Raw genomic sequence first — 72,089 nt, 5'->3', positions numbered from 1 at the left:
ATTGTAGTCTAAATCTTCAGAATTTTCTTGTGAGTTAGCTACATATTAAACCCATTTCACAGATTGCAAAATGTCTTGCACATGCAGTCCATGCTACCTCTCTAGAATGACAGATGAGAAAGATTTATAGAACAACTGAGGGGGGCGGGAATCAGTAAATTATCTTTAAAAATGAAAAGCTTATATCAAAAATGGCAAAGCAGGTACCTGGTCTGTCTGATGACAATTGCTAGAATAGTGGGACAGGAAATGCTAATCCAATACCAACAATATGATATAAGGGGAAGTGGTGTATAGAGAAGAAGAACAGTACAGTGGTTAATCTACAAGCCCAGGACTTGAGCTAGATTAAATTCTTTTCTCTATCACAGATTTCCTGGATGACAGTGCACAAGTCACTTAAACTCTCTGTGCCTCATGTCTCCACTTGTAAAATGGGGATAATACTACTTCCTTACCTCATGGGGAGGTGTGAGGTACTCAGATACTAAGTGGCCAATACTAGCAATGGAAGTATTATGGATAAGAGAGTCTGTATTGTTTTCCTGGTTAGACCATATCCATGCATAAGTTTTTCCAGGTACCACCTAACTCAGCAAATCATCCTCATGGAATAGCTCTTATTCAAACTGCTGGATAATACAGACAGCATAAGAGACTTCTATACATCTCACATACTGGGGACAGATTTCAGTTTAGAGGAAACTTCTATTACTGTTGTAAGGCCCTGAAAAATGAGTTTCCAATGGAAAGGTTGGCTCAGTGTTAACTTTGTGCTATGAAATCAGTACTGTAATACAAAGCCAATGATGGTGACATCACCTTTCCCAAGAATCCCTCTCTACCACAGAAGGTACTGCACAGCATAAATGTATCATTTACTTTATAAAAAAGATAGTGTTGGAAAAAAATAATTAGATGGAATAGCTACTTTGAATGTGGCTTTTTGTGAAGGGGAAGCAGAGGCACCCTCCATTTGAGGATGGTCTGATCCTCTTCTTCCAGCTTAACTGGCCAATGGAATGCTATTCTAGTGATACAAGCCATCTTCTCACCCTATGTTGCTGAAGTCATCACTTGTGCAATGTTCTGCCAGTCTAGAAGGCAAAGGACTAAGATCAGAATGTTAACTTGGAACTCCATGTACCTCTCAGTGGATTGCCTCCAGGCCACTGGGCCAACCAATTGAGTCCCAGTACTTCAGTAGCCTATTTAAAATGATTTGGTAGGTTCTCAGTCCAGTCCCTAGCAGACAACTGAGCCCCATTTTTGACATTCTTGTTGGAGAGCCTAAAGACTATGGAAGACTGAGCTCTCTTCTTTCCCCTAGAGTTGGGCCCTCTAGGCCAAGGTTGAGGCACCTGGGTGAGGGAGCAGGAGGAAAGCTTCCTGTCTTATCACATGCTTTACGTCTACTGTGAATAAAAAAGATAAAGTCTCTAGGGCTGTCCCACAAATTAATTCAAAATGGTTCTTGAAAATAAGTGTCATGGACCACACTGAAAAGAGACTGTGCTGACTGGATGACACAGTGGGTCAGAAGGAGAGCCCTTCATGGTGTGATTGCAGCATGGGTGTCCAAACTCTGCCCAGACCAGGGCCATATTGCCAACTTTCCAGGAGCCTTGTAGGAATCTAGAGTGGTCAAGCATAGCAACCAAGAAATAAAGCTCAACCTGTATCATCTTGGACTAATTATTTTCCTTCAGGCTCAGAACAGTTTGTCTGGAGAGCCATAAGTGGTTGGATGCCAATAAACTAAAGGGATTTTTCATACTGAAATAGGACTAGTGTCTCTGGACACGTACAGAGTACCAGGGGAATTACATTTTCACTAAAAGAATGTGATTACAAAACAGTTGAAGGATTGTTTGGATGAGTGGCAGCTGAATTAACATGATAAGTCATTACATAAACCTGCACAACCTCCGGGGCAAAATGACTAGTCCATTTCAAACAATTTCTCCAATACTGTCACTCAATACAGTGCAGGGATACTAAGCACAATTAGAGGGTGCTGCCGAGGGCTAAACTACGCTTAACCCTTTAGGGCTGAAAGCCAGGCTTTCCTCATGCAACTTGTATTAGTACTGCTCGTGCAAGGTCAAGACCCACTATCGTTGAGGTGATTTATAATGCGTTCTTTCCACTGTCAAACCCTTTACTTGATAGAAATAGTGAAAATGAATGGCAACACTGGCAAAATACAGGAAATACACTGGCAGTAAAGATGTCATACTATTAATTAGGAGAATGGTGCCTCTTTGTTAGACGAGAGGATGTGTTATATTAGCTATAGGAATATTCAAAATTTGCATGACTAATTAAATATACTTCAGTCAGAAAGGCAACTATCTTTCTAAAAAGTCTCCATGAACAAATTTTGAATTTCTTCCAATAACTGAAAAGGAGTACTTGTATTTCCAAACACTGATATTTCAGCAAATGCTCTTTTTTTGATAGAGCTATTTAAGAAAAGGGAAAAGGGAGTACTCAATGGTTTTAGTCACATCATGTCATCAAGAAGTTTTTCTGTATTTCTTTTCATTAAAATTGCAATTTAACTTCTCATCTCTGATATATATTTGTTAAGCTACGCTGTGGTTTAATGTCATTTCAATATCAGATAAGTAAATATTAATATCATTCGTTTGACAAATGTCAGTTAAAGAATTTTAAAGTTCTATATGAAATTCATTATGATATACTTAAGGGAAAAAACCATTAATCTCAATGGGAATTGTTTTCCTATGTCACTGAGCTGCTTTCAGAAATCCCACCCTTAGGCACCTAAACATAGATTTAAGAGAATAAAGATATATTTGGAGCCTAAAAATAGGCTCTTATTTTTGGCCTATATGTATCATTAATGATTTAGTAATCATTCTCTTTGCAGTCTCTAATCTCATTAATGAAAACACTTACATTTTCACTGAGATTAGTTTACTAACACTCTTAATCTTTTTGCTTATATTTTCTCTTCTGCTTCCTAAACTGATATGCTCTAGTAATTTAGTATTTAGGTCTAACCCATATTTCTGTATAGCTGACAGAGTGGGTGTTTTATTACACGTAAACCTCTACTTTCTTGCTTATTTTCTGATTCATCAGACAACATTGTTGCATCATGCAATGTATTTTTACATTTTTTTTGTGGTGGTGAATAATATTTTCTTCCTCACAGAGATGTCTTTCTATATTCTCCATGCAAATATTGTCTATGCTTCTTTACTGATTTCTAAGAAAGTTTATAAAATCTTGTCTGAATTTTTTGAATGTGCAACTGTGCAGTTTCTTAAATGATTTTCATGATAGAACATAAGTGCAGGCTATTTGGGAAAGCATATTTCTGTTTTGTTTTTAGGATGTTCCACAAAGTAACTACAAAAACCTTATGATAAATTTCATTGTATGTTATATAATTGAATTAATAAAAATATCCATTATCATTCTTATTAATCTCAGAGGGTTTGGAAGCATTCGCTCTGTAGCACAACCCTACTAGGTTTACATAGTACCTGGATTAGGTATTGCCAACCCCAAGGTTCAAAAGCCATGAGTTAGGCCTCAGAAAATCATGAGATTGGTTGAAAAATTGGATTGCTTTATATTTACCTTCTGATTTCTGAACCATTAGCATGCTCTTGACTCATGTTTTCAAGCTCTTCTCTGCAACTATGTGGGTTAGAAATTTACTCATTTAAAAAATGAAATCTGAGATTCTCACCTAATCACATGCCTCCCGGAGCTGGGATGTTACCAAAAAACAAAACCAAATATTTCAAGACTCATGACATAATCATGAGAGTTGACAACACTATCTCAGCAACAAAGTGAATGCTTCCAAACCCTCTGAGATTAATAAGAATGATAGGAAAGGACTTTTCTCCCGCTGTTTGATTCCTACTGTGTTCAGGGATCTGAGTTACTACAGAGAATTCTTTCCTGGGTGTCTGGCTGGTGAGTCTTGCCCACATGCTCAGAGTTTAGCTGATCGCCATATTTGGGGTCGGGAAGGAATTTTCCTCCAGGGCAGATTGGCAGAGGCCCTGGGGGTTTTTCGCCTTCCTCTGCAGCGTGGGGCACGGGTCACTTGCTGGAGGATTCTCTGCACCTTGAAGTCTTTAAACCACGAGATGAGGACTTCAATGGCTCAGACATAGGTCAGGGGTTTGTTACAGGAGTGGGTGGGTGAGATTCTGTGGCCTGTGTTGTGCAGGAGGTCAGACTAGATGATCATAATGGTCCCTTCTGACCTTAAAGTGAAACAGGACTTTATGCATAGTCTTTGTAACCAAACAAGATTGTGTCCAAGAAAATACCTCACTCCATTAACAATTTCTCCTCCTAACTGGAATGCCCTGCAACACCCCGAATTTGGCTAATCACAGGGTGCCCTGCTTCAGCAATCGGACACAATTGCCTCTATCAGAGGGTTACAAAAGTGGTTCAGAGGCACATTGCCCCACCCTGTAAGTTTGGACTGAGCCTTTCTTTGCTGCACCTCATGGAGGCACAGCATAGAACCTCAGCCATGATGTATTATGTAGATAACATTTTTGTTACCTCTTTCGATCCGTGTGCTTAGCCATGAGTCCTGTTAAGTGGTGCATAGGCATTGTACTGGCTATTTGCACAGGGTGAATTTCATCCCATATACATTTCCCTTTTGCTTTTCTGGCATACTGGATATCCTTTGACCTGTTTTAGACAGCTTTGTATTATCAAATGAAACAAATGAAGTAATCTCACGATGTGAGTGTCTACTAGACTGAGTTACTAAATGTATGAACTACTCCCATTAACGTGTGAATTTATTTGTAAAGTTGATTATCCAAAAAACTCCAGTGCAGCTTGGATATATACACTAAAATACAAAGTCACTGTACATCAAAACATGCCTTCACTCCTCAGGCCAGACTATGATTCTTGGGGATCACTGTGTATCTGGTTAAGATGGAGTAACACAAAACAATCTTAATCGGCACCAAGATTTGACATTATGTCTCCGGTGATGGAGGAAATGCATGCTTTCATTTCAACATGGCTAGATACAAGATCTTCTCCACTATCTATTTCTTAAGAGGGCCCATAAAGTATTTATGGCCCGAGGCATTTATCAGTGTAATACTTTATTTTGAAATTATCAGAAAAGGAATGCCAGGTTTCCTGGTCCAAGGGAGTTGAGCCTGCAGTAAGGGCAATGTTTTGCTCTCTGAAGCAGAAAAAAATCATTGCTTGTTCAAAACTTAGAATATAACTTAAATCACTATTGAGGTCTGTCAGTTCAGCAAGTCTGGCAATGTGCCACTAAACTGGATTGCAAATCTGGGTAATGCGCGAAATATGGTTTATATTCTGGATTGTGAAATTGCCTGGCAGCAAAACAAAAATTCAGTGACAACACGATGCAAAACTGTGAAAAGATAGGTGAGCCACTGAATAAAGTACCAATAAAATTCAAGTTCATCCATCCTGAAATGCAACACAATGCACTTGAAACAGCACTGCTGCTCTCACTCAATCCCTGCTGGGATTTTTGGCCATATCACAAAACTGTCACACATATTTTCATTCTATCTTGTATACTTGGCAGCCTCTGCTGAGACAAGATTTGGTTAATGCTGAAGTTAGCTTTATAATACATCTCACTTTTGGAGAGAATGCTCCTTTCAAACCAGAAATCAACAAAAGGTTCTTACATTTATGTCCATGATTAGTGACTGGAAAGTGAGTTTAAAAGACACTTGTCTAAAATAATGAAAACGAATCAATTCATCCCTTGATTCAGAGTCACTCATTAACTTCAGTGATTTTTACTTTACATTATGGCACTGACATCAATGGAATTACACCACCAATGAATTTGACTCAACATGTCTAATTTACTCGGCTCTTGAAAAATAATCAGATATATGAGCTTGCTGCTAAATATGCATCTGGGTATGTGAATAAACTAGGCTATGGGTGACTGTAATGTAAATACTTCATTTTTTCCATCAATACTTATTTTTCAAAATGAGAGAGTTAATTATGTTCAACTTAGATTTCAAAAACATTTCTGCTTTAAATGATGTATAAGGTCTCATTCAAACGCACCCATTTTTACCTTTTATAAACAATGCATGATTAATTCATGAAGTTTGCCTTCTCAAATATCACCTAATCCAAAATATCACTTACACTTAACTGTGCAAACAAAAAGATGTTTGTTATTTGTGATTAAAAGCAATGAGATAAAGGATTTTTACTGCATTGTATAGATATTATAATGAAAATCTCTGCTAAAATTATGGAAGATTGTCTGACATTTAAAAAATTCTGCTAAGTGGGTACTTCCTGGCTGGAACACCCATACTCAGAAAGGCACTGACGCCATCACAGAATATTATGGCAAGCATGTCAATTCTAGAACTGTAAACTTTATTCATATTCACAGTTCTTGTGAATGTTTTCAAATGCTCTAGTATCTCTTCATTTCTGACAGCAATAGTTCTTCTGTGTGTTTTTTTGGTTTTGTTTGTTTCTTATAAACAAAGCCAACAAATAGTTTTCATTAGAATGACCTTCATTTTAGATTAAAGCAAGAAAGCCCCCCAAAAAAGAACATTCCCGTGCAAAAGCGCATTTTGTGAGTGTCTCTTTTAACAGTCTGCATCACCATGACCACATGGGTGTAATTACAGAGTATGAGAGGGAGAAAGAAATTAAGAGAAGAGCTGGGCAAATAATTCACAATGAATTGTCTGCAGATAAATAGACTGAGTGTTTTTTCCAAACTTATGTATTATTAAAAAGTATTCCTTGAATAATTAAATCATTCTAGGTCTCTACAAGTTAGTAGCAGCGAGTTGCTAGTATTCAATACTGGACGTTCAAGCTGTGTTGATTGAACCCAGGTCACTTGCAATGATTTTGCTCCCTGACTGGATGCAAGTATTCATGATTATGAAATTTGAATTAAAAATATATTCTGCAATTTGTGTTTAAAAACTCACTATGTCATTGCTATTAAATCTCCTGCTCTCTGCAAATAAACTAGCCAAACACAAGTAAGATGTGTACATGGTCAAAAGAAATTTGTTAAAAAACTCTATAGATCTCAGAGTTTTATTTTATTTTTTATGGGATTTGACCAGCTCTAATAATTAAAGGTGTTCTATTGAGAAGGGAAAATATTACAGACATATACAGGGCAGAACAACTTCTCGACTTAATAGTAAGTATTACTGCATAGATGGACAGATAGCAAATAACATAGGTTGATTTATTATTCTACACACAGGAATGGATGGATATTTCCAAGACAGAGAATGGGATTTCCCAAGCTGAGTAGAGGTTTGAGACCTGTAGACCCCGATCCCAAGCCGTGCTTAGCGTAGCTCAAGAAAGGAAAGGAAAGGAGTAAAGTAGATTTGTGTGGACCACCACGTGGCCCTTGGATTCTGAGGCGGTGTGGAAGACAGTCTTGTCCTTCGTGCAAGCTAGAACAGCCCAAATACTGCTCTAAATTATGCCTGGCTGTTCTCAATGCCAAGGGAAATAACTGGAATGTAAAGGTGCCCCAGCCATAATACTTTTCTCATAGGAATGCACCTTATACCAGGAGCCAAGAATGGGGGAGGAGGATGGATGGAGAGTCACAGCAATGTAGCTACAATGGTGCAAGAGGTGCAGTCATGCCAAGGCCCACAAGGTTATGGGGGCCCAACAAGATGAAGCAGCACGCCGGCACTTCACCTGGTTCACGGGGTCACAACATGCCTCACTCAAATTTGGCCCCTCCGTCAGACAGAGGGGGTGTCGGGCCAAACCTGAATGGCACTGTGACCCTGTGTGCCAGGTCACAATGCCACTCATCAGTCGAATTTGGCCCATGCTGCGTGAGTGCAAGATGGGAGCAAGTGGAGTGACTGGGCCACCAGGACTGGGAAGAGCTGCACGAGCCAAGGACAGCAGCAGAACACTGAGTATGTGTGTGTGCCAGGGAGCGGTCAGACTGCTCATGCAGTGGTGGGGGAGGGTCTGGGGTAGAAATGTTTGTGGGCTATAGGGCCAGAGATCGGATTCCCCTAACCTGTTCTTTCACCCAGGCCCTCTCGGGCCTTTTTACACCAGGGGGGAGTCAAATGGTTCTGTCTATAGCTGGAGCTGGGGGGTGATTCCCAGCTCACATAGACATGCTTGCATTAGCTCTCATCAAACTAACATGCTAAAACAGTAGTGTAGCCAGGGGAGCATGGGTAGTGGCTAACCGCGGCCTGGGCTACGTGTGCTGATTACAAGCCCACCTGCTGCTGCTCACCACTGCCGGTGCTATCCTGCTTACAGTACTATTCTTAGCACGCTAGATGGATAACAGCTAGCGCGAGTATGTCTATGCGAGCTGGGAATCACATGCCCAGCTCCAAGCATTGACCTAGCCACTGGGCCAGCCACAGGCGCCGACTTTCTTCTGTCTGGATGGGTGCTCCACCCTGCCTCCATCCCAAGACCCCTTGCCCCAAGGCCCCATCCTCGCCCCACCTCTTCCCGCCCCCGCTCTGCCCCTCCCCCGAGGGCAACCCACCTTCGCTCGGCCTCTTCCCACCCCCATTCCCCCCAGCACCTCGTGCCCGCTGCCAAACAGCTGATCGGCGAGTGGCTGGTGGGTACTGAGCACCCACTAGGTTTTTTCTGTGGGTGCTCCAGCCTGCGGAGCACCCACTACAGAGTCAGCGTCTATGGTACCAACTGTATGCTACCAACAGATTTTCCTTGCACAAGGGGAATTGACAGGTAGCCACTATGCTGGTTTTCTGGCTGCTTTGCATTGCTGGAGCCAGGACTAGAATCTGGCCCAAGGTAAGGAATCCTCAAACTTCCCCAGGTGGTTCCTGTATAATTATAAAGTTCAGTTTCAGAAAGAAGTGAGCTAAACTAGGTCAGAGAACTTTGGGTCCTTTTCTGGAGAGGTGTTTTTGAGATACACCTGACTGTTCCGATTCTTTCTCTTAATCCTGACTCATTGCTCTGATTAAAGATAGCCAATTCCGAGTCTGGCTTTTATGAAACTCAGCTCATTATTTTGGTCCCATTAGGAAGCTTATGGCATTTAGTGGAAAATGTCAGTGATAATTTTGAAAAACTGAAATTCCTGCAGTACTGCCAGTAGAAGAAATACATCATCTAAAGTGTTCCAGTCTAGTTAAAATATGACTACATCTGTTATATGAGATTATATATGGCTCTGCTCATAGTTTAAAGATATTTATAAGTAGAAAAAGCAGTATTTATTACACTAGATGCTCTGACAGTCAGTTTTACCATCTGATATGAATTGTACTTGCTGCATAAATCGCTGGGATTTTCATAATGTGTTCTCTTTGGGCTGTGTAATTTATACTGGGGATCAGATAAAGCCCCAGTTTTCCTGGGATTGGAGGGCTGCAAAGGTGTCTGAAGGATCCCTTCCCCCAACCCCTGACTTCCAGCCCTGGACTGAGTGTAGCTCAACTGGGCAAGAGAATCTCAACAAAGGGAAAAACAGGAATGGTTACACTTCAGCTTGTTGGGGCTGAGAGTATACAATTAGAGCTGATCGCAAAATGGATTTTCTGTCTTGCCAAAAATTTCAAGTTTTCAAACATGTCTCTGCCCCACATCAGGACAAAAAGCCAAAATTTGAAATTGTTCATTAAATGAAATCCTCCTACCGACCCCCCTCCCCAAAAATAAGCATTTGGGGTCAGTCAGAATGTTTGTTTGACAAATTCAAAATGTTTTGTTTTGATTTTTAACCCTTTTTTCAGTTTTGAAACATTATTTATTTCAAAAAACAGATTTGAAACAAAACAGTCATTTCAAAATGAAAAGTCAAAAATTCTCATTTTTAAACATTGAAAAGGGACATTGTGGAAATATGTTTTTTTCAATTTTTTTCTAAACAAAATTTCATCAAAATCAATACTATTTTGAAAAAAAATCATTTTAATCAAAACAGCTTTTTCTGACAGAAAACTGGTTTGATTTTTTTTTTCTGACCAGCTCTCAGTACCATTGTCTTTGCCAGGATATGTTGTACACTTTACTGAGACACGAAGCACACATTTCTGCAAAGGAAGGGAGAAACTCCCACTGCTCCTGGCGGGCAGATCTTGGTTACATTTCAGACCATGGGAGCTGTCTGGAAAGAAACCCAGGCAGGGAGTTAAGTGGGCCGGCTTCCTGCAGGAGCCTCAGCTGCAGACTCCTTTCTGCCCAGCAGGGGTCAGATCAGCCTTCTTGGCAGAACCAGTCAGCCCTTTGGAAGCGGGCAGGTGGAAGGTTTGCTGAGGCTGTTGCACTTGGCAGCAGCAGACACCACTCTCTGCTCCATCCCCATCAAGCAGCTGAAAGCTGGGGCGATTGGAGAGAAGACACTGGTATCCCCTTTAGGCTGAAAGTTGGTGGGGGACCATGTCCCCCAGTCTTCCTCCAGTGAGTGTGACTGTGGTTGTTAGTATGGAGACAGAGTTCACAGCTGTAGGCTGTAGGCTAGTTACATGCCTTCTCCATTCCTTGGAGTTCTGAAGTTTTCTTGAATCCAACTTTTCCAAAGTAATTTAATTCTTCAGTGATGCATCTTTTCACTGCTATTCTTGACAGTCTTTAACAGGCAGTTTCACACCTTGTGTTTCAAAAAGGCATATAAAGATCCTTGTGCTAGTGAGAGATTTTGTGACCTCCATATGTTGAGAGAGCCTAATATTGCTTGTAGGGAGAAGTGGAACTATATTAGACACAAACTAGCGATGATGACATCTTAAACATGGGGGGTTAAGTTCTGTTCATTGAGTCATAGAGTGTAAGGCCAGAAGGGATCACCAGATCATCTGATCTGGCCTCCTGTATATCACAGGTCACAAACGCTACCGAGCACCTGCACACTAAACCCAATAACTAAAATTAGACCACCAGATAGCCATACAATAGTTTAGATTATGGGGGGAGGGATAGCTCAGTGGTTTGAGCATTGGCCTGCTAAACCCAGGGTTGTGAGTTCAATCCTTGAGGGGGCCATTTAGGGATCTGGTGCAAAAATTGGGGATCGGTCCTGCTTTGAGCAGGGGGTTGGACTAGATGACCTCCTGAGGTCCTTTCCAACCCTGATATTCTATGATTCTGTGTGGAAACAACTCCCTCCCACACACACACACACCTTATCTAAAACTTGTCTGAATTATTCAACCACAGAAAGTGTCAACCAAGCTCTGGGAGCTTCTGTCCACAAATAGACCCCTCCTACAGCAAGCCCTATGTTCTCCTATTCTTGTAGTGTTGTCATCTTGTTAGGAGTGCCTACTCTGCTAGCAACAATAGGGATCAGCCTGCTTGATCTATCTCCACCATTCTGATTCACTCTGATGGCATCTTCTGGGGAAACCAATGCTGCTCCTTCCTCCTCTGGAGCTGAGGAACTCAGTAACCGTTCTGCTGAGCTCCTCTGATCTACCTAGTTAGCATTTAAAAGACTCTACAGTGCACCAGGTGATCTCATCAAATAACTCCTTCCAGTCCCCTGATACTAGCAGATAAAAAGCAAGAGGATGAGTAGGAATTCTACTCCCAGCTCTGCCAATACAGTGCTGTGAGACCTTGGGAGATCATGTAACTCTTTGAAATCCTGGGATGAAAGATGCAATATTACTGCTAAATGGTAGCTGACAGAAATAATGAATATTAAATAAAAAAGTATTATCACATTCTTTGACATACAACTTTTAGTGGTAAAAAGAAAAGGAGTACTTGTGGCACCTTAGAGACTAACAAATTTATTTGAGCATAAGCTTTCTTTTTGTGGATACAGACTAACACAGCTGCTTTTCTGAAACTTTTAGTGGTTTACCCAATGTACATGAAGGGCCTGATTCTCTTCTCGCTTGCATGAGTTTGAGACTGGGATAATTCCGTTGGCCTTGAACCTTTTATAGTCATTGACACCTGTCATAAATATAAAGGGAAGGGTAACCACCTTTCTGCATACAGTGCTATAAAAATCCCTCCTGGCCAGAGGCAAAACCCTTTCACCTGTAAAGGGTTAAGAAGCTAGGATAACCTCGCTGGCACCTGACCAAAATGACCAATGAGGAGACCAGTTACTTTCAAAGCTGGAGGGTGGGGGTGGGGGAACAAAGGTTCTGTCTGTGTGTGATGTTTTTTCTGGGACCAGAGCAGGAATGCAGGTTAGAATTCCTGTAAAGGGCTAATAAGCAATCTAGTTAGTATGTGTTAGATTTTGTTTTGTTTAAATGGCTGATAAAATAAGTTGTGCTGAATGGGATGTATATTCCTGGTTGTGTGTCTTTTTGTAACTTAAGGTTTTGCCTAGAGGGATTCTCTATGTTTTGAATCTGACTACTCTGTAAGGTATTTCCCTTCCTGATTTTACAGAGGTTTTTCTTTTACTTTTTCTTTAATTAAAATTCTCTTTTAAGAACCTGATTGTTTTTTCATTGTTCTTAAGACCCAAGGGTTTGGGTCTGTGTTCACCTATGCAAATTGGTGAGGATTTTTATCAAGCCTTCCCCAGGAAAGGGGGTATAGGGCTTGGGGGGATATTTTGGAGGGAAGACATCTCCAAGTGGGCTCTTTCCCTGTTCTTTGTTTAACACGCTTGGTGGTGGCAGCATAAGGTCCAAGGACAAAAAGTAAAAGTTTGTACCTTGGGGAAGTTTTAACCTAAGCTGGTAAAAATAAGCTTAGGGGGTCTTTCATGCAGGTCCCCACATCTGTACCCTAGAGTTCAGAGCGGGGAAGGAACTCTTCCTTGACAACACCTGTGCAAAATTGGTGTAAAATGTTACCATTCTGAGCTGGTAGCATTTGGGATCCACTTTGCAGAGGTACAAATAGTTACAAAAGATTCAAAGACATGTGGAATCTGGCTCATTGACTTCAGCTGACTTACTTCTGATTTTCACAATTTGGCATAGAGGGCCAAATTCTCTGCTGATGTAAATGGGCAAAACTCCGCTGAAATTATTTACACCAGCAGAAAATTTGGCCCACCATCTTGCAATGTCTACTCTCTATCCACACAGGTAAAATCCCTATCTCATATAGGCTATTTACAAAAGATATACTGAACTAGGCATTCAATTTTAATTCTGCTGGAACTTCTTACCCACAGCCATATGGTAGCACGCACAATTTAACATCCCTCAGTTGCCTTTAGACTGAACCACTGTTACCATTGTGGTGTGAAACTAAACTATAATTAAATGATCTTAAAGGTTACGCTACACCCCCTCCAAATTCAGCACACTGAAAGTATTCTGAAATGTGCATCTTTTATCGTTGTCCTTTGTTTCCCTGTAAGGCAATGCTGGGGATTTCTGCATAAGCTCCTATGAGTAATTCTAACTTTTGCCTAATTTTTAGGCAAAGTATTGATGCACAAAGGAGAGTGAGACCACAAGGATACAACCTAAAATTAGTACTAAAGTAAAAGCTAAGGAAGACATACACCTCGGGTAAAAATCACCTCTGTACCGAAAGTGGAGCACAAGGCTAGGCACCAACCAAAGCCTCAAGATAGGCCTTAAGTAATGCCTATGTTTTGTGCTTGCCCTCGGCCTGCGGTGAATTTCACCCTTGGTGAGAATGATAGTCTCCATCCTTCATGTAAGGAGAGCAAGTAAATGCCAACATTTTTCATGTTTGTCCTTGTCACGGGGTAGCTGATCCCTGGGCCTAGACCAAGCCCAGAGCCCCTGGACCAGAGCAAGTGAGCTCAATCCAGCTAATTAAAAGGGCTGAGCTACACCTGGATCTATAAAAGGCTGTTAGTGGGCAGCTGGAGGAGAAAGAACTGAGAAAGGCTAAGCTCTGGGGAGGGAAAGCCATGCTGGGATGAAGCTAGGTCCTGTATTCAATCCCTGGGGCAAGGGGCCAGGGGCTTAGGGAAGCTGCGCTGCAGCTACTGCTCCAGGAACGGAATAGAGCTGACTGAAGCTAAGGGGCTGCCAAGAGCTGGGGTGCCAGAGACTCCTGGCAGGGGTGGCTCTGTGACCGAGGACGAAGTTAAGGCTGTTTTCTATTGGCTTGATAATCTCTGTTAAAGAAATAAACCTCCTTGACTGAGATTGGGCATGGCAGTGCATGCTTTGGAGATGGGGAGAAGCACTGCTCAGTGACTGTCCTAAATGTCGTTCAAGCTAATTTTACTAAACACACCTATAAAAGGAAATTTTAATAGAAATATGAGTAAGATGCAACATGGGAAAAAACAGTCCCCTTGTGTTGGGCTTCAGATCAGAGAATATTTTGGAAAGGAAGGAGTTAACAGCAAAGCAAACTGAATGTTACTGAAAAATGATTAGTGAAGATCGTGTGAGCTCTGCTCTAAGGTGCATTATTTCAAATTGCATCTAAGTGCATTGAGCTCTTGGCCTTCTGCAGCTGACATCAGATGGACATTTTGCAGTTCGTTACCTAGTCTATGTCATAGATGTATGTGTCCTAAAGGAGTCTAACCACATCCGTTCAACTTACCAAAACCAACAAACCAATAATAATGTGGCTGTGAGTATCCGCTGGGGTTTGCAATGAAATTCCAGTGAAAATCTCCACAGCTTTAACAATGATGCAGAGTACACTTCTGTTCTAGGAAGTGGAGTAGGGTGATCATTCTGTTCATGCACTGCTTAAAATAGAAGCATGGCTGCAGCCAGCATCTTCAAACCACAAAAAAGTAAGCCATAAGTCAGCTTAGCTCCATTGAGATAGGCTGATGTAAATCAGCCATGGATCTGGCGTACTATTTAATCTTCTGAATAGCCATGTGGCTGAGGTTGCTGTATAAACTTTATTATTTTTATTTCAAAGGCATACATTTTAATATTCTCAAAAGTGGCCTCTAACACAAGGGTGCATCCAGTGGTGAGCTGGAGCCGGTTCGCATCGGTTCGCGCGAACCGGTTGTTAAATTTTGAAGCAGTTTTAGAACCGGTTGTTAACCTGCTTCCCTGCAGGGGGCGCTGAGGCTTTGATGGGCTCCGGACGGGAAGTGATGTAATTCCTCCTCCAGCCACTGGGGGCGCTGCGCTGCGGGAGCCATGTGGGCTGCAGCCTGGCCCTGGGCACGAGCCCTGTTGCTGCTGCTGCTCCCCTGGCCCTGGAGCTCCTGATGCTGCCTGGTGGGTCCCCGGCTGCTCTGCTGGGCCTGGGCTGCGTCCTGCTGCTCTCCCCGTGAGTACCCACCACCCTGCCTCCAGCCACCCCCTGCCCTGCCTCCAGCCACCCCCACTCCCCCCGCCCCGCCCGCACCAGCCCCTGCCGCACCCCATGCCCTGCCTCCAGACACCCCCGCCACTCCCGCCCGGCCTGCAGCCAGTCCCTGCCACACTCCCTACCCTGCCTTCAGACACCCCCGACCCCCCTGCCTGCAGCCAGCCCCGGCCACCCCCCCTGCTCTGCCCGCAGCCAGCCCCTGTCTCCAGCCACCCCCGCTCCTCCTGACCTGCCCGCAGCCAGCCCCTGCCCGCAGCCAGCCCCTGCCGCACCCCCTGCCCTGCCCGCAGCCAGCCCATGTCTCCAGACAGCCCTGCACCCCCCTGCCCTGTCTCCAGCCAGCCCCACACCCCCTTGCCTCCAGCCAACCCCGCACCCTCCTGTCTCCAGTCAGCCCTGCACCCCCTGCCCTGCCTGCAGCCCTGCCCCACGCCCCTGTCTGCAGCTGGCCCCACGTCCACTGGTGCCCTGCAGTTCCCAGGGCAGTAACCCTGCACACCTGCTTCAATGAGGGGGGCAGGGAGCAGCTGGGACCCACACATGTGCACACCCTAGGGTGGTCAGACAGCAAGTGTGAAAAATCAGGACAGGGGGTGGGACGTAATAGAGCCTATATAAGAAAAAGACCCCAAAATCGGGATTGTCCCTATAAAGTCGGGACATCTGGTCACCCTAGCACACCCCCAGGGAGTGGCGGGGACCCACACATGTGAAACGGAGCTCATTTCTAGTTCAGGCCCATCTTTTTAAAAAAGAACTTTAGGCAGGGTTAACATACATCCGTATTTTCCCAGACAGGTCAGGCTTTTTGGTTCTTAAATCGCCGTCCGGGAGGAATTTTAAAAATTCCTCCTGGGAAAATACGGACGTATGGTAACCCTGTTGGTACAAAACATACATACTGGGGCACATCCCTTAAATCAGAACTTTTTATAGGGAACCGGTTGTTAAGATTTTGGCAGCTCATCGCTGGGTGCATCCATTTGTGGGTGCCCAACTTTAGACACCTAGGCTAACACTTTCCATTTGGATGCCTAGAGTTAGTTATCTGAATACATATGCTGACACCTAAAGAAGTGGCATTTTTATAGGTACCGAGCACCTGGAGCTCCTATTGATCACAGGGAGAGCTGTAGGAGCTCAGCCCCTCTGAAAATCAAGCAATGGGTTAAAAAAAAAATCAAGCAGAAGGTTAAAAAAAGTCCACTAATTTTGGGTGCCTGGTTTGAGATAGCTGGGTCAAACTGGGCACCCAAAATGAGTGGACACTTTTGGAAAGTATTGTCCTAGGTGTCATGTGCAAAGACACAGAGGGAATCAGTGTAGAGCTGGGAATAGGACTCATGAATCCCCGTCCTAAACCCAATCCACTAGATGTCTTTCTCTATCATATACATACATATACATAATATGTGCACACACATCCCACTAATCTAAATTAGATTAGAATCAAATCTACAGTGCTCAAATCACTGTTGCAGAATCACATGGCTAATGGCAAGGAAATAACACAGTGATGATCTAAAGAAATATGACAGCTGTAAATTAATGGACATCTGTGACCTTTCTGCATAGACAGGGAGAGAGAAACTACTGTAATTTATAGGACACTTTACAGTTGGATTCCATATTTGCTTCAAGGGCTCTTGTCAACTGTATTTCACCCTCAGTTTGTACAGTGCCTAGCATGATGGGACTCTGATTCTGACTGAGGATTCTAATACAAATAACACTAAAGTCCTTTTAAATATTGGTCTAGGTTACCTTTTGACCTTGCACAGCTTTGTTTTTTCAGCAGCTGACTACAAAGCTCAAGAACTAGTTCCTAATGTTCTTTCCCTATTTAAATCAAAACTGAAGAGGTACTTATTTTTCCTGTGTTTTCAGTTAGTTTGGCATCGCAGCCTGTATTATTCCACTGCTTCAAGACATCTTGGGATAAGGTGGCATTATGTAATAATGCCTAAATAATAATACCTAAGGGCCAGATCCTTTGCTATTATAAATCAGCATAGATCTATTGATTTCAGTAGATTAATTTTAACTAATTTTAACCAGCAGAAAATCTGGCCTTAAATATCTGGGGCATGTCTATTTAAGAAGACTATATTCCTTTGTAAGAAGTTTAGGGGTGTCATATTTTGTATTTTATTTTCAATATTATATTGGCCTTTCTCGCAATCAGCTGCATACACACAAACACAGTCACTGCACGTATCTTCGGTGGTATTAGACAAGGCACTGACTTATTTATTTAGTTTGCAGTAGCCCCCAAATATTTTCTAGATACTTTCCAAACACAGAGCAACGTATTGCCCCCAAGGAGAACACAATCTGAAAAGGCCAAGATGGAAAAGGATATGACATATAGCCAACACAATCACAGTGCTTGTTGCTAGTTTCACGTTTGTTTGCTTGTAATTTAAAAACTCAATTCCCCTCCCCTGCTGGTAACCAAGTCCTTCAGCTTCCCTTGTACAACAATCCACAACTTCAGTTCCCGTGTCCAGTCACGCCTTCCTCCCAACTTTCTATCTCCTCCCTCTGCGTAGATGAGCAGTTCACACACATGAAAGTAATAAGTAACTGATTTAGTTTTTTATAAATATCATGGTAAATGTGAGTCTTCAAGATGCAGTTGGACAAGATCCAGAGGGGTCTCCCATGGATCTGGGGTGGTGTGGATGAAAGTGTGGGGATGGCTGTGGGAGAGTAGGGCTAACAGGCCAATGAGACAGCAGCATGCGTGATGTGAAGGGGGCGGAAGGGTGTAAGGTGGGGGTGGGACACAGGACAGTAATTAAAGAAAAAGATGGATAAGAGGGAGTGGTAGGGTCATGTACGCCATTTATGGTAATCTTGAACTGAATGTTACGGAGAAGAGGGAGCCAGCAGAGAAATTAAAAGAGGGGAGGGACATGACACAGTCAGAATGGTAGACAAGGAAGGAAGTTTGAGACTCATCGTGCTGTCTTTTTAGTGGCTATTGGCTACTGCTCTGTTGGTACTTGCAAAACATGAATAAGACATAAAATCACAAGCAGGATTATGCAAGCTGAAGTCTAAGGTTCCTGCTGGGTTACTGTAACAGTTTATACCAAAGTTCAGAGCTAATTGACTTGATTGACGGGAGTATTAGCCACAGATTAATATTTTACAGAATCATGTGGCAGCCACACAAGGTTAGAAAAAGGTACCTATATTTTTTCATTACTGCAAGTATGTGTAAAATCCATAGGGTGTCTTCCATTAAGTGACACACAGAAGGAAGAAAATGTCTCCAGTATGATGAAGAGTCAGTCTGGTTCTCCTCATTAATTGGTGATTTCCTAGAGAGAATAAATGTGTCGATGATAATTTCCTCCAAAATCCGGTTGTTTCGCAAGTTTCTGGTAAACCATAATAAATCTTTGTCATCTGGGAGTCCTGTTTCTACCACCACCATTTTATTTCACTTCCTACTGCCATGCATTAAGAAAAGTGGACTACGCTGGCTTCTTTTAAGCATTGGTGTAGATACTTTTCTTATTATTATAAATCTCAGGGATGTGCAGCCAATATTTTAACCAAGCACTCCCACAAAATACTCTCCCTTACTTTGTAATAAATCCTGCATCCCAATGGTGCACAGAAAGGAGGAAAGGAACTGGGGAATACTAAATTCTTTTTAAAAAGAGAGGGAAATGAATGTTTTGAATGTAAGGTTTTTAACTTAGGGGATTTATATGTGCGTGTGTAGAGTTTTTTTTGTAAGGAATTTAATATTTTGTTAGGAGGCAGAGGATATTGTTCTTAAAGTGCAACCACATACTGTATTTCCTAAACTAGATGCTTGAGTTTAAATTACGTGGTAACAGAAAGGCAGCAGGGTGCCTTTAAATTACGTGGTAACAGAAAGGCAGCAGAATACAGGACAATATAGCTGCTGTATTCTTAGGATTTTAATAGATACAGTGAAGTCTCTCATTATATCATTGCCTGGAGATGGCTGGGCCCTTAATACTCACCCTCATCATACACCTTGCTACTATTCTATTATCTATGATGTCTTCTGTGGAGTGGCTTGTGGCCTAATCCCCTCACTTATGTTCTCTTCATGGAGCAATCTGATTTTTCCTCCCTAATCTTCTGCTTTCAGAGGAATCATCAAGGAGGCCTCCCCACCCAACTCAAGGAGAACATCTTCTGAGAGTGAATAACTTGTCTTCTGACCCCTTTCCTTGTAGCTGCTGGATTGTGAAACACTCCTTCCTGTCCTGCTGCAGAAGCCCATTAAATACTGTGGGGCAGAAATACCTCAGCACTGGCCTAAGGGAATTGACTCCCAGGTTCAGGAGGAAACCTGCTCCTGTGTGAGTCATCTGGGAAGAGTCTCCCTTAGTCCATTGCACTGTGGGAGTGTCTGCCCTATGAAGGGCCACTACAGTAGGACTGATCCCCATTCTCACCCCCAGATAGGGAAGGAGCAGGCCCCCATCTCAATAAGACCCTCTCCTTGCAAAAGGGGGTGGAATATTGAATTCTTTTGCCCAGTGATGAGGGAGGCTAGGTTAAAGCCTCTTTTCCATTGAAGACTATAGAGATGAAAGGAGTTGGCTAACATCCCCAGACTTCTCATTCCTCAAAGACAGTAATGACAACAAAAAAATGGGGAAAGCTGGGGTCTTTGAAGGATGGTAACTAGGGAGGGGATTTCTTCTCCTCGCCCAGGGAGCAGGGAGAGGTTGTTGTTTTCATCCTTCCCCACAGAGACCTAAGAAGGTATGTGAGCTGGCTCATGGGAGAGCAGTTCTCCTCTCCTCTCCTCTCCCCTCCCCTCCACTCCACTCCATTCCCCTCAAGAGAAATCAAGACCAAGAGAGTTTTCACCAGTCATGTGCTCCTAACTCTATGCTGCTGCTGAAAGCAGCTGTTTCCACTCTCAGCAGTAACCCAGAACTGGCATTTTGTGGTTTAAAATATTTCAGCAATAAAATGTGGAGTTTATTCTGTATTATTTTACACTGAGCGTAGGCTGCTAAAGTAAACAGAAGTATTGCACAAGTGCACATTTCATTCATATGGGGAGAAGTACAAAGCAAAAATGAAAGTGGAATTAGCAAATAAAGGCCACAGCTGCAGGCCCCAGAGCACAACCTAATTGGACAGAATATAAACAAACTTCAAGGACCAATCACATAATATCACAAACTGAGGAGCTGACTGACTCAATAAGTCAATATTTTGCTAAATAATTTGGGCCAAATTCAACACTAGTTCGAGAGTGTCACACTTCATTGGTGGTGCAGGGCTAAAATCAGAGGAGATGGTATAGCAATAGTAGGAATAACATCAAAACAAGCCAAGCTCCTTAGTGATTTCCTGATCATTGTGATTTCTCTGTAGTGCAGAGTTGCCCTATCATGGGAACTTTTTTCCCCAGCATGCCTCTTTTCGGGGCTGGCCCTTTAAATTTGACAGAACCAAGCAGCTGGAACCCTGAAGTGGCCGTTTGATAACTCATAGCTCTGGGCTGCATTTTTATCTCTTCTAGCTGGGAAGCAACTCTTATGATTTCCTTTTTCATTATTATTATTATTATTGCTGAGGAAAAAGCAACAGCATTGGCATTAGTGATAAGAAGAAATGCAAAAAATGGCATTGAAATTGGAGATATGTGCAGGGCAGCAGAAGTAGATGTAAGAGGACTTACGTGGTGGTTGCTGCCAGGGGAATAGCAGAGAAGCTGAACAGAGCTTGACATCAAAGAAGGGGTTATGTCCAGGTGGCATATTCATCTCTAGGTGTAAGAAGGCACTGTGAAGTGCAAGGAGTGGTGTGGTTGAGTCAAGTCAGTCTGCTTTTAGGGAGTGTAAGGAGTAACAAAGTACTTATTCACCCCAATCAGTAGCAAAGATATTGAGCGTGGCTCAGTCAACCACGGCACCATAATGAAATCTGCCCTGTAGCAGGATTGGCGGTGAGCCATGCTGAAGTAGGAACCCCAGGAGGCATTCTGGGAGATGTAACCAGAATCCTTCCACAATGTAGGAGCCCCTCACTACTCTTTAAGAAGGTACTGTGTGCATTTTCACACACCTCAGCAGTGCAAGAGAGAAAGAGGACATTGGCCATGGCCCGTCCCTTCCTCCCCTCTGCTTAGGGGGTTCATTGCCACCTGTGGTACTAACAGGGAACAATAGCTGGCCCCTGCATAGATGTGCAGGGCAATGGGGAAGCTCTGCAGTACCTTCTATCCCCAATTCCTTGTGCAACTGCACAGAGCCAGCACAGTATGGGTGTAAATGTCTCTTAGGGACACAGAAGGCTACGGTACATAGTCCGTGTATTCAAATTCTATTTTCATTCCTTTGATCACCACAGAAGATGCTTTTTAGCATTAATACTTAGTGAACCCAATTCTTTGCTCACCCTAGTGCAAAGCAGGAGTAACTCTGCTGAAGCCAACTGCATTACATGAGTGCAAAGTCAGTGTAAGTAAGGGAATCAGGCCTTGAGTATTTAGCAAAGGTCTTCTGGGCTTGTGCCCTATCCTCCCATCCAAAGCTCTTCTCACCTAGAGACTGTGCAATGGAACTTGTTAAAGAAAGGCCCAGGAAGAAAAAAATGTAAATGTGCTATTTTGTTCTAGACTCATCATGTAGAAGGACGTTACTCTCAAATGAAGCAATTAAAGAACCAGCTGTGCCCTGAGATGTTCATGCACAGCTCTACGTAGAACTTGGCTTTGTCTCTCCAGCCACCAGCTCTCAGGCTTGCTTTTCAACCAGACCACTGCTGGCAAACCGTGAGTTTGCCAGTTTATCCAAATGAGCCTTCAGGTGCTCCTTTACCAGAGATGCTCTTTGAGTTATTTGCAGGTTGCTTCTGTTTTTACCGCTACCTTCCTGCTAACAAAAGTTTGGTTTTTTGTTTGTTTTAAATGCCATCCCGTTTACCAGCAATTATTTGGTTGGAGTAGGATTGTTACACAAACCAGTGTTATCCATAAGGCGGTGCCACGTTTACTGCAGCTTGGTTCTGGCCACTGGTCAGACTTCATTTGAGAGTATCTATGCCAGGTTATTTCAGAGCATGTAATCAGTGGAAATCAGGCAAGTATGAATTGCTGCAAAAATAAATCATAAATGAACCTAACTTAAACCCTTTTTGTTACCAATAGGACCAGCACATACCTTTCTTGACAAAATACTAGCTGCCTCTCTCTCCCATTTTCCCTCAGTAATGGCACAGATGAGAATTATGTACAATAATGGCATATACATTCTGTCTCTACCCACCAAGCCGCTCTTTTCCATTCAAAATAGCTATATAAGGGGCAGTGGCTTATATACAGGATCATATGATGTGGCCACCATTCTGATAACTGCTTGGTATGAATCAGCCTTTTTTATCTGATTCCACTCCTTTTGGGGAGCATGCAAAAGAAAGATAAGTAAAATTCCACTGTGCATCATGTATACAGACTTGGTGGTACAAAAAATAGTGAGCTATGTCTGCATCAATATTCCAATTTTTTCCAGATGTGGCCACCAATTTGGGTGCCCTTCTCTCTGGGTGCCCAATTTAAGACACCCTGGCCTTTACAGAAGTCCTGAGCTCCTGTTTAGAGCTGGTTAAAAAAATTCTGACAAAACATTTTTGGCAGAATTTGTCTATTCATCAAAATGGCAGTGTTTTGTGGAAAAGGTTCAATTTTAAGAAACTCCTGATGGATTCCAGGCATCCTGATTTGGGGTGAAAAATTCCAAAAAATGTCATGGAACTAATATTTGGTTTCCCAGCCAGCTCTACTGCCATTGACTTCCATTGGCGTTACAAGAGCTCACCACACTTTCAGTCTGATTTTCAGGTATCTTCTTCTGGACACCCCAAACCCAAGAAACTTGCAGTGAGGCCCCCAATACTGCAACTGATTATGAAAAGGCACAGCAGTGTGAACATAAGAACAGCCATACCAGCTCAGACCAAGGGTCCATCTAGCCCAGTATCTTCTCTTCTGACAGTGGCCAATGCCAGGTGCCCCAGAGGGAATGAACAGAACAGGTAATCACCAAGTGATCCATCCCCCGTCTCCCATTCCCAGCTTCTGTCAAACAGCTTCTGTCAAACCATCCCTGCCCATCCTGGCTCATACCCATTGATGGACTTGTCCTCCATGAATTTATCTAGTTCCATTTTGAACTCTGTTATAGTCTTGGCCTTCACAACATCCTCTGTGCTTGCACGGAATCCCATTGACTCCAATGGGTCTTCCGCATGGGCTCAGTGGCTGATCCATGTGTTGCAACTTGCAGGATTGGAACCCAAATTGTCACTTTTGAAATTTTGGGGCATACTGAGTGAATACTACCAGAGCAGCCCAGAACATGTGGGGCTTAATTGATCTCAAAATAAAAAGTTGGCTCTATTAGAAGCTATAGTTGTGGTCTTGTGAATTTTTCATTTAGGAATTGGTCCATGGAATTAAAATCTTTTCAAGGACCTAATTTACCTCCTAACTCCAATTTCTCCCCTGCATGGTCCTCAAAATATTATTCTGCAAGCCCTGAGGGTCCTTCGGGTAAATTGTGTTCCATGTGGTCCGTGCTGTATGTAACACATATAAGTGCAGAAAAAATAAGCTAAAATGAAAGGATCTGTTCTCTTTTCAAAAATCAGGGTCCTAAAAATAATTGAAGTGTATAAAAATCAACACCATAGTTTTCCAATAGATAGTCCATAAAAGAATTTGGGATTCTAGTCTTCCTCCTTCTTGGGGAAAGCATTTGCCCTCAAGGTCTCCATGCAGTTCACTAGAATCAAAGCTCCAGTTAACTCTCGCCACTGTTTGGTCAAAGGGTTTTTCATTTTGTCCAAAGCCGACTGCAGGTCTTGTAACACATCTCTGTAGCTGTCTCCATAGTGAGCGCCCCATGTGTACAGAAAATCATATGCAGGTTTCCACATCATCTGCAAAGAATTTTTTTTTTAATATTAGGAGAAAACAAAGCAACATACAATGGCTTTCTAGATCTACTATAAGGGTATAGTAATTAAAAAGTTATAGAAAAGGAAACAAATTAACTTTTGTTCTTTGAACACACTGAAGTACTTTCCCATGCAAACCAGGTTCAGATAAAAACTGCAATGTCCCATACATGCTGTCAGCTTTTCTATAGATATGGACGTTTTAGTGAAATAAGTAGCAATAAAATGATCGTGTCCCTTTAAATGTTGAATGTATCAAATGGACAACCATATATCTGTCTGAATAATTTGTACCTAGTATAGTTACAAGTAATGCAAAATATCACTAACAGTGAAAAGATGGGGAGGAATATTTTCTTGTTTCACTTTAATGTATGCATTCAACAGCATTTTGCACACAGTGAACTTCATTATTCTGTGGATGGTCAGTTGCACTTGTCTTGTGAATCAGAATTACGGTGTCTCCCTCATGCACTGCTCAGATTGGAGCTTATATACCTGCTTTGCCAGAGGGTGAGAGCAGCAGAAAGGCTGAAACTGAAGAGGCAGTAGGCAGGTAAGTGTCCAGAAAAGAAGAAAGGGGGGGTAGCCCTAAGCATATTTGGAATTTTGCTCTCTGTGGCTTTGATCCTAGAAACACTTAAGTCACTCGTGCGTAAAGGTTTGCTTATAAATATCAGCAAGGGAGTAGAAAAATCTTTATAAAAACTTAAAATAAAAAATCAGGACATATAATCTATCATCAACTTCTATTAATTTAAAAAAATTCAAGTTGATAGTACCCCTTCTAAAGTATTCCTTAACATTTAGTTCATGACAAGCAGAGTTTATGGGGCATTTGAAGTCATTGGTGCTATGACAATTTTCACCAGCTGACGATCTGTCCCTACATCTTTTAAAGTGCTGACAGACACTCGGGGGGAGGGAAGCTCCATCTCTGAAGGACTTCCAGATCAAATTCCCTCCGTTTGCTTGGTTTACAAATAAAAAAATTGTTTTCCAACTGCTACTTCTGCAAACTTAACCTGGGCTGTGAAAGTCGGGCTGTGTTCTCTCTGGCTTGCTGATCATCATCAGTAATAAAGATTCTGCAGCTGGAACTTAGTTAGCAATTGCATAGCTGGTGCATAAGGCAGGATGGAATCCAAGTCTCTTTCCCAGAGGTGCATTGGCTCTGCTGTGTTAATGGGAATATAAAGCTGCAGTAAGCAGATAGGACTCTGTATATATACAGATCTGTTGAGTGAGAAAGGCTACACCGAAATGGTACTTTCTGACTATTCCTGCACTTTTATAGGGTTTTATTGTAGGATATTGTTACTCCTTTTTGACCAAACCAGCTAGCCAATTTTGAGGGTCCTGAGGGTTGTTCTCCTGGGGAGGAGAAATTGAAGATTGACGCAATCCCATTTATTTACAAAGGCTGTACAAAGGACTGATTCCCTGAACACAGCAGGAATCAAACCACAGCAAAGACAGTTTCTTTGCTCACGGCTCCTGCCAGCACTTAGCCCAAAAGTTCTCACTCAACCTTTTCTCAAGAGCATCAGTGCTTCTGTGGCTGTGTCCTTCCTTAGATATTTTTAAGGTCAGGCTTGACAAAGCCCTGGCTGGATGATTTAGTTGGGGATTGGTCCTGCTTTGAGCAGGGGATTGGACTAGATGACCTCCTGAGGTCCCTTCCAACCCTGATATTCTATGATTCTTTCTGCTACTTCTCTCACAGAGACACACACCTCTACCAAACAATCCCCAGAGAACCCCCTCCACCCACATAGCCCTATTTCTGGCAAGTCTTGGGTGTCTTTGTGTTTTGGGTGAAGGCTCCTATTGCTTCAGCAATCCAGTTCATAATAATATTAGCAGTTCCTAGCTCTTATACAGAGCTTTTCATCAGTAGATCTCAAAGTGCTTTTCAAATTATCGCCATTTTACAAAAGGGGAAACTGAGGCACAGAAAGAGGGCATGACTTGCCCAAGGTTATCTTGCAGGCCAGTGGCAAGGCTGGGAATTGAATCCAGGTGTCTTGAGTCCATAAAGGAACTTAATTGTTTCCTCCATTTATCCCATATGAAAGACGGCTCTCTCACACATACACACACACACACACAGTTTCAATGAGCTTTAAACCAACCTAGCACAATGTTATCAAGTAAAAATTTCAGGCAACACATAAAAAATCTTAATTGGTTTTTTGTTTTTAACTCTGACCATATGCTCTAACATGCTGAAACAAAGAATTTATTAACACCATCATGAGAATAAAGATACTCATTTATTTTATTTATAGCTATCCTAAGAAGCTCATCACTGCAGAATCGTATACGTGCCAGACAGTTGCTGCATTCCTGGTGCTTAGGTAGCAAAAGCAGCCAGAAAGCTGCTGCAGTGGGCAGTTGGGGATTTCCATGATATGAGGGAATTGCTGGTATTGTGCAGTTAGCTATGTTGGCTCTATGCCAGCCTCTCTGGACTAGGTGGAGGGCCAGAGTGTGGGAAAGGTTAAAAAGATGGGGCTGCAGCATGCTGTAACCAGTAATCCTCATTAGCTTTGTGGAGGGAAGGGAAGGGCAGCATTGCAAGCAATGATAGAGCAGCCCTTAAGCCGCCCTGACTTGTGCCAGAGGCTACTTATGGCCCTGGGCAGCCAGAGGATTGTTAAAAAGGTGGGTAGGAGAACAGTTTGCTTTTTCCTTCCCTTCAGCTGTGCTGAGCTCTCCTCCAACATAGCTGAAGATTTATCCCATCCACACCTGTATATCAAACACTGTGGCAAAAGTTCAAAACGGTTGTGTAAATTAACTCTGTAATGAATTTGTTAGAGTTACTAACTCAGCTGCTGTCTGCATGCAAAAATCTTTACTACTACTAATGCTTAATGTTTGCTAGTTCAGCGCCATCTCCACTACTAGCTGAATGTGTTAATTGGAGGGTTAAAATGATTTGAGAGTTAGCTTGCACTTTTCACATCAAATTGGAAAGCTGAAGATTCCAAGCAATATTTTAAAAAGTTCTCGGGATCTAAAAACCAAAGTGATCCAATCCAGCCACCCAATCCAGCCAATCCAATCCATATAAGATCATTAATAAGATGCAGTCCTATAAAGCTTTAAAGAAAGAGCCTTTCAATTTCACTAAACTGTAATGATGAAAAAACACCAAGTCATTGTGTATGTGCCCAAGAATTCACTGAGGGGAGGAAAACAAATAGCTAATCTTTCACTCTGAAAAGTGAAATTGAACAAATGAGGTCCACACAGCATCTGCTTTATAACAAAACATGTTTTTTTGCCAAAGCCCTTGGATAGAATCCATTACAAGGAGATATTAAGGAAACTACAATAAGGTCTTGTCTACGCACAAGCTTGCACTGGTTCAGCTACGCCAATGCAAATCCCTGTGTGGACATACATTGCTTTAAAAATGCCTATGTTGGTTTAACTAAACTGATATAAACCAGGTTTTATATCACACACAGCGTTGCACTGGTTTGAACTAAACCAGTTTTAAAACAACATCTTTAATTAGTGCAGTTTTGTCAGCTGACCTAGGGAAGTCTCTTCACTGCTTGGTGCCTCAGTTTCCCCATCTCTGAATGGGAATAATGATACTGACCTCCTTTGTGTTGTCCTGATGACAAGAGCTGTAAGAGGTATCATTATTATTATTTATTTGTATGTCAATCAGGCCTAAGTGGTCATATAGTGAGAGGTGATCTTTCATGGATTGAAGTGGCCTGAATGATTATTCATTACAAATATTAGTTTTGAATTTAAATACATGGATGCTTTTTTCATTATCTAGCCAATGTTACAGGTGGCTAAATAGTATTCAGCAAATAATCGATTCAATTAATGTTTCCTGTTAATTGTCCAATTATTATTCACAAATCATTCCCCACCCCATGTCCAGTTATTGGGCCAGCTACAGTCATGAATTAGAAACTAGTTATGAGCAAGGATTCCAGGTTGTAATGCAGTGTTTTGTATCAGGAGTCTCTGATATCTGTGAAGTATATTAAGAAATGAGTATTAGCAATCATTTTAAAATAAGTTGTAAGATTGTGATAATATTGTAAAGATACTTAGGGTGAAATCCTGCACCTACTGAAGTTAATGACAGTACATTTTCATCCTGACCTCTGATTTTTATATGTATAATTCCATGTATGGATGTAGAATTTTGTGAGCACAAAATTAGAGGCCAGTGTTTTAAATTTTTTTCACCGTGTGACAGTTGGACACACCCTAAGTTTGTTGACTTTCAGAGAAGGAACCTTTAGCAACCCCCCTCTCGTTCCCTAGGTTTTTCATGAGGAGTTGATTATAGAAGAATAAGGGTGTTAAGAAGAATTGGATTTAGTCCTACGTTCTGGTGGGTTGTAAGTCTTTTTTGGATTGACACTGTTTCCAGCTAGATATCTTTGCATTTGTATCTTTAAAATATTGTATGCTGGCTTTTTTAATACAGTCATCTAGGATGGATCCTTACTCATCTCAATAAATAAATGATTAAACAAATTGATAGACGGGTGTAGCTTTTTCTACAATGTTCTTTTTTTTTTTAAATATATGTTGCTATTTTTATGTTGCAAGTAGCTACACTATGTTTGCAGCAGCCAGCATCGCTGCACAGTAGAGAGTTTTGTATGTAGTTTAACATCAAGAATATACAAATCTCTTGAAAATAAGAGACGTGGGTGGGCCAACTTAATGTGTGTGTGTGTGTGTGTTGATGCGCTTCCCCGCGTGCGCCCTCTCCCCCCTCCCCATCCCTGCTAAACAAGGACAGCTATTTGTTTGCAGTAAATATTTCATTTGATGTTTCATAGTGACAGTTTAATATTATTGGGATCTGCATCGAAGTTTGACTAATGTCTCTACATGATGTCACTATAGCCAGAGAAGGAATAAGACCGTTGTACAATTTAGTTCCTTTTTGTGTCAAATAATATTCTCCGTATAATGCAGGCTGCAAACTAAATGTAATTTTCCTTCTAAAATTTGAAATGTATCTTATCAAAGTCACAGTCTGCCAGTGTTGAAGCATAGGCCTAGCCATACAAATGAGAGCAGCAGCATACATTTGAAAACCCAAAGGGCATTCTTCTTACACTTTTGATGGGAACAAGATAACTATTACATTTCCCTAAGTGTACGTTCAGTTGTTGACAGTGAATCTAGTGAGAAATGTTTATTACACCTCCCAACATTACTTGCATTGTGTCAGATTTGCTTGGATGCGAGAACAACAACATAATCAGTTAAAATGAAATAACGTAGATTTTGAATTCCACTTTGGGAAATCATTTAATATAAAAATGACAATTTGATGATGTCTCTCAAAGATGTACTGATTCCTTGGTAGTGCAAATGGAAAAGAAAAATAATATATTGAATAGGCCATAAATTACTGCTGTGTCTTGTATCTGAAAAGGAGACCTCAGACCTAAATAGCCTTAAGGCAGCAATCTAGGTTTTGGGAGCTTTCAGGCTCCAAAAAGTAATTCTACCCAGGGACTGAGTGAGCATGAGTAAGTTCAGTCGAATTTAGCCGCGTTAGGTCAATTTTAAAATGAAAACATCCACACAACCAACCCCGTTCCGTTGACTTAAAGGGCTCTTAAAATCGACTTCTGTACTCCTCCCGAGCGAGGGGAGTAGCGCTAAAATCGACTTTGCTGGGTTGAATTTGGGGTCGTGCGGATGCTAATCGACGGTATTGGCCTCCGGGAGCTATCCCAGAGTGCTCCATTGTGACCGCTCTGGACAGCACTTTGAACTCGGATGCACTAGCTAGGTACACAGGAAAAGCCCCAGGAACTTTTGAATTTCATTTCCTGTTTGGTCAGCGTGGCAAACTCAGCAGCACCGGTGACCATGCAGTCCCCCCAGCATGGAGCGAACGGGAGACACTGGATCTGATTGCTGTATGGGGAGAAGCATCTGTGCAGGCAGAACTCCGATCAAAAAGAAGAAATGCAAATATATTTGCCAAAATCTCTCAGGGCATGGTGGAGAGAGGCTACACCAGGGACACACAGCTGTGCCGCATGAAAGTTAAGGAGCTGAGGCAAGCCTACCAAAAGATAAAGGAGGCAAATGGTCACTCCAGGTCAGAGCCCCAAACATGCCGCTTCTATGATCAGCTGCATGCCATTCTAGGAGGGGACCCTACCACTACCCCACCACTGTCCATGGACACCTGCAAGGGGGTAGTCTCACGCAACAGGGAGGAGGATTTTGTGGATGAGAAGGAGGAGGAGAATGCGCAGCAGGCAAGTGGTGAATCCATTCTCCTGGGCAACCAGGAACTTTTCATCACCCTGGAGCCAATACCCTCCAAAGGTGGGATCTCTGACCCTGAAGCTGGAGAAGGCACCTCTGGTGAGTGCACACTTGTAACTACAGTACAGGGTTTAAAAGCAATAGTGTTTAATGTTTAATTTGCACTGAAGAATTGGGATGCATTCGCAGCCAGTACAGCTACTGGAAAAGTCTGTTCACATGTCTGGGGATGGAGCGGGAATCCTCCAGGGACATCTCCATGAAGCTCTCCTGGAGGTACTCTGAAAGTATTCTGGCATCATTGCAGCACAAAGCATGGAAGTGAATGGTCCTGGGTTTTGATCACATTCAAGCAACATTCGGTCTATATCTTTCTGTGTTAGCCTCAGGAGAGTGATGCCATTCATCGTCACCTGGTTGAAATAGGGGAATTTTTGCAAGGGAACAGTAAAAGGACCCCGCTCATGCTGGGCTGTTTGCACTTGGCTAAAAGAGATCATCCTGGAGAATAGCACGCAGTTGTGTAGGGGGAGATGTATGCTGCACATCCATCCAAAAACTGCAACTCCTCCTTTTAGATGTGAAACCCCACCCATTGCTTGCTATGGGAAAGGATGGCAATGCAGTTTGAAAACATTCCCACATGTTATGCATAAGAAGCCAACCCCGCATACTCTTTGCCTTACCATGGCTGCATGGAAACCGAATTCTGTTGCCCAGCCGTTTGTGATGTGTCACCATACCAGCAGGTGCTCAATATAAAAGGCAAAATGCGACCTTGTACCTAAACCACATGTGCTGTCTGCTGTGAATTGCTTGATTCACTGTGAAAGAGTCTCCCTTTTGTTCTCAGAAATGTATCATCTTAAATTTTACTCTCCCTTTTTTTCTCCCCCCAGGTGCAAATGTTTCTAGGCTCCCCCATCATCTCCGTCCCTGAGGTTATCGCAGATTAGAAGGCGAAAAAAAACGCACTCGCAATTACATGTTTTCCGAGCTCATGCAGTCCTCCCGCACTGATAGGGCACAGCTGAATGCATGGAGGCATTCAGTGTTAGAGGCTAGGAAGGCATTAAGTGAGCGCGAAAAGCGGAGGCAGGAGGCAATGCTAAGGCTAATGCGGGAGCAAGCGGACATGATGAAGCATCTGGTGCAGCTGCAGGAAAGCCAACAAGAGCACAGACCCCTGCTGCATCCATTGTACAACCGCTTGACCTCCTCCCCAAGTTCCATATCCTCCTCACCCAGATGCCCAAGAATGCGGGGTGAGGGGGGGGAGAAGGAGGCTCTGGGCACCCAGCCACTCCATTCCAGAGGATGGCCCAAGCCACAGAAAGCTGTCATTCAAACAGTTTGATTTGTCGTGTGGCTACAATAAGCAATGTGGCCTTGTCCTTCCCTCCTCCCCACCCGGGCCACCTTGTCAGTTATCTCCCTTTTTTTAAAATTAATAAAGAAAGAATGCATGGTTTCCAAACAATAGTTACTTTATTTCGAAGGGGGGAGGGTGATTGGCTTACAGGAAATTAAAATCAACAAAGGGGGCAAGTTTGCATCAAGGAGAAATACTCACAACTGTCACACTGAAGCCTGGCCAGTCATGAAACTCATGTGCAGCGCGCCTTGCTGTGCTCTTCTAATCGCCCTGGTGTCTGGCTGCTCAAAATGGGATGCCAGGCGATTTGCCTCAACCTCCCACCTCACCATAAACATCTCCCCCTTACTCTCACAGTTATTATGGAGCACACAAAAAGCAGCAATAACAATGGGAATGTTGGCTGCACTGAGGTCTGACCTAGTCAGCAAACAGCGCCAGCGAGCTTTTAAATGTCCAAAGACACATTCTACCACCATTCTGCACTTGCTCAGCCTATAGTTGAACTGCTCCTTAGTACTGTCTAGGCTGCCTGTGTACGGCTTCATGAGCCATGGGAGCAAGGGGTAACTATGGGAACTGGGTCCCAAAGGATAACTATTGGCATTTCAACATCCCCAACGGTAATTTTCTGGTCTGGGAAATAAGTCCCTTTTTGCAGCTGCTCGAACAGCCCGGAGTTCCTAAAGATGCGAGCATCATGCACCTTTCCCGGCCATACCATGTTGATGTTGGTGAAACATCCCGTGTGATCCACCAGTGCTTGCAGCACCATTGAGAAGTACCCCTTGCAGTTTACTTACTGGTTGGCAAGGTGGTCTGGTGCCAAGATAGGGATATGAATTCCATCTATCGCCCCACCACAGTTAGGGAAACCCATTGCAGCAAAGCCATCCACTATGACCTGCACATTTCCTAAAGTCACTACCCTTGATAACAGAACGTTAATGATTGCATTGGCTACTTGGATCACAGCAGCCCCACAGTAGATTTGCCCACTCCAAATTGATTCCCGAGTGACTGGTAGCAGTCAGGCGTAGCAAGCTTCCACAGGGCTATCGTCACTTGCTTCTCAGCTGTCAGGGAAGCTCTCATCTTGGTATTCCTGCACTTCAGGGCGGGGGAAAAGCAACTCACAGAGTTCCAGGAAACTGGCCTTATGCATGCAAAAGTTTGCAGCCACTGTGAATCATTCCATACCTGCAACGCTATGTGGTCCCACCAGTCTGTGCTTGTTTGCCAGGCCCACAATACGGGTTCCATTGTATCAACCAGCCCCACTGCCACCATGATGTCCCAATTGCCACAGCCCATGCTTTCAGGAACATTTGTGTCCATGTCCTCATCAAAATCGTCCTCATGCTGGCATCTCTTAGCCCGGTTCCGCATATACTCCAGGATAATGCATGAGGTGTTTACAATGCTTACAACAGCAGCGGTGAGCTGAGCAGGCTCCATGTTTGCTGTGGTATGGCGTCTTCAGGAGAGCAGAGTTGCAGCGGAAGTGGTGGATGACGACGGATGCCATGAGAATAGATATTTACACAGAACGATGAGAGGACCTGCGAGGTGGATTCATGGCACCAAGAGAGCAGAGTTGCAGTGGAAGTGGTGGATGACGACAACATGGAGAAATTTGCTATTGAGACTGAGCTCATTTACAAGAGCAGGAGAGCAGAGCTGTAGCAGAAGCGGTGGAGGATGACGGTTAGCAGTCGTACTGCACCGTCTGCTGACGGCAGCACCCAGGACACAACAGCTGAGCTGAGTGGGCTCCATGCTTGCCGTGATATAGCATCTACATGGAAAAAAGGCGCAAAACGATTGTCTGCCGTTGCGTTCCCGGAGGGAGGGGCGACTGACGACAGGTACCCAAAACCACCTGCGACAATGTTTTTGCCCCATCAGGCATTGGGAGCTTAACTCAGAATTCCAATGGACAGCAGAGACTGCGGGAACTGTGGGATGTGACCCACAGTGCACCGCTCCGTAAGTCAATGCTAGCCATGGTAGTGAGGACGCACTCCGCCGACTTAATGAGCTTAGTGTGGACATACGCAAACGACTGTATAAAATCGATTTCTAAGAATCGACTTCTATAAAATCGACCTAATTTCTACTTTCTCAATGCAAGAATTAGTCCCTCTGGAAAAGGGACTTTCAATCTCACTCACAGTGTAGACCTCACTTCCTAGAGACTGCAATGTGGACCATCTCATTTGCAATCATGAAGGTCATTGCCTTACATAATTGAAATTGTAGAACATCCCAGTAGCAAGTACACACACACAAAATACAGTTTTGGTATATTACTAGCTGTTGAGCATCTGGATACAAGGAAGGGAGGTAGCAGCTTGTGCCGAGCCAAATCTCTCTGAGGACAACCAGCATGTGCTCTATAGACCATCAGTGGTCCGTGGACCACACTTTGAGAACAGCTGCTCTAGAAAAAGGATTGAGGTACATCGATGACCAGAAGGGGATATCTGACAGTGCTTCTACACATAGTACTCCTAAGGATTTCATTTTCCATGGCTGCCAGTGTGGCAACTGCCACAAACAATGCATGTGCTGTTTTTAAAATTTAGACCAAAGGAAAGGTGTTTTTGTCACCTAGTTAATCTTTCATTTTAGTACCATGCATGGCCATATGTGCTTTATGAAAATGGGCACCCTATTTCTCTTTAAATGGTTTATTCTCTATCATTTTATTTAGTATTTATATAGCACCATAAGTCTGCATGGCGCTGGAGAGAAATTAAAAAGTTCTGTTTCTGCTCTGAGTTACACAGGGGAAAATCTGAAGAAACGCCATGGAAATCAATGGATATACATCCATGGAGGCAAAAAATAGAATCCGACCTATTGTCCCTACCTCAGAGAGCTGACAGTCTGGGTTGTTGTCAACAGATGAAGGAAGGGGCAGGAAAGAGAAGAATAAGCACTATAGCAAGCCAGATGCTGAAATATGATGGACATTTAAGTTGCCTGTGTAGTTGTTAGTGATTATTTTCTGTTGGGTTTTGGAATTTTAGACTGAGGTAAGGCAAAAGTGGAACAAACAGTGCTGGGGCTGTTCAGTGGAAAGTTAGTGGGGGACTAGGCACTAGCAGTGGAAAGCTAACTAAAAGAAGTGGGTCTGAAGAAGGATTTTGAAGGACAGAGAGGATGCATTCAAGCACATACAGGGCAGGGAGAGCACAGCTATAAAGACATGAGGAAGAAGAGGAGGCAAAGGGAGCAATGAGGCAAGAAGAGTGGGAAGAGTCTGGGATGCAACTTGGGAAGTAGGTAAAAAACAAGGGCAGAGATTCAGACAGCAGCAGAATCATTCAGAACCTTGAAAGTGAGAACAAGGAGGTTCAAGTTGATACGGATAGAAACTGAGCCACTCAAATGACTTAAAGGGTTGGGGTTACAAGATCAGCATGGAAGGAAAGGATGATCGTTCTAGCCAACATGCTGCAGATAGAACAGAGGAAAGAGGGGAAGGATCAGGGATTCTAAAAGGCAGGTGGTGCACACCAGGTGTGAGGGAGAAGAAATGAGATTGCTGTCAACCAGATGTGAAGAGAAAAAGAAAGAGAGAGGAGCAAAAAATGACCAAAAATTGTGAGCTTGAATGATTGAGAAAAGAGTGGAGAGTTCAGTGTTAGTGAGGCAGTAGAGGAGGAGTGATGAATTCAGATTTTACCATGGACAGTTTGTGAAAGTACCAAGATATCAAGACAGGAGGAGATGCCAGAAAGATGGGGAGAGATGGGAGCCTAGACAGGGAAAGAGATCAGAATGGAGAGGCAGATTTGAGTATCTGCAGAGGTGCGAGAGTAGTTCATGAGGCTGTTCAGGAGGAAAAACTTGGCTGAGAACAGAATCCTGGAAATCATCGACTAATAAGGGCAAGTAGGAGAAAGAGGATCCACTGAATTAATACTCATCCATGAAGTAGGAGAACCAAGGAGTTATGGAAAGTGAAGGAAGGAGGAGGGTCTTAAGGAGATGTGGGTGTTAAAAACATGGTGTTAAAGACACCTGAGAAATGAAGAATACTTCACTCTTACTTAGCATTTTTCATCTACGTAGCTCATAAGCTTTATTGAGGAGGAGAAGTATCATTAGGCCCATTGCAGAGAGTAAAACTAAGGCACAGAGACTTGCCCACGGTCACAGAATGGGACAGGAGGGTTGCAGAGTTAGGAATAGAACCAGGTCTCCTGAGTCCCAGTCCAGTTCCCCATCCACTAAGCCATCCCTCCTCCTCCCTTAGACCAGTGGTTCTCAACCTTTTTCTTTCGGAGGCCCCCACAACATGCTATAAAAACTCCATGGCTCACCTGTGCCACAACAACTGTTTCTCTGCATAGCCAGTAGATTAAAAACCAGGGCCAGCATTAGGGGGTAGCAAGCAGGGCAATTGCCCGGGGCCTCATGCCACAGGGGGCCCCATGACGCTATGTTGCTTGGGCTTTGGCTTCAGCCCTGGCCAGTGGGGCTCGGGCTTCAGCTTTCTGTCCTGAGCCCCAGCGAGTCTAACTCAAGCCCTGCTCTCTGGTTTATTTTGGCAGACTCCCTGAAACCTGCTTACGGCCCCAGTTGAGAACTACTGCCTTAGACTCAGAAAGTAAGTGGCTTTTGTTAAGGCCCTTTTCTGTGGGGAGAGCAGCAATCTCACTAGGAGGAGGGGACATCAAGAAAACACTTGAATGAAAGGCAGAAGTTCTCTGGGAATAGATAATCCACCTCAGTAGCTTTGAAATGAAGCAAGCCCCAGGGAAGATGAAGGAGAGTGAAGTGAGGACTAACTTGGGCAAGGAAACAACATGCTGAAGATAAAGGAAGGGAGCCAGAGGTGACTGATAAGAGAGAGGGAAGGAAAAAGGCTGATTATGAGGGAGGAAGAGTGGGCCATGGGGTGGAGGAAATAAGCTGAGATTTAAGGTGGACAGAAGCAAAGATTTCAGAGTAAACTCTTATTTATTATTTGATTACAGTAGTTCCAAGGGCCTCTATTGAAATTTCTAGGCACCCTATGAACAAATAGTGAGAGATAGTCCCTGCCCTGAGGAGTTCACAGTTTAAATAGGGAGACAATCAAAGGAGGGAGGGGTGGACTGCACAAGGATGGGGAAGAAAGGCTCACACAGTATTTGCGCATAGAAAAGTGTGCTGTAAACATTTTAGCAAGGCTGTGCAAGTAAAGAGCAGGAAGCCTTACCTCCAGTGCAACTTCTCCACTTCTGCCTCGGTGAGGTACTTCATAAGCCTCAATTTGTTGTTTTGTGAGTCGCGCTAATCTTTCTGCCAGCTCTCTCCAGCATTTGCCAAGCTTGACAGCCGAAGTCAAAAGGACAGTGTCCTGGATAAGACGTGCTACTAATCCTTGGCAATCTAACTTCAGAAGTGCCTGCAGTAACAATTTTTAGAATCAAGCAGCTTGGTCAGTATTTGAGAGCAAATAATTATTGTTTGTTCCTGTAACTATCCAGTAGATCTTTTCAAACATTAAGTTAGGCTAAACCTTTTTAGGTTCTCTATAAAAAAGTAACCGTGTTTACACTTTGGTACAAAAGGGATTGCCAATATTTTGTATAGGAAAGTTGCCCATAAGCTCAAGAAAAAAATTAAATTGGCATCCCATTGCTTCAGCATTCCAGCGTCAGTTGAATTCTGCCAAGTTTGAGGATCCTGAAGGGGAAAATAGCTTTCTCCAACATAAATATTTGGGACCTAAAATTTAGCTTCATGAACCTTAAAAATGAAATCAGAGCATGGTTATAATAAGGTGCGGTCCTTGTTCCACTTCTTTTCCAGAAAATCACTGATTACATTGGCCAGAGCATTTTAATTTCATCCCTCTGAATACCTGATAATTTGCTGACTATGATTCAAACTTACAAGGACACAAAAAGGGAAAACAAAACGTGTTATTTGGAACAAAGCAAATTAAAATGGTTCCAGTAGAAAAGTCCTGAAATGAATACATGTTATATTTCTGCTTTCTTATTGGCTTAGATTAGAGCAGGGTGGAAAATAACATTTTTTTCTGCAGAAAATTTTCTATGGACAATATCAACTGTTCAGTGAAATACCAAAAACCAAAATATTGCACCAAAAATTTAAGTTTTAGGTTTTCAGATGTTCAGTTTTTTTGAAAAAGTATCAACATGTTCTGCAGAAAGCGGATAATTTTTGGAAAATTTTGTTTAGCTAAAACCCCAATTTTCTGTTGAAAAACAGTTTTGAGGGAAAATTTTCAATGGGGTGCATTTTGTGGGACTGAATGAAACCCCTGATCTGTGCTGCCAGACCTTTTATGAACAGGAGTAATTTGCCACAAATAGTAATAGTGTTCATTGCTAGTTGCAAATTTCATACAGAATGATTATAGCTCTGGTTCTGAAGTCCTTACTCAGGCAAGACTCCAACTAAAAGCACTGTGAATTTTGCCTGTGTATGGATTTCAGGACTAACACTCAGATTACTAAATAAAGCACCATTATGAATTTTGCACTTTCCTGCTTTAAAGTTCCTGCCTCTATAAATAACTTTGTATGTTCCTGGTTGCATTGAATGGCATAGGGAAGGGGAACCTCACAAGTTACAAATAAAGGTCCAAATCCTGAATCCCCTCACCAACATACAAATACACAGGCTTTCTGTGAGGGGCTGGGGGCATGGAAACCTCCTTTTCCCTCGCACCTCAAAGAGCATTGACATAGCTGACCCAAAACTGCCACCTCACTCTCAGGCTTCAAGTAGCATCCAGCCCTTCTTCTCCCAGGGTTTTCTGGACAGCTCATCGGCATATTAACAAAATAACTTGCCATATTGCTGCCCCTCCTGCTCACCTCGCCTATTAAATGCTCTGATGCATTGCTGTGGAGACAGCTACAGCAGAACATTGTTCCACAGGGAGCTAGTGGTTGGTCCGTCCCCCTTTCCCCTGACCTCTGCTCAGACTTCTTTCTTCCCCACATAGCAGAACTGACAGTGTTACCACAGTTTTGTGCCCTCTTTGCTGGATGGGAATCATAGGTTTTGTCCATCACATTAGATTTAGCAGACTCTAAGTTGTGCTGCGCTGGTGCATATCCAGAGTAAACTCCCCTCAAGTCAGTACAATGGAAAGCAGAGTCTGGCCCAGGATGTCTAATCTTTTTGGCTAGCTGGATAGGTCTAACATATTGCTCAAAATACAAATGCAATTTGTACATATGCTCTGTTGAGCAGCACTGGACTCTGTCTGTTGAAGAACTGGGATTCATCTCATTTTAAACGTTAAAAAAACCTTCCCGTAAGTGGCATAGGTGATATTGTATCTGTAACTGTAGCTTTTATAAAGGCAGCAAGCCAAATTGGCATTTCAGAGCTGGAAATCGTACACCATTCACAGATAGGATATCTCCTTAGTCCTCTGATGTTTTATCCTGGCACCTGTATACATTCCCTGTCTTATAATGAGGTCTTCACACAGCTCTGTCTCCATTTGCTAGGTTGGCTAGTTACCCCTTTAACTCTTCTTGAGCCCAATTCATTTTTATATCACCTCCTGGGACGGGGGTGGCCAGCCTGTGGCTCTGGAGCCACACGCGGCTCTTCAGAAGTTAATATGCGGCTCCTTGTACAGGCACCGACTCCAGGGCTGGAGCTACAGGCGCCAACTTTCCAATGTGCCAGGGGGTGCTCACTGCTCAACCCCTGGCTCTGCCACAGGCCCTGCCCCCGCTCCACCCCTTCCTGCCCCCACCCCTGAGCCTGCCGTGCCTTCGCTCCTCCCCCCCAGAGCCTCCTGCACGCCACGAAACAGCTGATCGGGAGGTGTGGGGAGGGAGGGGGAGACGCTGATCGGTGGAGCTGCTGGGTGGGAGGCGCTGGGAGGGGGAACTGATGGGGGGCTGCTGACGTATTACTGTGGCTCTTTGGCAATGTACATTGATCAATTCTGGCTCCTTCTCAGGCTCAGGTTGGCCACCCCTGTCCTGGGACGTTAAGAACTTTACTCAGTTTGCAAGTGGCTGCTGCTGCCATCGCCTCTGGGCGGCGTATTTATAGGAGGTCCTTTGGAATGCTGACTTTTCAAAGGGAATGGATTAGTTATGTCAGGTAGCACTATAAGGGTGTCTGCAGTACTGGAGTGGCTAAGGGTCTGTCTACATTGCAATTAAACACCCCCTGCTGGCTCATAGTTCAGGCTATGGAGCTGTTCAATGGCAGGGTAGATATTCAGGCTCAGGCTGAAGCTGGGACCCTGTGAAGGGGGAAGGCTTAGTAGAAAAGCCACAGCTGTGAATTCATCAGAGAGCCATTATTATAACAAATATAAAACTTGGTCCTAAATAAGCCTTGTCTGCTTATCAGTCGAAGGGCCTCAGGCAGTAAGCTCAACTCCACTTTTTCTTGACTTAACAGAAACATTGTTGTATATGTGCACATTTTCAGATCTAGATTACATGAGGATCATAGGGTTTGTAATTCAACCATTCACCTGAAAGGTTGAAGTACAGCAGTTCTTGAAGAAAAACATCACTGAATCCAAGACTTGTTCAGCAAATTGCAAGTCTTCCTCTTGAAAATCTGAACATCTAAAAATAACTGTAATGACTTAATTGCCTTTCTTTAAGCAGCAACTACATGGATTATCAAGGTGTGAGACATGGTAGCTTTATACAGAAAATCAAGTCTTCAATAAATATACCATGTTTTCCTTGCCTTAAAAATATAAAAAAATTCTAAGCAGCTAGTTTATGATAGGTTTCGGTTTGCAAAGGGATCTGGAGCTTTCACTTGTAGGTCACTGGTTCAAATCCAGACTGGGCTGATAGTTTAAAAAAAGTTCCTAATAAAGCAGTGTTTATAAAAACACTACTTTCGTGATAGAAAGTGTGGGTTTTAGTGCGTTTTTTTCATACAAAGTCATGGTTTTTGTCATCCCAGCCAGCTCTCTACTGAGCAGTACTCCTCTAATTTTTACAATTTTGACCCTATATGGGCTGGATCAATTAACATAAATTTATGTGGCTTGTATTGAATCTTGTATTAATTTATGTAGAGTATCTGCTTACATTTTTTAACTTGGGTGCTTACAGTTTTCAGTTACTGTATTCATACTTGCAAAGATTCACAATACTGTACTAATGTAGTATCATATTTCATTACTTACAATCATTACTGGCAAACAGTACTCATTTACTACCAATACAAAACAGATGAGTCCACTTGAGCAGTACTTACAACAATGAGCTCATAAAGAAACTGCCTTCTGGGTCTGTTAGCATGGCAATCTTCCTTCAATTTCTTCACCACATACGCGACTCTTTCTGATTCTTTATCTGCTGGTACCTCACTGAAATCATCCAATGACATATGTGAATAGCCTAGCACATCAGCCAAAGCTTTCCAGTTGTAAACTCTCTCCGATACCGTGGACAGGACTAAAGAATAGATATATGTCAATTTCTTAAAAGGCAGTGCAATTTGTTCCAGAAGATTCCTGGTTGGCAGCACGCTATCAGTGATATCTATAGCTTGTTCTTTTAAAATCACTTTTACATTTTTACAGTGCACTAGACCAATCTTTCTGCGAAGAACTCCCACATACCATTCTTTAACTTTAGTTTGTCCAATGGCTTTCACTTTATCTTCACCAAGAAACGCTATTGTGTCCCCTTTAAAATACTCTAGTAAATAGTCAATCTTACTTTGACGAAGCACAGATTTCAAGGCCACTCCATAGCTGCTAATATTTAAAGTCTTATCTTGAAACTTGGGATATTTAACTGTCGGTGTCAATAAAAAAGGAGCAGATTTGATTTCTTTGCGTTTCTGTAAGCGGTTTGGCTTACTAGTCATCCCAGTTAATTTTGGAGCTGGATCGGGAGTTGTAATAGGGAATTGGGTCACTAGATTGTTGTTTGGGCCCTTAATCTGAACTAGGAAAGTGAACAAATGCATTTCCCCAGTTCCCAGTACAGAAAATGGAAACTGCTGGTGGACAACTTCACCTGCTTTCAACTGCCCTTCTTTAATTTCTTTGTTTTGATCTTCCATCTTCACTTCAAAATCAGGATCACGGGATATCAAAGAAACACTTAGATCTTGTGGCTTGTCAAGTAAAAATGTATGCTTTCCCCACAGATTAAACACCACTGGTGGCATGCTCTTTCCACCCTTTTTAATGTCACAAACTGTGAGTTTTTCTGGAATGTAGTTATGACCAAAAACAGTAAAAACAGCAGTGAAAGAAGGGTGAATATGTTTGGGCCCATAAATTCCAATGCAGAGGTTTCTGTAGATGTATTCCCAAACAGATGTAGCCAGAGACTGAATTGGGTTGGCTTGTACTGCAACCACTGTGTACATCACATGACTTAGGTCTGTCAACTTCACTTGTATGGTATCTTTGTAAATGTAGCAGTTGTGTAGCTTTTCAAAAGGACCTTCTTTGTTGAGACTATAAAAACCCATAATTTCAGTCATAACTTGACTGAAAGGATCCTTCTTCACTTCAGCTGCAATTTTCATTTCTAGTAAAATGGCTTCCATTGTGTTGAGGTTACTTAAAGTAAGTTCTATCAATGGGCTCACAGTGCTTGAAAGATCATGATTAAGTGATGGGGGAGGGTTCAGAATAGCCCTTAAACCAACCTCTTGGAATTCCCCAGGTGATACATGACCCTCAGGGATGTGAACAGCGATATCCGAGTCAGGTAGCTGCACTGAACCCCCTTCATGATTCAGTTTACAAACTACATGAGTTTCTGTAGGTTGTGTTTGTGCCCATCCTGGACTATGACTCATCACATCCAAATCTAGACAAGATCGGGCCAGCTGTCGATGACTCAACCAAGCCATCTTGTAGGCTTCACGGTCATTTTGAAGCCATTCCATGTCTGCAGCTAAAATCTGGCCAGAGGATGCTGTGTTGTCAGGATCAAATCTTTTGGCATCTACAATGTCCAAAAGCTCAGAGACACTCTTCGATTTTCCAGATTTCCCTGCTGAAGCCTTTCTTAGAAGATGATCAATATCTAGCTCATCACCTGATGAATCAAAAGAATCCCTGTTGCTTGAATCTCTGGAGAACAGATAGGGGTCTTCTTTTAAGATAGAAATGTGTTTACTGTTCTTGTCACTGTTACTTAACTGAGCTACATCATATACAAATGGGTTGGATGCTGACAGATCATTCCGGAAAGGATTAATCTTGGAAACAGTGTGAGCATGTTGTTTGAACACCTCAGGCCAGTCAATGATTGAATCCAATTTATTCTCTTTGTCATCTGTTTAAAAAAAAATTGAGGTAATTATTCCTATCCACACCCAAACCCTATTTATTGGACAAAATGGGCCAAATTCATCTCTGCAGTAAACCTATTGATGTAGTTACAGTACACTAGGGCTAAATTTATCCCAAGTTAAAATTTGTATAGCTTGTAAGACATGCAGGGTCAGTTTATACCTTCATATTGCTTTTAAGGTTTTAAACATAACCAACAGAGTGTCAGTCATGTGTTAGGATTAAAATTAGGATTAAAGAAGCAATATTAACAAAAAAGCACCAATAAATTAGTCCTTATAATAGGGCCTGATTTTGCAAGGTGTGGAGTATCTGCAGCACCTGCAGTTCCCAGTAATATTAATGGGAGTTGAGGATGCTGAGCTCCATCAGGAGCAGATCCTTAGACTGTGTGTTCTAATGAATGTCGTCCACTAGGAAAGGTCATTGGCATTTTTGGCCTAGTGGCTTGCTGTGTGCAGAAATACAGTGGCTGATGCTTACATTTTGGAAACTACCATGTCCACATTGTAGAAAAGATCATACAACATTCAGGATTCCCTTTCTTCCTACATCTTAGAAAGGTTATTGTTAATTTCATTTGGTTTCAGTCTCAGCAGAATGTGTTGATGTTTTCACTGTAACAATTCATAACTCTCACCGCTATAGATTCAACTACTCATTTTAAATTTGGAATCAACTAAAGAGTGAATTTTTCATTTGATTATTTGAATAGTGAAAAGGAGTCAAAAGTAGAAAAAAACTTTGTTTCCTATATTGACAATATTTAAATACCCTTTTAGATTGAAATATGTATTGTTAACAAAAAAATCTATTTTACTTATATCTATTTGTTATGGATGGATCTGTTTGTTAATTACCTTTTGTTTAGAGCTCATATAAAACCAAAATCCAAATGAATAAATTTGCATGATGACAGCATATGCTGATTAAAGACTCCATTGCATGAGATGCTCATCACCCCCTGCAAGGAACTGACGGAGTGATTTCAACTCCCATTGCCTTATACAGGTTTTCTGCATACAGAAAATAATATAAACAGCAGGAGAAGGAATTCTTCCTCTTTCCCCATACACAGCCTGCCAGTAAAGCTCCTTTATCTTTATTTAAAAACCAATGAAAGCAGCAGCTCAGCCTGGTTTTATTTCTCTCTTTCAGCACACCCATGCCCCTCCCTTAATGTTGTCCCTCCCTATAGGTTACTGTTCCATCCCTAAGGTTACTGTAATTCTTGCAAGTTGAGCAGTCATTATGCCAGCTTCACTCAGCATAGGAGAGGAGTGGTGTAGGGTGATATGGAGCTGATTACAGCTTCCTGATTCTCAGGATGAGGTCTGGCCCCAGTGGTACTTACAGCTGCTGCTGGACAAATATCAAAGTAGCACCACTGATGTAAGATCCTTAATAGATCCTATATTCCCTTTCTCTCTCCCCTGACATGCCCCCTATACCGATGGCAGTAACGCAGACCTGGATCTGGTACAATAATACACCGCAGAGTTCCCCTATACCAAGGGAACATTCTGCTAGGCATTGGATTTAGAATATGGCCCATTACACGCTGCCTGAGTAGTGCAAAGGAAACGTAATACAAAAGAGAAGCTGTCCCATTGTATTTAAGGCAACATACTTATGAGCAGAGTAGTTCTTGCTTGGATATTGACGCCAATGGGAGTTTTGCCTGAGTAGAGACTTGCAGTGGGTTGGCCCATCGTAATAAATATTAACAGACCTGACAACTCACAGCTTGTTGAGGGTTTGCTGTCGTCCAAGTCAATCACAGTTCCTTCGGATCTACTCCGTGCTATCTCTCCAGTGTGAGAGGAAGCTGTTCTGCTAGCAGACATTTTTTCCTCCTAGGAAACAATAGGGTATGTTAGTGAGCATACAGTTTGAGAAAGGGGAAGATACTGAAGAATACTTGAGCACCAATCCTACAATGAGACACGTGGGAGACCCTGAGGTTTCTTCTTGGGTGCAGGGGTCTTCCCATGTGTATCACATTGCAGGACTGGAGCCTCAATATGTAAATTAAAAGTAAAAACACTACATTAAGCCCCCAATCCAGTAAAGCAGTTATGTCCCATAGGTCATGAGTGTGCTTTGCTGAATTGGGGCTGATTGCCACACAAAAAAAATCCAATAATTTCAACTTACTGTGTCTCTAAGGAAAAATATTTTTAAAATAAGCCTTTTATTCTTTGCATAACCATCCCAATCCCTGTTTGGAGATAGGATTGAATAGAAAAATATTAAAAATGAAAAGCCACATCTGTCCATTCCCCTGCCAGTTTCAGATAACCAGCTTCCCCCCACTTCTGCTCAGCTGTTCTTTTTATGCATTTCTTTGGAGTGGACATCCGATCAGATTCTCCTCTTAGTCAACACTAATGTAAATCAGAAGCAAGCTCCTGTCACCGGGTGCCTGGCCCTTGTAAATGAAGCAGGTCCAGCGCCCTGTGCCAGAACAGGTGCTCCCAGTCTGGTCAGTTAAAAGGCAGGCAGCACCTGGGACTATAAAGGATCAGGGAGAAGCTGAGAGGTGAGTCAGAACTACCAGAGTCAGTCAGGAAAAGGGAGGAGAGAGCTGCCTGCGAGTAAGAGCTCAACAGGGGAGAACTGCCATTGATCAGGAGACTGTAGGAGGGGAAAGGCAGAAGAGCAGCAAGAGGGGTTTGCTTTGCTAGCTGATTTCCCCAAGCCAGAGAGCCAAGGCTGGAGGGCTGAAGGCTAGAGAGCAGTAGAAGGAGTTGCCTGCTGACATCTCTGACCTGGAGAGTGGAATCAGAGGGCCAGAGAGGGTTGTGAAGGCAGCGGAGAGGCTTACCTACTGATGACTCCATGCTGGAGAGCTGGAGTCAGAGAGGGCTAATGGACCAGGGGGAGCAAGGGATGCTCCCCCAGCAGAGAGGCTGTGGGTGTACATGTGTGGAGAGAGTGGGAGTGCACTCCAGCGGGAAGGGCTGGGGTGGCTGTCCCAGCAGAAGGACAGCAGAGGACTGTCAAACTGCCAGGAGCGGCAGAAGCCATCAGAGTACGGCCTGTGGGGCACTGAGGGAACTAGATGTCCTAGGATTTTAAGGACAAGATGCACAGCGGGTGATAAATGGACAATGCTTTGGGGACATGTGTTGTGGAATGTTTGTAATAAGCCAGACCAGGAGAGGTATTACTGAGGCAGGAGACTCTGGCATAGAGAGTTACTGGAAACTCCGAAGGAGGGAAGCTGAGGCAGTCACGCCTGTTGTGCCACAGCCTGCCACAGGCAGGTGCTCTGGGTGGGGCCACCCTGACACCCCCGTTATAGTCAATGGGCATATCCTGACCTAATCCCAGTATAAGTGAGACAAGATTCAGGCACCCCCTCTTCTTTACACTGGTTGGGATAGCTCTGCTCCTTCTCTGATGCCATCTGAGTGCTCAGTCTTAGCAATCTGCCATAGCCGGCCAAAGTAACCAGATAAACTTTACCCAGATGAAGGAGGCAAGCAAGATATGCATTAAAGAGCTAATCCCACCCCTCTTCTGCAGCCAGGGGATTCTGCTGTCTGGGGAGTCAGTACCCTGCTGCATTGTGTGTGCACATGGGCTTATTAAGGTTTTGAGAGCCGGGGGAGGGCAAAAGGAGTCTGAAGTACCTGCAGTGCCCCAAGGACTAGAGAGGAGAGCTGTAAGATGTAGTGTTTCCTGGGTGCTGGGGGTTGCAGGGTAGACTGGGGTATCTTGCTACATCTTTAAAAGGAACAGTAAATGCAGTCCTGGTGATATGTACCATGAGGTGGGGGAGCTAGAAATATGAAGGGGAATCTCAGCTTTCAGTTAAATCAGCATAAGTTCTATCCCTTTTCCTTCTGGAGAAACGCCTGGAGATGTAAACACAGTGCTATAGTTGAAAAAAAAAATAGCAGCGGGGTTCCACAGCAGCAATAGGAAGCTGGGGGAAAATGAACAATCCCCCCTTCCCCCCACACCCACACAGATAGATACACCACATACCCTAGAGACTCATTTTACATAGGAAGTCTGTATCGCCAAGGATCACCTTACTAACCCTCTCCAAAGCCTCAGGCTGGTTGTGTGTATAGTGGGATGATGGTGATGGACATGAGCCAGTTAAGTTTAAGGCAGTGGCAAGAATCGTTCTCCGGGCCTATCTCAAAATACGAAAGCCAGCTCTGCTTCGGGGGCTGATGGACTACAGGCTGTCCCCCTATACAGGAGCAAGAGTGACAGCTAAGCAGCTCTTCTACCCCCACATCTGCACAGACAAGATGTGTTGTGTTTGCTTTCTTCTGTGGCTACGAGAAAGTGGGAGCCTTGCATGTCTGGGTGTTTGGCTCTGAAACTGCATGTAACACATTAATTGAAAGGTTTCAGAGTGGCAGCCATGTTAGTCTGTATCAGCAAAAAGAAGGAGGAGTACTTGTGGCACTTTCGAGACTAAATAAATGTGTTAGTCTCTAAGGTGCCACAAGTACAGATTAATTGAAAGTGATGCTAGGGGAGATATTGGCACTGTCTTGACTCAGTTTACACCTCATTTCATGATGCAACATACTATGGTAAAATACAGATTGCTTCATCACAAGCTCAGAACATCATTTTTGTTTTTAACCAGCAGGTACCACGAGCTGCAGGTGACAATCTGTTCCCAAACGGATGTCTGCAGAGGTAATGAAGCATTGCTGATGTTCAGGTTTGCCTGTCATCTGAACAGCAGCCCCACTTTCAGATTCCCCTGCCGTATCTGAAATCAAAACTACAAGACACATTTGGGGCCTGACTCACCTCCATTTTATCTTGTCAACCACTGATGTATCTCCATTGAAGTCAATGGATCTATTCCTGATTTACACTGCTGCTATGTGATGAGAATCAGGCTCTTAGTCTATAAAAGGAGTTAGATCTGCTTGTCTGTTGTTAGGTCCATTATATCTATTTGAGATTAGGGCACTGGCTACATTAACATAAGAATAATCTGAAATAACTGAACTGCCCGACTACATTTGATATGAATACTCAGTGGGGTTAAGAAAGGATGGGGTCGGGGGAGGGGAGGGGAGGGGAGGGGGGAGTTAAACTAGTCTGAGGTCTGCCAAAAACTCTGTTCTAGACTTAGGGACTATTGACAGTGTTAAATCTCTCTCTCAAATCATGAACAAGTGCTTTATAACCTGCGAGTCTTAGCTTTCCAAAGTTATAAAGCATTTATTTCTAGACCTGAGAGGCTGTTGAAATACTGAACCTTAAACTCACAATTCTCAATACCCTCATGCTTTTTTTTATTTTTTCCCCTCTCTCCTCCAACTGAATTCCAACAGGAGTTTAGTGTCTTCTATATCAAGAATTGCTCATACCAGAAATCTTAAACATGGAGCTTGAAATCCCAGCTTTCAGAAGATATAAAATGTTAATCTCCAACTCTAGTAGTTAATGAGAGCTGCATTGCCTGATTGCCTTCTATGATGAGATAACTGGCTCTGTGGATATGGGGAAAGTGGTGGATGTGATATCCACTTTAGCAAAGCATTTGATACGGTCTCCCACAGCATTCTTTCTAGCAGTTAAAAAAGTATGGATTGGATGAATGGACGAAAAGGTGGATAGAAAGCTGCTAGATTGTCGGGCTCAATGGTAGTGATCAACAGCTTGGTGTCTAGTTGGCAGCCAGTAAAGTGGAGTGCCCCAGGGGTCAGTCCTGGGGCCGGTTTTGTTCAACATCTCTATCAATGATCTGGATGATGGGATTAATTGCACCCTCAGTAAGTTCACAGATGACACAAAGCTGCGGGGAGAGGTAGATATGCTGGAGGGTAGGGAAAGGGTCCAGAGTGACCTAGACAAATTGGAGGATTGGGCCAAAAGAAATCTGATGAGGTTCAACAAGGACAAGTGCAGAGTCCTGCACTTAGGAAAGAAGAATCCCATGCACCACTACAGGCTGGGGACTGACTGGCTAAGTGGCAGTTGTGAAGAAAAAGACCTGGGGATTACAGTGGACGAGAAGCTGGATATGAGTCAGCAGTGTGCCCTCATTGCCAAGAAGGCTAACGGCATATTGGCTGTATTAGTAAGAGCATTGCCAGCAGATTGAGGGAAGTGGTTATTCCCCTCTATTTGGCACTGGTGAGGCCACACCTGGAGTATTGCATCCAGTTTTGGTCCCCCCGTTACAGAAGGTATGTGGACAAATTGGAGAGAGTCCAGTGGAGGGCAACAAAAATGATTAGGGGCTGGGGCACATGACTTACGAGGAGAGGCTGAGGGAACTGGGGTTATTTAGTCTGCAGAAGAGAAAAGTGAGGGGGCATTTGATAGCAGCCTTCAACTACATGAAGGGGGGTTCCAAACAGGATGGAGTTCAGCTGTTCTCGGTAATGGCAGATGACAGAACAAGAAACAATGGTCTCAAGTTGCAGTGGGGGAGGTCTAGATTGGATATTAGGAAACACTATTTCACTAGGAGGGTGGTGAAGCACTGGAATGGGTTACCTAGGGAGGTGGTGGAATCTCCATCCTTAGAGATTTTTAAGGCTCGGCTTGACAAAGCCTTGGCTGGGATGATTTAGTTGGTGTTGGTCCTGCGTTGAGCAGGGGATTGGACTAGATGGCCTCCTGAGGTCTCTTCCAACCCTAATATTCTATGATTCTATTAAAATCTTGCCAGAATTGAACTGCAAACTAAAAGCCATCTTCTAATCTGAATACTGTGATTTAAACGTCCAATATACCATGATCTGCCAATGCTAAAAAACACTTTGGACAATAGAAAAGCTTCCAGAGGTGAGAGTGTATAGATTTGTCAATGTGCATTAATTTTTATTGTACAATATCTGTGCCCCAAAATGTTCAAACAACATAAAATACTTTACATTTATAATTTTGTTAGCTCCAGGGCTTATTCACTAAGGGGCCAGATTGTCAGTATCTTACACGGGTGAGTAACTATTCATGAGCCCTTCTTGAATAAGTGCTTCACAAGCTAACACAAAATAAGCAGCACAGAAAAACTACAAGAAACTACAGACAGTGCAATGTTTAGGAGTATTAGCATATTTATGCATTCGTTTATGTACCAAATTGGTCTAAAAGTCTGTAGTACAGAAATAAAAATCAGTATTAAACATTTCAGCCTTAGCTGTGATTACTTAGCTCTGAGCTGACAGATGTGCCAAAGTACAAATACAAATTTAAGAGCCAAATAAATGAAGAGCAAGACACAACATCACAAATCAGACAGATGCACAGTGGCTAATTGCTGTAAATTCCATCCATCCTAAAACAAAAGCCTGGGGAGATGATGCACAGTGGAAGTATGTTGACATCATGGATCTGACAATAGTATCATATACAGACTGTTTATAACGCTAGTAAAAACTGCCAGTGGAACAAACCAGTCCCTAAAGATTCCCTTTGGGATCTCCTTAAAATAGCCATGTGATGCCTTCATTATTCACGACTAAACTAGTATGAAGACTGTAAAAGCAGACACTCAGAAGGAAAAAGACTCCTTTCAAAACTAAGAGCTATATCGAGCTCTCTATAAAGAGTTCACTGCGATAATGCACTGAGACAGTCCTGTGATTTAAGCATGTTATTGGTCATCAGCAGTGTGGTAAGGAGAGACAGTGCAGGAATGAATGCTGAGTGTGGGAGCCTGAGGAGAGAGAAACATACCAGGCTGGAGTAGAGGGAGCAGGAGGGGAAGGGGCTGACATCCCGCTGGATAGAATCATGTGTAGCAAGCAATGGGAGCTAAGCATTTCACTGTAGATACAAAGTCAAACATAAAGTGACAAACATTTAATGGTGCAGAGAACTATTTGTATCGGCACACGGTGAGTACTGAGCAGAAACTGAAATGTGGAGGTTGGGGTGAGATTACCCATGCAAGTGATTGGTGAGAGAACCTGAGAGAGGGGAAATGGTTCTGTACTGTATGAGGGCAAGAGACACATTGGTAGGTGATATACTTTTAGCCCTAACAGTAAGGTATCACCTGACTCATAAGAGACTTGAATTGGGAGCTTGCAGGGATTCCAAAAGTCTTGCCATAGTAACAGCTGAGGGAAGAAAAAAAATGCATTAAAGGAAGAGAGAATAGTCACAAAGTAAAATATTCATGAAATTCTAGAGAACACAGAAAGAGGTGGCTTGTTCAGCACATGGTGTTTTGCGAGATGTTCTGCTTCTACAAATCTTTGAATCCTTTTAAATTAAATTGTGAGTTCTTCAGAATTATTGCTACCAAAGACAACATGTCCTGCCACGGTTAAAATCCTGGTGATAAAGGAAAAAATAGCTTCCCCCATCACTGACTCTGCACCTAAAACTACACAGAGTATGTTCACTTGAGTGGCACCATAGTGTGTTTGAGAGTTACAGTCAAGATCTTAAAAATCCGCATTCTAGAACAGCAAGACACTAGAATCCTACCTTTTATTCAAACTTAACTCTGTTTGGCCTTTTTTCAAAAGCAGATTGCGTTACAGCAACACTTTCCTGTAGTAGCTCTTTTCAGCACATTACACCGTGTATCAGCATGTTGCTCCATCTCACCACCATTCTAAAAGATCCAGGACTTTTTTAATAGGGGGAGGGTCTGGGCATGTGCAGAGACAGGACAAGCAACCAAAGATGACAGAGATGAGGCTAACTCACTTCAAGGAGGTTTGATAGCCAGATCTTCATTCACCACCAGGTGATGACTGAAGATCTGGCTATCAAACCTCCTTGATAAGCTTCTAATTACTTCTGGGAATGACAGTGCTGATGGGCAGCCCCAGGCATTAGGTCTATCCACTGATGAAACAGGTAAGTATTGGTCCCATTTTAAAGATGGGGAAACATAGGTAGAAAGGGTTAAATAAATAGACTAAAGCCACAAAGGGAGTCAGGATTAGAGTGCAGGAGTCCCTTCCTATATTACTCACTTAGTCCACTAGACCACACTGATTCTCACAACTGTAAGCTGTACCCTGAGGCCATATTAGCTGTTCTGGAGAGAGGCTAGTCCTTCCCAACTGTGAATTGATCCGCACTCTTCCCAAAAACAGACTCATGCTGGTGCCAGAGGCTAGCCCTGGATGGGTCTCAGTGCGGCCCCATAAATAAACTGTGGTCTTAAGAGAAAAAATAGTGACATAGTATCAACAGTAGCAACTGACGTCCTCAAGGCTGACTTTTCAAAGAAAAGAGCTCGAGGCTTTTTTTTAAAACTGAAAGATGAGATTATCCTTTATATTTCTAGGTCCCCAAAGTCAAGAGGGAAGCTCTGTCAATGGGCTTCCTGTCTCCCACAGGCTGGATTTTGGCAGGAGAAATGATACAATTCCCTACCACTCATCAATTCACCTGGTGTGATTTACAAAAGCCCCCACAGGGTAAGACGATAACATTTTCCAAACAAAGACAAACCTGGGTTGAGCAGTAAGCTAGTCCTTCACAGGGGATTGACATTAATGCACTACACTGAGCTGCATGGTCATAAACATAATTACCTTTGTAATTTAACTGCTCATATCAGACAAAAAAAAATCTTGACTATTTCAACATTAAAACATTCCTGCCAGCCCAGACTAGCAGTCATCTGAAAGAATTACACTTCCCATGTGTCGTTGCCGGGACCGCACGTGGAGTGGCAGACAAGGTGACACGGAATTCACTTCTATACACAGGGCACTGCTTCAGTCACTCACTGCCCATTTCAGGCCATTTTAATTTAAAACACTAAAGATAATGCAACTTAGTGCACTGTTAGAGTGGGGTTTTAACCCTTGCATTACTACTGTGATTTGTATACATCTTTATTAAAGTTGGATGCATTGCACACTTGTGCAGCATGTCTTGCTACCATACAGTTGTCACAGCCAAGGGTTGGGCCTAAAGTGCAATAGTTTTCACAATGGGACATAGCCTTGAGCTTTCCAGGATGGTGGATACCAGACATGCCTCTGAACTGACATGTCAGCTGTCAAGTAGAGAGATGGTAGCCTGATGTAGGAAGATATTGCAGCTATGCACACCTGACACACAGACATATAATGCAGAGTAAATCCGGGAGCAATTCCACCTCTGGTGTAACGCCATGTGGTTAGGAATGTGACAGGTTTCAACCATGCATTTTTACCTGATTGTGCACTGGTGGCATCTCAGGCTTGCTAAAGGGAGGGACAGGACAGGCAGTCAGGGTAATTGGCATGGGTGGGCTGCTCTTTCGGTGTGATTGCTCAGGAAAGAACAGCAGGACTCACATCTAGGTATCTGAATTCCTTCTGTCCCATGTGCCTCTGTACCAGATGAGGAAAATTTCCCAGGAAGAAAGAACCAGTGAACTCTGGGGATGCGTAGTGCCCTGTACCTCAGTCTGATGTTGGTCTTCTACTCAAATGCAGAGTTAAGTCAGTGGCTGGCACAGGAGGATTAGGTCTGGCAGCTCTGAGGCTGTGTCAGTCAAGCTCCCAGGAGGCTGTCACTGAACAAACAAGCCAAGACGAAATCACAGTTGAATGTGGGGAGGAAGAAAAATGTGCCCCAGGCAAGCACTCCTTCAGTCTCTTCTGGAAAATCTGATGGACTGTCGGGAGGTAGTACTTGAGAGGCCACATTTGTGGGAAGGAAGAACATCCAACATGCGATCACATGTCATCAGTCAAAAAATCATCTGCAACAGGAGTATAGTCCCCTTAAATATGGGAGTGGAATTCAACCTTTTGGCCCACAGAATCCTCTGGCCCTCATCTGTTGTCAGTTTAAAGAGGTGATGTCCCTAATTGTAGAAGAAAACAATGTGGTATAATTCACTGATGCAGCCATGTGATGTGTGTCACTCTAATAGTACACTGACTACTTGATGTATTCCGGGGAGAAGTCACAGTGCAGATTACTGTATGTGACTGACAGTGACAGTATTTTCAAGGAAAGAATGATGCCTGTTTGTGTATATTGATCTGGTTCAGCTGAAGACCTTGTTTAATAGTCCTTTTATCACTGATATTTTGGAAGTGCAGACTCTGAACCCAGTATCAAAATGAGAACTCTTATCCCCGTGACATCTTTGGGGATAAAACTGTACAAAGCAAGCATTTTGCTTATTCCCCTGAATGACAATTATAATGATGCTTGATGCTTGGTTGTGGCTTTTCTCCGATAATGAGACTTGGCTTCCTTTGGAAGATCTGCCTACATGTTGTTAATAAAAGGACTGATCGATTATCCATTTGTTTTCCTACTAGAAAAATTGACCCTCACCAGTGAAAAGTTATTATTTTTGACACACTTTGCAGTTGTGGAGGACGGAAATTAAAAAATGGAATTCTTAGGGGCAAAGCTAGGTGAGGAGGGAAAGCAAATTCAACTATCCATGTTATTTTTCTATAAACCAAAACCAGAACCATCATTATGTAGCAGTGTTTTCTTCATGGAGCAATTATACAAGCTTTAGACAAGCGAAGATCTGCTTCTGTCTGTCATACAGGATTCATGTTAAACTGTCAATTTCTCACTTAATGAAGAGCATATGAAATCTCTGAATCCTGCTTTTAACTACTTACTGCCAGAAGCACTGCTCACAACTTTGGTCTGTTCCTACTAGATTAAGGTGACTGGCTCTCTGCTTCTCATTAAAACACTGCTTTTTTAGCGCTCATTCACAGGAATAGGAATTACGTTAGATCAGATCAGCGAGCTACCCAGTTACAGTGTTCTCTCTCTCTCTCTCATCACAGCCAGGACCGAATATTTCAGAGGAAAGGCAAAAAATCCTGCGGTGCCAATTAGGGACACACCTGCCCGAATGGGAAGTTTCTCCTTAAGCCTGACTTTTAGTGGTAGTTTTATATCCTGAGATACGAAGGGCTCATAGTCCTTATTATATTTTAAAAATATCCTCCCTGATCTAATTGTGGATGTTCTCATTCTGCAGTCCTGTTTTGAATCTTACTAAGACCTTGGCCTCACTCTAGCTGGTATCTAGCAGCAAGGAGTTCCATGGGGGTGAATTGTTTTGGTTTTCCAAAAATATATAGTACATTTTTTAGTGTTGTTGCCTTCCCATTTCATTGACTGACCTCTTGTTCTAGCATGATGGAGAGGGAATTGGCAGCACCTGACTTGTCTTCTCCATACCATTTGTCATTCTGTACAGCTGTTCATGTCCCATCTTATCTAATTTTATGCAGCAGTTATGAAAGGGCTATAATTCCTGGCACTATGTCCCCACTTTTCCCCTTCCCTCATATCCCTGTGCTCTACCAACCCTCATTCCCGCCGCCCCCCCCCCACAACATATTCCTGCACCCCAAAATACTCATGAAGTGGGGGAGTTATCTGTGCCCTCCAGTGAAACCACTTAGCCCCAGTGACACGCCTTCCTCTGGATGATGTTTCACATCAAAGCTAGCAGTGCTGGTATGACAAGCCTCCTGTGGTTCATATGATGAGGTGGTGGGGGAAGCGGTCTGCCTTTCCCCTCTTCAAGCCCTTGTTATGCCCCGATTGGCCCACTCTACTCACCTTCCTGAGCACCCGCACTACCACCCCATGCAGAGATCACTCTATTCCTAACAACCCTGGCCCCGCACATGCTCCTACACATCCCTACTGATGTCCTAACCCCGTTCTTCCCCTGCTTCCGTGCTGCCAAATCTTCCTCTCTGGGCTCTCTGTTGAGCCCCTCTAGTGAGTTCAGGAGGCCATGGGAGAACAGAAGTAGCTGACAGAGCAGCAGTTGTTCATCTGTGACACCTTCTGGCAACCACTGCACGCAGCAGCAGATCCCTGCCCAAGCAAGAAAGCTCCACCTCCTTCCCCCTTCCCAACTTCTTTCTGTGTCACCAACCTGGGAGGAAGTTCTGGTTCTCTTTTTCCCCAGCCAATTTGTGTGCAGCCGGCTTTGGAGAAGTAAGGAGAGTCCTTGTAACCCCCTTTCTTTCTTCCTTTTTTCACACACAGTGAAAGTAAGAGAGCAAGTGCGTACTGGAGGGGAGGCAATACTGTGAGGGAGGAACCAGTGAAGTGGTAGAGTGAGAGGGATTGCACTCATGCATTTCACCCACACAGTAAAAAAAAATAATAATAATAGAAGGAATATTATGGTGACAGCAAAATAGCTTCCTTTTGTGTATAAAATGAGTCAGTTAAATTGGGATGAAGCGAGTTCCCAATGAATCATCTGGCTGACCAGCCCCACACTCCTAAAACTAACATGGTGCATAGTGATGTGACTTCACTGGACAGGAGTTTGAGAAGTTTGGGGTGGGCCAAAAATGTTAGCAAGCTCACCCCAAAATGCTGTGTGAATTAGCATTTCAAATAACAGGAGGTCAGACCTGATGATCCTTCTGGCCTTAGATACTATGTGAATTCTCAGGAGCCAGGTTCAACATGCTGTGGTTTATAACCCTCGATTCAAAATATGTGCCCAGTTTTCCACTTCATTCATTCTGTGTCAGACAGCTTTACTATTTTTCATCATGACTGAAATTACTGCCTCCCAAGCAGAAGATCAGTAGGGCTGCAGATCAGTAACTCTTAAACCTCATCACTGGATTTTTAGTATCTGTTCTCCAGCTTTTTTATCAACTGTAGACAGTCCTGCACTATATCAAGACATTTGCACAGTAAATCCATCTTCACAGGTAGAGCGGTCTCCTGAAAACCAGGAACCAAAATTTTGGGGGCCTTATCCTTCAACAAGTTCGGTGCCTCTTGCAAGAAGTAGGCATTGAAGGTGCTCAGCATCTTGCAGGATTAGGTCTGTGAAGAGGATGCAGCACCTTGGCTGGGCTAGTTTATTGTTACACCATAAAAGTACCAGTGTAGCACATCCTGAAGCATCCCAAAACACTCTGCTGGTAGGTAACCCAGCTCAGACACAGACACCTCTAGGGTGAAATGCAGCAGCTACTTAAGGTCAGTATAATGGTTAATCCCCACCCCCACCAAAAAAACAATGTTGGGAAGAGCTGGTTGGGAACTCAAAATTTCTGTTCTGTGGGAGATTCCAACAGTTTGGGGGGGGGGGAGGGCGGGGAGGGGGTAGCAATTGTTCCCAGTCAGAATGAAAAGCTAAAATTTTGAAATATCCCAAGAAACAAACCTTCTGAACATTGTTTTTATTTGGAACCATTGAAATGTTTCATTTCAGTTTGTTTAAACTTTTATATTAATTATATTAAATAGAAGATACACATAATAAAATTAATATTTTGATATAAAATTAATCTGAACATCAGAACAAAACAGTAGTTTTCAAACAAAAATTGTCCACTGAAAAGGTTTCCAACCAACTTTAGTGTCAGGAGTCCTCTGTTGTATCCCTGACTTTGCCTCAGACTATGTGTGTGTAAAAAGGTTGGCTGCCTCTCACATACACCCCCTCTGGTGGCCAGTGGAGGTTCTGCAGTACTCTGCCTCAGTTTCCTCTCTTGGTTTATTTAAAAAAAAAAAAAAGAGCACACAAAAAGCTTTCACAACTCCAATAAGAGCCCTTCTTGGAGTCTGATTTTATTAAAACAAAGTTCCAAAACAAAGAGAGAGTCTTCCATATACAGACATAAACTGGGCACAACCACTCCTTCCTTGGGTACTGTCTCCTCCTGCTCTCTGAGCAGCTAGAGAAGATGCAAGGCCTGCTCTGCCTTCTTCCCAACAGGAAAACAAAAAGAACTTTCAGCTGCATCTTCCCCATCCACAATTCCCTTTCTCAGGGACCTCTGCAGGAGACTCTGCCAGCAGCTTCATTCAGCAGTTCCACCCCTTTTGACTATCTACCAGCATCTGCTTTTTAGCCCCCTCAGAGGCCTGGTTTAGTCACATGACTTGCTTCATTCGCTTCAGTCCACCTGGGGAGGCAAATCAGCTGTATCACAGGTGGGCTGACTTATCTCCCTTGGAAGGGCCAGACACCCTGTAACAGTTCATTATCATGGACAAGTCACTTAAAATAGGCATGTCTTTACTACCCTGCAGGGGAGCTATGAAGTTAAACTGATGGATATTTGTAAATCATAAGATCTTCCAGTGGATGGAGGATAGAAGAGCTATTACTATATAACAGCACACACAAACACTACACAACTCTTTAAGATGAGTAGTGAAGAAGAATACTGTCAAAATGAAATCTCAGGCAGAATGTAGTTACTCAAACTGAAGGCTAGGCAGGACTCTTACTCTGGAAGCATCATGGATTTTCCTTGGAGGTCTCTCATCCAAGTATTGACCAGGCCTGACCTAGCTTAAAAAGTGTTACAGCTGTTAAGATCACATGTCTGTAGGCCATCTAGATGCTTCAATACAGTGAAAGAAACTTAGCCCTGCCCATAAAAGGTTGAGTATGTAATGTTCTGAGTTATAACTTGATTTAATATTTTATGTCACCATGTCCTAACTAGGCCACTGGCTTCAGAAGCATGGAGCATTAGTAAGCAAGCCATCAGTGACACCATGTAAAAATATCTTTGTCCTTATTTAATGCAAACACACATTGTTGCCAACTAATAATGCTTTCAGCTAATCTAGATTAGACATATCTTTGCAAAGCTATTTTACATTGCAGTTATTCCTACTTATACACACAGTATCTTGCCAAAAAGATTAACAGTTGAATTTGTTTTAACATGAAAATGCAGAACTAGATACATGAGGTCAGATTCTGTTCTGTCACAGTCGTGCAAATTCACATGAACTCCACTGACGTTAGTGGAGACTCACCAGTGGTAAATGAGAGCAGAACTTGTCTCTGTTTCTTTCAGTAATCACTACACTGAATCAACACTGTCCATGCAGACAGGTTACCTTTTTATCTCAATGGTATTCAGAGATCAGTACCAAATCTCTAAGGCTTAAATTCTACCCTATGCCTGAATTACCTGCACAGGGGGAAAGTGAGAGTTGTTCATGGATTCTGAAGCCAGAAGGCACTGCTGTGATCATCTAGTCTGACCTCCTGTAGAACACAGGTCACAGAGCTTCCCCCAAATAATTCCTAGAGCAGATCTTCCAGAAAAAAACATCCAGTCTGGATTTTAAAATTGTCCGTGATGGAGAATCCGCCACGACCCTTCATAAATTGTTCCACTGGTTAATTACACTGTACACTGTATTTCCAGTCTGAATTTTTCTAGATTCCAAATTCCAGCCAAATTCCACCTTTCTCTACTAGAATGAAGAGGCCGTTATTAAATACTTGTTCCCCATCTACATACTTATAGACTGTAATAAAGTCACCCTTAACCTTCTCTTTGTTAAACCTAATAGATTGAGATATTTGAGTCTATCACTACAAGGCAAATTTTCTAATCCTTTGATCATTCTTGTGACTCTTCCCTGAACTCTCTCCAATTTATCCACATCCTCCACATTCCTTAACACTCCTATGCCTGGAGTAGATTGAAGGACAGTGTGGGGAACAGAGGCAAAAGTTGCTGCAGTGCCCCAACCAGTAGGGGGTGTGTTGGGGTAGCTATTTTGCTACAGCCCCAAACTGAGAAGAATGGTGCTGAGCACTATAAAAATCTGGCCCAAAATGACATGTTCAAGACCACTCAAGAAATCTGTGGCTGAGCTAAGAATTGACAGCAGCTCTCTTGAGTCCCAGTCCAGCACTTTAACCCCAAGAACAACATTCCTACCAGGATCAGGTCCTCACTGAGACCTGTACAAAGACATACAAAAGGTACACCTACACAGCACTGAGCTACTAATAGTTAATTGTGTGGGGTACACTCAGCTGATCTTGACAGACGTTTCCTGTCTAGAGAGAAAGGCAAGACACTATTCCGCACCTTCTCCCAACCCTTCACCCCCAAGTCCTACCAATGTGCTGTGGAAGAACATTTCTTTTCATCCATGCAGATTGCAGACTCACTGAGGCCAGGACTGTATCTACATGGCAACTGAGAGATGTAATAATTCCCAGCTCTGGGAGATGTACATGCCCCAACTCTGCTTGAGCTAGCTTGCTAATAAGAGCACTGTGCCCACGGCAGTGCGGGTGGCATCTTGGAGTAGCTGTAACCACTACAGTCCTGCCTCACAACCAGGATACGTACTCAGATGACTAGCTTAAGCCACCACCTTCACTGCCATGGGCACAATGCTACATTTAACATGCTAGCTTGAGCAAAGCTAGCATGTACATCTACCAGAGCAGGCAATTACCTGCAGGCTAAACTTAAGTCTATTGCTTCAGCTGGAAACTCAAAACGATATTGTTTTGTAATAGAACCAGCCTTTTGTTACGTCAACAATGCCCCCTGCCTTAGCACAGGCTTTGCCAAAAAATAAATACAAGCAAACACACATGCACTTGACTAATGGATCAACGAAAGAGCTACTTCCCAAATGGTTATCACTGGGAAACTTATTTTTTAAAATTACTTCATTTTTTTAAAACCTGGAAGTGCCTTTCAAATTCTCATGATTCATGTCTAGGTGAGCTGTTACATATTACATCCCATGGAGAATATAATCCAGCATATTTGTACTACCACTCAATACTGGTAATCAATGAAAACTAGTCTTTTTAAAAAATCAAACAATTTTTAGTGCAAGTTAGCAAACGAAATCCAATTTGTAAAGCACTTTGAGCATTACTGATTTAAAAATAAAAGAATATGGACAATTTTTAAAAGCAAACCTACAATTGTGTTGCTTTGTATCATACATATCTATTGTATGACACCTAAATTCTGCAGTGACCGGCACTCTGTAAGAAGATAGCCAGTGCTACTTGAATAGAGCAGGACTCAATAGATACAATACATGCTTGAAAACATAACAGGAGCTTGGGAAAGGGATTTGGAGTGACAAATCAATCAAGATGTTGGATCTGTGTATTTATGCATTTGCTTGAATAAAGAATTCAGCTTAAACCTGCTGATCGCTTGTTTGTTTCAGGCAAAATGCAGCATACAGAAAAGAAACTTGTACTAAAGAGAATTTCTTGCCTCTTGTAAACAGTATATTTGATAACTGGGTATAGAACTTCCTTATCAAAAAGGTTGGTTCAGCCTTAAATTGGTTGTCATTCTGTGGGTCTCCTTTGCTTTGTAGTTATGTGCTACTATTGATTCATGTGCAAAACTTCCTTTGAAATAAATGACTGATTTTAAGGTGTGGCCAGTGAAATCTAAAGCTGATTCAAAAGTCTACTCTTTAAGAAAAGAGTGCCTCCCATTGGCATGCAAACTGAATGCTGAGTTTATCATTCCTTACTACCCTGACTCAATCACAGGGCCTGTGGCTTCATTGGGAATGGTAGATAGTCACTACAGAGAGGGGAACTCCAGGGAGTAGATTTACAGAGGAAGTTCCATATCCCCTCCCAGATTAGCCAGGCTCTTCTGCCTGAATTTAGCCAGCAGCCATACCAGAGCTCATTTAAAGGTGCAGGCAACCCTCGACTGCCCCCAAAAAAACCTGGACTAAAGCATAATTGTCCCACTGTAGGAGGCCAGGTGATATTTTTTTAAATAGATTAAAATCTGAGCTTGTTTCCTATTACATGGCTGTAAAGCTCTTCTATTAGAGTAACTGTGTGAGTGGACTGGACAGCTTGGGAAATTGGAAATAAGGTTTTCACATCTGTCTGGCTGCCTTGACTTCAGTTTCAATATGATGGCTGTTTGAGACCGCTAACTCATTTCTAACAGGTCACCAGTTTAGGTCAGGAGTCTACATTAAAAAAAGCAGACTCAATAATCTCAGTAGGGAGGAGGAGGACTGACTGAGCACAGAGATTAAACCCTGTTCTCCTTCAGATCACTGAACTTTCACCCCTGGATGATGTAGCTTGCGCCATCTGAACTGTACCAGTTCTGTGAATAAAATAGAGGATTCTAGACTCCAAGCCTTGTCCAACAACTGCCTTTAGAGAAATACTATTAAATTGGGACTAATGGATCCTGGGGTATAGGTGCACATATTGTGATGAGTTCTGGGCCCCACACTACAAGAAGGATGTGGAAAAATTGGAAAGAGTCCAGCGGAGGGCAACAAAAATGATTAGGGGACTGGAACACATGACTTATGAGGAGAGGCTGAGGGAACTGGGGATGTTTAGTCTACGGAAGAGAAGAATGAGGGAGGATTTGAGAGCTGCTTTCAACTACCTGAAAGGGGGTTCCAAAGAGGATGGCTCTAGACTGTTCTCAGTAGTAGCAGATGACAGAACAAGGAGTAATGGTCTCAAGTTGCAGTGGGGGAGATTTAAGTTGGATATTAGGAAAAACTTTTTCACGACAAGGGTGGTGAAACACTGGAATGTGTTACCTAGGGAGGTGGTGGAATCTCCTTCCTTAGAAGTTTTTAAGGTCAGGCTTGACAAAGCCCTGGCTGGGATGATTTAATTGGGGATCGGTCCTGCTTTGAGCAGGGGGTTGGACTAGATGACCTCCTGAGGTCCCTTCCAACACTGATATTCTATGATTCTATAATTCATCCACCCTGCTCCTCTCTCGTGCTCAGATGTTTGGTGTTGGAGGAGATCATGTTAAAAAAAAAAGTGCTCCTTAACAATTTTTCTCTAAATTATTAGTCCATGGGTAAAACTGCTTCCCCTTAATTATATAATCTTGTGCAGGCTTCAGTGCTGCTGATGCTGGAATGTTTATATAAATTTCTTGCCTTTGAAAAATATCCAAAGGTTTGGTATTGTGAGAGTCAGGGGGCTGTCACGAGGACATAGAGCTTGCCACTGATAGATTGAAGGGTTGATTCTAGCCCATATCAATAGTGACCCAAAGTTGTATCAATAATATGGTAATGCTAATAATTTGCATGTGTATGTAACGCTTTTCCAAGTGTTAAATGATAAAGCTGTTGTGGCAGCTGTTCTGTGGTCTATGAAATGAGTTGGTTGCCTCAATACAGTTCCTCGTGGACAGGCACTGTTGCTTACAGTGTGAGCTAAAAGGTAATAGACAAATTTAACTAAAAATGGTCCCTTCTTATTCAGAGTTTGAGGCAAACCAAGGCAGCGTAGACAATGTATCTTTGTAAGTACTTATTAGACTCCTATCACTAAAGTGCCTGAGCCCCTCACGAACATTAATGAATTTACCCTCGTCTTCCCTTTCAGGCGGGGAAGTATTATATGCCCATGTACTCCCCGGGACTGAGGCATGCAGAGATTAAATACCTTTCCCAGAGTTACCCAGGAAGTTTGTGGCAGAGCCAGGAATTGAGCCAAAATCTCCGGAGTCCATCTCCATTTTACCTGCTCTCAGGATAAAATGGGGATGATAGCATTTCCCTCCCTCACAGTGCTGTTGTGAGGATAAATACATTAAAGCTTGTGAGGTGTTTGGATATCTCAGTAGCAAGGGGCACATAAGAACTAAAAAAAAGGTTCCTTATTTTAAAAACTGTAAAATGAAACTGAAGCACACACAAGTGAAGCAGTAGGTCACTGTAAAATGGATATTAAGAAGGCAAGAGGAATTCTCAATTACGGATAAGCAAAAACTCAGGTTTTTAAGTACAGCAGTCTTTCAGCACCTTTTAGACCACCAGAGAGTAGGGAACAGTCAGCGAAGATATGGAGGCTATAGAGAACGTGAATTATTTCTTTTAATCTATCTTCACTATACAGGATGGCTGAGAAATTCTCCGGTGGTGCATGGGGTAGTTAAACAGTGGTGTAACTACAATGGTGCAAGTAGTGCAGTCATGCCAGAGACCACAAGGTTATCGGGGTCCTACCAGAGGGGCTGCCAGGGAGAGTGGGGCTCACTGGTCCCCCAGAGTAGCGGGGAGGCTGGGAATGGGGGCACCCTCCAGCCAGGGCAGCCCTGGGCATGAGCTGCTGGCAAGGATGCACAGAGAATGCATGGAGGGGGATCACAGCAATGGGGGATGAGCAGGGATGGGGGGCACCCATAGAGATGGAGCACAAGGTAAAAGTATCAGTTGCTTTGTATGAGGAGGGGGAGGGTTGGCAGGGGGCTAAATCAGAGCTGGGTGACTGGGGGGTTGGAGCAGAACTGGGTAGAGTTGGGGATCTGGATCGGAGCTGTTGAGGGCAGGGGAAGGGAGTTGGAGTGGAGCTTTGTGGAAGTTTGCTCCAGAGCTGGGGGAATAGGGATGGAAGGGAGAGACTGGAGCAGAGCTGGAGGGGACTGACGGGGAACTGGGGGTGGGCTTGTGGGGGCCTGAAACAGGGATGAGGGGGGTGGATCAGGGCAATAATGGAGCAGAAGGGGAGTTAAAAGAGCCTCAGAGATGTGATTAGATTGGGGCTGGGGGAGATGAAGGAACTAGAGAGGAGTTGAGGGAGAGCTGGGACAGTTGGAGCAGAACTAAAGAGGACTAAGTGGGGAGCCGGGGGAGCTGGTAGATGGGAGGGCTGGATTGGGACTATGGTGTAGCTAGGCATGACCTGGGGGTCAGGAGGAGCAGGGACGGGGTTTGATTGGGGCTAGAGAGGAGCTAGGCAGAAGCTAGGGGCTTGGCGTTTGGATTGGAGCTATGTGGAAGGTAGAGGGTGGTAGAATCAGGAAGAGGAATCAGGAAGAGGGACCTTAACCTGTTCTGGGCCTTGTTTATGCCTCTGAAGTTAAAGCTGCCCTAAATGGGGTAGCTGACAAAGGCTCAGGCTTATTACTGAGGAATCTTAGGGTATGTCTACACTGCAATTAGCCCTGGGACCCCGCAAGGTGGGAGGGTCCTAGAGCTCAGGCTGCAGCCTGAGCCTGAATGCCTACACCACAATTAAACAGCCCCACAACCTGAGCCTGTGGCAGCTGGCATGGGCCCACTGCGGGTGTCTAATTGCAGTGTAGACATTCCCTTAGGCTAGCATAGAGCCAGAACAGTCAACTCTGTCCTCCATCTCAATAGACAGAGGAGGAGAGGCTGAGGCTGACCATGCTATTTTAAGGCAGTCCCAGCCAGAAAAACAGATCCTTTCAAGCCGTTACATGCTGGTGCAGCTTGGAGCAGCCAAAGGCTGCTCCCACTTGTGCCAGGGGCTGATCCAGACCTCAGTTCCTCCTAGAATCTGGGATGTGAAAGGTGGTGGACCTGTTCCAGTTCACCTGAGAATTCAGCCCTTGTGTTTTAAGGGGATCCTATAGTGGAGTGATATTTTGGGGAAACTCCTGATATTTAATGATTCTGGGCCTTGTTTTATCTTAAGAAATTCTATTGACAGTAGAGTGCCCCAGCACCTGGGCTTGTTACTCAATGTATCTACATCTATTCAGAATATACATATACTTTTAAACTCTGGAGGAGGAGGAGGAGGAGGAGGAGGAGAAGAAAAGTGAGATGGTCATATTTAATGATGACCCAAACTATTTAGGTTAATTAAAGCTCAAAAAGAGGTGAGTAATTCAGAAGGGCCCAACACAACTAGGTAACTGAGCAACACAGAAGATTAAATTCACAGCAGATAAGTGCTTAGAAAGGCACTTTTGAAAGCAACAAATTAAATTACTGATACACACTGATGGATTCTGAATGAACTGTAACATCTCAGGAAAAGTCAAAATGTCATTATGAGCAATTTAATGAGGGTATTTGCTCAATGTGTAAGTGAATAAGATGTTAGGCTGTATTAGAAAGTGGACAAAAATAATAAGGAAAACATTATAGAGCCATTGCTGTAGACAAATTGATGTATAGCCCTATTTCACTGTAGAGTTCAGTTTCTGGGAAGGACATTTCAGAAAACACACAGCAAAAGCAGAAAACATACAGAAACATATACGAAAAAGGATGAGAGTGGAGAGAGGGGGTTTCCATATCAGAAGATATTTTAAAGCAGTGGTTCCCAAACTAGGGGTGCCGCTTGTTCAGGGAAAGACCCTGGCAGGCCGAGCTGGTTTGTTTACCTGCCGTGTCCGCAGGTTCTGCCGATCGCAGCTCTCACTGGCCTCAGTTCGCTGTTCTCGGCCAATGGAGGCTGCGGGAAGCGGTGCGGCCCAAGGGACGTGCTGGCTGACCTTCCTGCAGCCCCCATTAGCCCGGAGCGGCAAACCACAGCCAGTGGGAGCCACGGTCGGCCACACCTGCAGATGCAGCAGGTAAACAAACCGGCCTGCCCCGCCAGGGGCTTTCCCTGAACAAGTGGCACCCGTAGTTTGGGAACCACTGTTTTAAAGAGACATTGAACACAGTTCTTCATGACTAAGGCTACAATTTTGTCATGGATGTTTTTAATAAAAGTCAGGGACAGATCACAGGCAATAAACAAAAATTAACAGAAGCCATGAGCTGTCCCTGACTTTTACTAAAAACATTCCTTAACAAAATGGGGAGGAAGGAGGGTCCAGCACCCTGCCCCACAGCATGCAAGGGCAGGGAGCTGCAGCCCCCCTGCTTCTGCCCAGTGGCTGGGAGGGACACCTGACCGCAGGGACACCTGATTTCCGGCTGCTCTGCAGGGCTGGGAGCTCAGGGGTCTCCCGCTGGAGCTGGGATCTGCGGGGTCTCCCACTGGGGGCAGCTAGGGAGCTCCAGGGGATCTCCCCAGCCCTGCAGGGTGGGAGCTGCCAAGCTGGAAGAGGGTATCCCCCATGCCCTGCAGGGCTGGGAGATGCGGGGGGTCCATGACTTCTGCGACCTCTGTGACATACTCGTAGCCTTAGTCATGACAGTAAGAGCTCCGTGCATCTCAAGGGAGATATACTCTCAGAGTTGAGGGGGGAGGTTGTTTTTCCCTCCTCCCTCTGTGTTTTCCATTATGGGCGATAGCTTGAATTCCTACTGGTGCTCCACAAGAGCTGTGCTGATGGAAAATTCTCTGGAGAGCTGCTGACTAGATGGACTGTCTGGCAGCTCAGGCCTGATCAAGCGTCTTTTCAGACAGTGACATCCATTTTTGTTACTGGATGAGCTCCTTATGTTTCCCCACCCTGTGGGCCCTTGAAGTTCAAGAGTGGAGATTTGACCACAGAGATCAAGGCAAGAATTTATACCAGGATGAGCCAATGTAGTCCTTCAGGGAATGTGAACTACTATTTGGTGTGGAAAAAGGACTGAGAGGAGATATGACAGAGAATTATACAGAAGTGTGAATGGCAGAGGAAAATGTCAGTCAAATGCTCCCATTTAGCTTTCCATTAATAAAGGACAACAGAACATTAAACTTTAAAAGACAACACATTTAAATAGATAATAGGACTTTGAATCCAATATATAATTAGCCTGGTTAACACAGTGTCAAAGGATATTATTGTGGTAAATAACCACAATGCCAGTACCAGTCCATTTTTTAATGTTGCTCAGGTAAATAATATTTTAGACCCTAAAGCAAAATGATTACCAGCTCTTATAATCCCCATTAACTCCCCCAATGCTTCCCCCATGGTGTAGTGCTGTGCAATTAGATAGAACATGAGAGTTTTACACCTTCTACAGGAGTATCTGGCATTGGCTGTTGTAAAGGACGAACTATCAGGTTAGATATCAGACTACGTTCCAGTTTTTCATTGAAATCAGAAACTTTGACCAGCTCTACTCATAATGTTTTAGATATGCAAATATCCCTTCATTTTCTGTCAGTGGATTCCTTCTTTACTCTTGAGGATATTTAGCTTTTAGATTTTTTCTTTTCCTTAATGTTCATATCTATACATTTTCTTTACTGCTGTTCTTTTGGCCTCTGAGATTTTTTTTGTTTGTTTCTAATCAGTATGATTCTGGGATTCTTCAAACTTTATTGACTCGGGTTTGTAACGAGGGATTTTCAAATGTGTGGGGGGGTGCAAAATGGTTGTGTGGGGAGGTTGCAAGCTGTCAGCTCTGTGGGGCTGACAGCCCCAAACCCCTATTAAATTAAATCCCCCCCCATTTTTAATTTATATGGGGGGGTCACACTTAGAGGCTTGCTGTGTGAGGGGTCACCAATACAAAAAGTTTGAAAACCACTTCTAATCCAAAGCCTGTTAAAGCCAATAGGAGTCTTTCCATTGACTCCAACAGACTTTGGCTATGACCATTAGAAAGCTAACAACTGAGTAATGACTTTACTCCATCGGATTCATGAAGGCAAAACAGCCTCCTATAACACATTGGTTTATAAAATTGCACCATCTTCCCCTAATATTTTCATGCGCCTTTCTAGGTTCTCAGTCTCTTCCCGCCCTAATATCCAAGCACCTCACAGCATTTAAAATAGAAATAATAACAAAGTTAATTTAGAAAAAACAAAACACTTACTGTTATGGAAACAAGCAGCAACTGTTTTCGTTCAGGTCCAAATTATGACATTGTTTGGGAGGTTTGCAATGTATAAAGTGTGCCCATTTCCGTGCTGGCTTTGAAGAATGTCACTACAACAGGGTTAAGTTAGCTGCACCGCACACACCTTGTGTCTCTCAGGGCTTGTGAGCAATGCCCTCTGGGACTTGCAGTCCTTCTGCTGCTTAGCACCACCTGTTTAAACAGATTATGGGGAAAGCAGAAACTACATTACCCATAATTGCTTTCAGTTTATTTCTGATTATACCTGAAACCAGGAGAGCAGGTCTGGTTGCTGGAGTTTCACCTTAGGGAGGGAGAGAAAGAAGCAAGTGGGAAAGGGAAAGTAATGTATGCTCAGTTTGTGCATTTGGAAGACATTCTGTCTATATTTTTTACTCTCCTGTGCCATGCTGAAGGTATATAGAGCTCTCTGGAAGGGGCAGATAAGGGGAGTGTTGGGATAAAGCGCTATTGTTGAATTTTAAAACAATTAGCTTCAAAGTAAATAATACAACATCCAAACTAGCACAAACCTGTATAACTGCTTCTGCGTCTATCTGTGCGAGAGACACACTCTCAGCTACTGAATGAGCTCAGCTAGGGGTGGCTCCAAAACCTTTAGTCATCAACTGAGGCGGAAATACAGAAATATATTCCAGGAAAAGAGAACAGAGCCTTTCTGACCCCATGTTCCTTGACAAAACAGACGTAAAGATTCCAAGAGTAAAATTTCATACATCATCGCAACAAATTAATATATGGAGACTTTATTAGACGTGGAGATGAGTAAAATGTTTCAGTTGAAACTCTTTTTGGTAAAAGATGCACATTTGGCAGCACTGCAACATTTAACGCGTTCATGTGATTTTGCCACATTATTTGTCACAAAAAACAAAAATTCTGAAAAAGTCAGAATGAAATGTTTTGATTTACAATGACTTTTCATTTCAAAATTTCCTTAAGCCTTATAGTTAAAAAAAAAAAAAAACTAATGTAAGTAAAGCTTGAAACCAAAACACATTTTGTTTAATGAGAAACCATCTGTTTGATTTGCCAAAAATTTCGAAAACAAATTCTTTGTTGGGTTTTCCCAAAATTAATTTAAATGTTTTAATTGATACCAAACTGAAAAATCAGTTCTTCGCACACTCTGGTTGGAAGAACTTGGGGTGATGGGGTTCAGAAGAAGAGTTTGTGCCACTGAAAGTCAGAGCAGTCACACGCTTGAGTGGTTTTCTTTCATTAGTCCTTACTTCACACCCAGCTCTCAGCCGTGGCTCCAAGTAGCTGCTAGCATGCAGCAGTGGCCACACTCCAGGAGTATGCTTTGGCAGACCAGGCAGAGGAGACCTTTTAGTCCAACAGATGGAAAAGCACTGCAGCCATGTTATGTGCCATACACAAGGTTTGGCAAGGCACAAAGATGTCTATGGCTATCCGTTGCACCTAATGATGTTTCCAGTCATTGCGACCTTTTGTGCCACTGGTTTTTGACTTCAGCAACTGAGAGAGTGAGATTGCCTCTGTGTGCAATGGTATTCTAACTTAACACTTCATGCACAGGGATTCATGTATCAACCCGTGTTGCTGCAAAGCCATCGTTGGATACAACACGCAACCATACAGTTGGAAGAATGTACCTACCATATTTCAGTGCACTCAGGTCCAAATCCTGCACCTGCCCAGACCCCAAGTAAATAGTCTTTGAACAGGGGTTCTTGGCATGAGTCAGAGGGGAGGTAAATCTCCCATCCTGATTTATTATTTGTGTTCCAGCAGCACCTAGTGCAATCACAGCCCCATGTACTAGGCACAGCAGTCCCTGCCGCCAAGATCTAAAATATAAATAGACACAACACAAAGGGGGTGAGAGAGGCAGCATTCTGACTGTTTCACAGATGGGGAATGGAGACACAAAGGGATAGTTTCTCACCGATGTCACACAGGAACGCTCGACAGAACCAGAAATTGAACTCCAATCTGTGTCCCAGTCCACTGTCTTGACCACAAAACCATTCTTCCTCTAATGAGTCTGCTACAGCAGTTGAGGAGAGGGATTTAGCTACTGAAACTGCATCTAGATCCCCTGACCATGCTGCCTCCCACAAGTTCCCCTCCACCTGTCTGTGATAGGTGCACAGTGCACAGTTTGCACTAGTGTCCTGCCCTTCCCCACGCAGCTGAGCTGCACCAGTTCCACTGCATTCATGGGCTATTTACATGGGTCAGAAGACTTGGCCCTCAGGGAGGGTAACTCTCTCATTTAGGGTTTTCTTTAATGTATTTTTAAAGTGTCTCCCTCCAGCAAAGAAACAAATGTTCCTATTTTCCAGTGAGACATTTAAAATCTCACTCATTTCTTTTTCAATCCCATTCACTCAGAATGTCACACTGAGATAGAGCCCTAGAAGGGAATGAATCTGCCAATACCATATTCATCATGGTGACAGCTAAATATCTTATGGAACTACATAAGCTCAGCCATGTAGTTTATTAATGTTTTCTATGGATTTTATGGCCAGGAGGGACCATTAGGCCATTCAACCTGAATTCCTCTATATCACATACTAAAGAATTTCTCCCAGTACTGAGCCTAATAACTTGCATTCAATTAATTAATGGTGGGTCTCATCTTAAAACCCACTATCTAGAAAATAAGAGCCTCTAATCTACAACCATAGTTTGATTTACGTTGGATTTAGTTCTGAAATCATGTTTAATAAATCCCACTTGCCAGATGATGCAGCCCCTGGGAGGGCTCTGCTCTGTTCCCATGAGGAGGATGGTCAGAACAATGCCCACACCAGCCAGGCAGGGCCTGGCCTTCTGCTGAGGCTCTGCCTATGGAAATAGAAAGGGTTTTCTCCCTCCACATCCCCTCTAAAGGTCCAACCTTGGAGACTAAGGGCCTTCAGGGAGAATTTGTAGTTGGAAATGGGCACTGCCAGTGGGAGGAGAGGGGAAATAATGCCAGCCATTTCTGCTGGCTTATTCAGAGCCATTGGAGAAGCAGGGACTGTTTGTCTTTTCTCTTCAGATTGTAAGCTCATTGAGGCAAGGACTGTTTTTTGCAGTGTGTGCCCAGAATCTAGCACAATTAGGCCTGAACCTCAGCTGAGGCCTACTGATGCCATAATAATAATAATTAATAACAATAAAGGAGACTTTGTTCTCCTGAGTATCAAGCTCCATCCCTTTTTTCTGTCCTCCAGAATGATTTCCGAAGCTTCCATTTACTGACAGCCTTCACATGGCAGGCAGTTACTGTCTCACCCACCACTCCTTGTTTCTCTGCAGGGTCACTGGCCCAGAGCAGAAATGTTGCACTCCCTAGAGAGGCATTTTTAGACACTTTGTCAGTCCTTCCTCACATTTAAAAAACAAAACTGTTGAAATCAATGACGGACCTTTGGATTGGGCCTTCAGTTCATAGTAAACAGCCTTCTGTCCTGGAAATAAATCAAAATATTTATTCAATCTGGTGTTTGTATTTTTTCAGTGTATTAATAAATATATTAAAATACATCTCAGGTGTAAATATCAGTTAAGCATATTTCCCCCTGGTTTTGGAATTGTTCAATAGGGGTGAAAATTAACCCCTGCGGAGCAGACTTGAATATGCACTACTTCAGCGCCACTTAAGGTCTCACAATAGGGTTTATGTGGTGCATATATTTATGTGGGCACTCTGCAGAGGAATGAATGAGTCCTGGGTATATA

General features: G+C 43.2%; 1 protein-coding gene across 1 annotated transcript; it reads right to left on the bottom strand.

The window, feature by feature from the left end:
- Positions 1-23,330: 23,330 nt before the first annotated feature.
- On the bottom strand, positions 23,331-53,388 carry MACC1 (MET transcriptional regulator MACC1). The gene is made up of 5 exons (XM_074943342.1): positions 53,311-53,388; positions 44,914-45,037; positions 41,117-43,164; positions 37,101-37,289; positions 23,331-24,204 (listed from the first exon to the last, which is right to left on the bottom strand). Exons 1-5 carry the CDS (start codon positions 53,380-53,382, stop codon positions 23,992-23,994), a joined length of 2,646 nt encoding a protein of 881 aa, XP_074799443.1. The 5' UTR covers positions 53,383-53,388; the 3' UTR covers positions 23,331-23,991.
- Between the last annotated feature and the right edge of the window lie 18,701 nt (positions 53,389-72,089).

Source organism: Natator depressus, chromosome 2, assembly GCF_965152275.1.
Source record: "Natator depressus isolate rNatDep1 chromosome 2, rNatDep2.hap1, whole genome shotgun sequence".
Classification (NCBI taxonomy): Eukaryota; Metazoa; Chordata; order Testudines; family Cheloniidae; genus Natator; species Natator depressus.
Note: the sequence above shows the minus strand (reverse complement) of the source record. Positions and strands in the feature narration are given on the sequence as shown.

What these genes read in the sequence shown, in the direction of transcription:
- MACC1 (XM_074943342.1), bottom strand. Translation starts at nt 53,382, where the DNA reads ATGCCAATTACCCTGACTGCCTGTCCTGTCCCTCCCTTTAGCAAGCCT. An exon ending in AACAAGCTGTGAGTTGTCAG is followed by an intron (nt 43,165 to 44,913) that starts GTCTGTTAATAT and finishes TTTTTTAAACAG; the next exon opens with ATGACAAAGAGAATAAATTG. An exon ending in GTGGAGAAGTTGCACTGGAG is followed by an intron (nt 24,205 to 37,100) that starts GTAAGGCTTCCT and finishes AATTCTTTGCAG; the next exon opens with ATGATGTGGAAACCTGCATA.